The sequence below is a fragment of the Manacus vitellinus genome, unplaced genomic scaffold, assembly GCF_001715985.3.
Source record: "Manacus vitellinus isolate BGI_N305 unplaced genomic scaffold, ASM171598v3 scaffold_3_pilon, whole genome shotgun sequence".
NCBI lineage: Eukaryota > Metazoa > Chordata > Aves > Passeriformes > Pipridae > Manacus > Manacus vitellinus.
Window position 1 is genome coordinate 782,130 of NW_021940535.1, and position 72,089 is coordinate 854,218.

Consider the following 72,089-nt stretch of genomic DNA (forward strand, 5'->3'; position numbering starts at 1 on the left):
TATGCAGTAAGAAACATTAGATTTTTGGAGAGCCCTCTTGATGGGCAGAAGGGGAACACAGTAGAAACCCTATAAAAACATTCTGCTCATTCCCTGAAGCAAGCAACCTTGTGTTGAACCCACCAGCCTTCAACCAACACAGAACAGTAGATCATTTTGTTACAGGAGTGGGAGAGCGAGACAATGTCAAAAAAGACCAACAGGAACAATGCAGGGTAAAATTAAGATTGTTTTCAGAATAGTAATGAAAGAAAAAAAGAACCATCACAAATATTTACATTGCTTATATAAAGTTTAAAAATAAATTGTGGGATTTGTCCAAGTTCTTGGAAATGACAAATTAAAACCACTGTCACAGCACAGTTGTATGTAGTGTCTCCTTTTCAGGGATGCGTTTTCCCAGAACTGACTACATATGTATTGGTCAAGCAGAGATACAGACAGCAGAAGCTGCCCCAATGCAGTTAGCAGCAACGGAAATACTAGAGGTAGAAGCACCATCTCAATTAGCTTAAACACTCATCCATTCTCCCATGCCAGAAATATTTAGTGGGTTCAGGAAAGGCTTTGAAAATACCTTGTCATGTGAGCAGGGTCTGCTCTGATCTCCAGGCAAGATCCTCACCTCTCACTGAAGGGATAGCTTTTGCCATTGATTTCTATTGCCGAGACTGGGTTGCAGGTTTTGTGTTGTCTCAGCACAGACTGCAGGAAAGGCTCCCAAATCTGGCTGCACTCTAGGGCTCAGCTTCTCAAATTCAACTTATAAATTTTGCTGCTGCAATTTGAGAATGAACAGGGGCAGCTTTCATGGAAACAATCACATGGGTAACACAAGAAAATGGAAACCACCTCCTCCAGTTGCCTTCCTGCAATCAGGCAGTGGATGGGGTGAATGCTCACTGACATCTCCAATTCACAGGGAGCTTGTGGGTTGCCAATTACAGTTGGAGGGCTCAAGCCTCCCCATCACCATGAATTGCAGAGCTCTTGAATGAGAGCAAACCAGCAGCCTTTCCTGACCAAGCGGCTTCTGTGGGGGGGGGGGTCATGCACCACAAATGACAACTGAACTCACTCACTTTCACCGGGGTAATATTTTCTTATACAAAATTGATACCATATGAATTTGTCAGGCTTTATACTTTACCAGGGCACAAAACAGTCATTTCTCCCAGTAGCGCATAACCGAAAGGGTAATTCAGAACCATTCAGTGATCTGCTTAATGATTTAAAAGTAGTTTATAGCTATTACAGTTGCATGAAACTACCTCTTTTCTCTGAATAAATAAAATTCTTATGAGGAAACAATAACAAGAAGGGGACTTGTGGTGCTGGCCATGGAAGAGAGTCTGTAGAACCCAATGAAAAACAAGACCCTAGACCAAATATCACCATTGGACCAAAAGGCGCATGTCAGAGGTGTGAAAAGCAAGCACATGTGGAATGGATGCATAGACTGTAAGAGTACCAAAGCCCAGGGATTCCTTTGTTCAGGGTCCCTTCCCAGAGACAGACAGCTTGAGCTATTATCATGTTGCTGCATGATAATAAAAAGTTTCAAGCTTTTCAATTTTGGCACCCTTTCTAGCTCACTGAATAAGATCACAACAGCCAAATCTGCGTTCCTAGTGATAGAGCTTAGTATCTTACAAGGAAGGGATTTTAAAGCCTTTCCATTAGACAATTATGCATTTTGACTTTACTAAAACTGCTTTTTCATGGCTAATAGTACATTTCACTTGCTGCTTTCTATATCCTAGCAGGTCAAAAACATGTGAAAGAATATATAAATTTATAAGACACAACTTGTTTCAACTTACATTCTTTTCTTCTCATCAAAGTTATTAATGTCAGTTCCCTTATAGTCAATCCTGTCAAATAAACAGCTGTGTATCTGCTAATAGGATGAAAATTACCAAGTTATAACAAGTTTAATCAGTTGTATTTTTAACTTATTTTGTCATCTATGGAAGTTTTAAGTGATGTAATACGTGTGCCAACAGAAGGAAGTAACAAATTTACTTTACTCTTACATTAGATTCCCTTAGACTTACCACTAACTTTCACATTTCAGCCTAAAATTTAACACCAGACCTAGGTCTTCTCCCAGGTCCATTTCCCCCTCTGTTGGGAGAATTGAGATTATGAGCGAACAATTTCTATTGCACTTCTGTGAGCCTTGCCTTGGCATAATTGGGTGTGGACAGTAAAAAGCAACTAAGTAGCTAACTTGCCTTCAGCCTTGAGGCTAGAACAAAGGAGGCTTTTTGCCAAGGTCAAGGAGGAGTTTTTGGCAGGTGAACAAGTTTTCTCATCTCCTATGGACACCTGTTGTGATCCAATTAGCACCGTACAACAAAGTATGTTTTCCTTATGTATCCAATGCTATGTGAAGAAGAATCACACGTCTGAGTGTCATAAGCAGTATATAAGGTGTCTTTCTTCTAATAAAGCCGACATTTTGCCAATCATACTGATCTATGAGCAGTCTGTCCGTGCCCCTCCATCAACACCCCTCCCCCCCAAACAATATGAAGCTTTGCATGATTCTCTCCCTTTTCATTATGTTTTGTTATAACAGGCAGGCTATCACCCAGTCCTAGCCTTATAGCATTAAGCAATTTCAGATATTATCGAGTAAAATATATTCAAGGCCAATTCATAAATGGAGATTAAAAATAACTAGAACAACAAGATGGAAATAAACCAACTTGTGTAAAAGACATGCAAAAGCCATTCATTATTACGTATTTTTCAGTTTTGCACAGGGAAGATATATGTTCACAAATAATTTCAAGAACGACTTTATTTACAAGAAACTACTTGTGCTACATATGAGAAATCATCAACAACAACACATGCAACTTAGGCAGAAAAAGTGGCAGACTAGAAGATCCTCTGCTGAAATTTTCTTGAAACACTGAAGTTGCTACATTATGTTCTTGGTGGAACTTTCAGAGAAATCTCTCTCCTGCCGTAACACTGAGCTTTTGCTCAAGAATCAATCCGTTAATTAATTATGTTCTATGCAGCCTTTACAACATGCCCTTCTGAAGACTGCTCTTTTAAAGCTGTGTAATTCACATGCAGCAATACCAATGTTAACACTGGATGAAAACAAACAGCACATTACACCGACCCAGTCAGAGGATACCAACAAGATGCAAGTAACCCTCAAAATCAAATTGCACATATTCCTAAAATTTGACTACTTCCCTGCTTTGAGGATGGCTTTCATAAGTATGCTTTTGTCAAAGATGACCATTTTTTCCAAGCAAAAGTAACCACTGAAAGCAATCACAGTGATCACTTTGTAACACAAACATTTGATGGGAGAAAATTGTAAAATCACAACACACTGAAGTGCAGAAGTACAACCTATTTTGCCTCACGTATCTAATCCATAAGGACATCTTGTATAAAGGCAGGAAACAAGCTTAAGGATATGACATCAGGTCAAAGATATTGTGGGCAAGAGGGAAATAATTCGAACTCCCTATTTCAAATCTCCAGAAAACAGCTAGTGTAGGACAGTACATAATACTAAACATTCCCTAAAGTAACTGGGACTCCAGGAGAGGTCACAGAGCTCTGTAAGGGGAATTGATGAATAAAAATATGCAACAAACTGCAAGTCTATAAACAAGGATTTAACTTTTGATCACCAGCACAACCATACCAACTGTAACTACCCCACCGCATATGTAAGGGCTGGTATGTGGGGGTGAAGTAACACGACAGAGTATGCACCTTTCCTCAATTGTTTCTGGACATCAGGAGCTCAAGATTAATTCAGTTCCACATTTGACATTATGTAGTGAGTATCAAGAGAAAGGGAAAAAAAGGTATTTTCTGCCAAAAAAGCTCTATGCCTGCAAGTTATTATTCCCACATTTCTTCAAACATATTGACAGGTACTTTTGGTATGAATTAGGGCACTGGATTAGCATCACTTTTGCCACCCAAACCAAACACAGCACCTGTAAGAGTCTCCCAGGAGACTCTGTTCTGATTACAAGAAGGTTATAGATTTGGAACATACTCAGAAGCCACAGTCAGCAAAATTAATTATTTTCTCTTTAGCCTAGAGAGTTTTCTATTGGAAGTTGCTTCCAATGTTTCCTGATGAAATGCCCTGCTCATTCCTTCCTAAGGGTAGCAAAAGGAAACGGTAATAATTTTAGGCGCTTCCCAGTTTGGGTGGGATAAGCCGACTGTGTTCATGTGTGTGTATTCAAGATTACCACACAGACTGATATTCCTCCATGCGCTCTAAATAGGAAAACCACTAAGACAAACAAGCTGTTCTCTATTGCAATTTTCTGCAGCAATACTCAAGCATTAAGCGTATTCCCCTTAAATCTAAATTTGTCCCAAAGAAGTACTAATACACTTTTAAATCAAATTTTTGCCACCATGTGTTTAGTTTCTATCACTCTCTACAAATAATATGTTAGAAAGTTTCAAAAACAGTAGTGTTGCCTTCTCTTCTGCTTCTTTCCACCTGAGAAAACAAACTGTTTGGTTAACCAGCAGGGTCACTGAAAGCAAAAATATTCTTATACACCATTATCTGCCTTTTGAAATTATTTTTCCTAGCACAAAGTACAACACCTCTTTTATCTCTATTTGGACATTCACTTCCCAAAAGTGATATCACTGGGAAATGCAATTACTTCTTTCAGACAAATGGACTGCCTTTCAAAGCTGTGGACTCTGATATTAAAGAATCATTGGAAGGCTTGAGTTGGAAGGAACCTTAAAGACCATCCAATTCTGACCACCCATCCCCCACAGGCAGGTACACCTTACACTGGACCAGGTTGCTTAAAACCCCATCCAACCCGGTCTTGAACATTGCCAGGGATGGGGCATCCACAACTCTGGGCAACCTGTTCCAGTGCCTTACCCCCCTGTGAGTAAAGATCTTCTTCCTAACCTCTAATCTAAACCTATTGTCTTTTAGTTTAAAACAGTTCCCCCTCGCTGTATCACTATCTGCCTGTGTAAAAAGTCACTCCCCTCTTTTTTATAAGCCCCTTCAAGTACTGGAAGGCTGCTGTAAGGTGTCCCCAGAGCCTTCTATTCTCCAGGTTGAACAGCCCCAGCTCTCTCAGCCTGTCTTCATAGGAGAGGTCTTCCAGCCCTCTGAGAACCTCCTCCCTAAAAGTTTTGTGCTCTGTCCAGGGTTAAATCTGCCCCTCCTGAGTCTCCAAAAGGTTTTAATCCGCAAATGAAATCTCTTCTTGAGAAACTACAGGATCAGACAGATATACATCAGTGGGCAGACAGCACAGCCAGACATATGTCTGTGACTGAATATATAAGAGCAGCAGTTAAGTGTTATGCTTCATTAAGAGTTTACATGCAGTAAAAGTAATTCTCAGCTCTGTCAAAACTTAAGAAATATGCATTTTTGAGAGAATCTACTTGAAAAATGAATTAGATTTCTTTGCCATTACAGATTATATCACCGGGACAAGTTTATCAAGGGGCTCAAGATTAAAGATTTGCATCCCTTTAGGCTTTAGCAGGGAACACTACAGTTTAAAAAAGGCAGGCAAAGCAGAATGAGCCCCTGTGCTGTAAGTCTATTGACTGAGCCTCATTTAAAATGCTACTAATTTCACTTAGGGAACATAAAATCTCTGCTTGGATTCATAAATGTGATTAACTAGGCACTTTGTCTGATGGTTGCTCCACCACAGCAATAAAATTTCTGCCTGGGCCATGAACAACATATTTGGCCTTTTTTATACAGTCAAAGAGCAACAGTGAACGTCAATGAAATCAGTTATCTTGCTAAAACTTGAAATGGGATGTTTGTGGGGTTTTTTGTTTCATTGTTTTTATAATGGAGAAGCTCTGCATAGAGCAAAAAACACTCAAAGACGCTCTCCAACCAGATGGGTTGGAGTTAGTCACTCACCCAATTACATCATCTAAAAGTGTGAGAAAAGGAAATAAAAATTATTTCTTTAAAAACCTAGGAAGATGGGCAGAGGAGAACTTCTGGACAAAACCTCTACCTCAGCTCACAGCTGAAAACCACCCAGTGGCCTCAGGACGTAAGAGTCTTTGGGCTATCACACACCTCTCTAGCTACACTGCCCAGTAAAGAGCTCCCATACAGTTAATAGCACAATATCTGATATAACTTGCACTATCAGCCCTTAGAGATCTCACAGCACTTAATACTTGCAGCAGGGGTCCCCTCTTGAAAGGAGGTATATTTGGCAGCTTCATTTTGGTCACATTTTGCAGGTTAGTTTTGAACTTGATTATAAGTTCACCCCTGAAAGACAATCTTACTTGTTCTTGGTGAACCTTGCAAAAACCTTGGAAAACCTTGGAAAAGCCAAAGACAACTCCATAGTCATTAACAGTATTTAAATATTGATACAGTTAATGCTCAGCTCAAAGATGTTACTGACTACTAATATCCTTTCTGGTATGACTAAATCCCTGTACTTAAGAGGCAATGAAAAGAATTATGCAGCTAACCATTGTTCTTTCCTTGCCCGTATGAGCTACACAGGAAAAAATGCAGATCTCTTCTCCCTGGCTTATTTTTCAAGGTCAGACATCAGTTCTACTCAGTGCCAGACAGAATGTATCCAAAAGGAGATGGTTGATCACTTTACAGAATAAGGAAGCAAAAAATACTACTTATTTAATTTTATTTGTATTTATGTATTAAAACACATTTATTTTTCTCTGCTGAAGGGTAGGCAGCCTGTGCTACCAGATTACGAGCAGACTTTGTGCAGTTTTGGAAAACAGAACTGTTCTGGAAAGAATGTGTCTTGTAAATAAACCCCTTCCTGTGCTTCATGATTACCCCACCTATCCCACAACCCTTTAAGGTGGCACACATGCTATGACTGCATCTGGCTGGGGCTGACAGTTTCTCCAGTTGGCCCCACAAAAGGGTAGAAAAAAGTCCTGCAAAACAAGAAAAAACAAAAAAGCCCAAAGATATCACCTCTGCTCTTGGCACTGAATCACACTGCAGTCATCATTTCTGATAAAACTACACAGCAGCTTTCATGTTGCAGTGATGACAAACTTCCTGCTACAGGCTGGAAGAGGTCAGCATTCCCTTTCTCTGCCAAGCGGTCCAAACCCTGTTGCTGCTGGGAAAGCAGTCTCTGCTTCAAGTGTTACCTGTAACACCACCAGCCAAACTTATACATAGAGGTGTTAATTCACAAGCAGACAACTCTCAGAAGGAAGTGTATCTTGCAAAAATGATCAAGGTGATACCATCTCTACATGAGACATGACTGAGGCCAAATCCTTTGCTACCCAGACTCTAGAAAAAAGCCAGATTACTATGAATTACAAATAAAAGCTTTTAATACATGCATCCCTCTCAGATGAAATCAAACAGCTACAGAGGGATAAACAAACATGACCACAGTGACTAAAATTGGCGAGCATGAGAGATGAAGTTTGTGTGAGATCAGCAACCCAGAGTATCTTCAGTGATGCATGGCAAAGACCAAAAATGTGCTTATAAAAACACAAATTGGCTACAGAACTCAACAATGAACAAAGCACAGCTGTGCAATTTCAGTTGAAAAGGTAGTATTTTATTCCAAATCTGCCTGCACAAACACAGCACGTGCTACTCACCTACATCCTTTGTGAAAAGCCACTCCTCTGTTACTTCTCAGCCCCATCGTTCCCATGAGCTGGATCCATTAAGAGTTAACACAATGAGTACATAAAACCGCTTAAAATAACCACAGAGTCACCAAGATAAAGACCTCTGGATAATATAAATGGTCTGGTTTAATCACGAGCCAGGACTGCTGATGGTGTTTGCAGCTATTACAACATTCACTCTGCACACAGACAGCAGTGTGCGGTAGCAACAGGCAGCCCAGCTAGCTGGTTCACAGTGGGGTAAGAAACCAGACAACGCTTCTTTAATAAATGTAGCAATTCTACAAGGGGCTTTCACCATCATCACCATTATACCTTTGTGATAAAACAAGGAAGATGTTTTGACCCTGCATAAATCTGCCAGCACAATGTGCTTTGCCATCTGTACCAAATTCTCTTGTCCTATCCACGGATAAATCTATCCTAAATATTAGGGGAGCCCACTAAGCAGAAAACAACCAGGGCAGTTAGTGGAAAAGGGAAACAATGTTTCCTCAGAGTTACTGCCTTGATCACAGAACCTCTTAAGCACACAGCACAAGTCTTCTGAACACCATCAAACAAGTGCGGTTCCCAAGAGAAAACTCTGCATTTCAGTTGCATGCCCAGACATTAAGGAGACACATGTAAAGACTCAAAATCCATTTGTTTTCTTAATCTTCTCTGATTCTATGTCCTTCTGCAACTTCCGCTTCTTTTCCTCTTATACCACGTTCCATTTTCTCACGTTTTTGTTTGCCATTCCTTATACCAAAAAAACAAATCCCTTTACCAAAAAAAAAAAAAAAGCTAATCAGATTTAACTTTGCTTCCTTTTACTCCAGCAAAATTGACAGACACCTTTTAGTAGTTTCATCACAATCGAAGGAGGGTAGTGTCAGCACCATCGTCCCGGACAGCTGGAAGAGGAACAGTCAAGCAGTGAAGCACCTCCTGAGCGACAGCAGGGATCAGCCATGCATTGACACAAGAAAGCCTTTTCTCAACTAGCAGCCATTTTCTACTGAATGTATTAAAAAAAATGCAGCTTTTGAAAATGACACCTGAGTGTCTGTGAGTAATGGTACAACTATCTATGTATACTAAAGAATTGAAGTTTCTTAGCTAGAAATTATCAAACAGGTTCCAGTGTTGGTAGGTAAGCAAAACAAAAAAGTGCAAAAGAATCATAAAACTATATAACTTTTTTACATCTCTATATCCACTACAAAACCAAATGCAACATATTTTGAAGTCTCAAAAGAAAAACATATTTCCTTGTGAACTACCATAATTCTAGCAACTTGAGTTCTAATTTGGTAGCCTGCCTTGTACAAGATCAAGCTCTGAGCTACATGTATCCTACAAATCTTCTGAGATCCACTTAGTCACACAGATATGAGGAAATACAGACTTTAATAGTCAAATTCAGTAGCAGCGATAAGAACAGTAACTCCTGTCCTGAAAGGGAACCACAAATAGGAAATGACTCATGCTCAAAACATCGACACTTATCAATTGCAAAACAATCAAATTAGTATTCCTGTCAGCTTATCTGAAGACTGCAACCCTTTTAGTGTTCAGTTTCACTGAGGTCTCTCAAGATCAAATCTATCAAAAATCACAGAAAGCTTGCAGAAGTCTATTTTTTTCAATGACTTTTCTCAGTCCTTCTGTTTTGTGCCTCCACCATACTGGAACACATTGGTGAGACAATGTCATCAAGCAAGGCCTGGCACAGGCTTGCATTTATCTAACATAATGCACAGAGCTCTGCTAGGTTCCATTTGGACTGGACACCCTGTGTACCTAGAAGGGTTTGTAAAGTTAGCACGTGAAGTCACACACAAGTCCATGATCTATCCTTGATTGCAGGCAGTGCAGAACCAACATCCTTATACCACATAAACCCATTTGTGAGCAGTGACACAAATAAACAATAATAAAGAGAACAGATCACGGATGCAACTGCAAACAAGTCAATTTGCCATGGAAGGGAATTCATCAGGCATACAGTAAATAAAAGGGAAAAGGAAAGCCAAAGTGAAATACTTTGTATATTTTAAGCCCACATCTTTTATCACCCATTCCATCACAAATCTATGCAATCAAGGAGAATGCCGGTTGGAGTTTGTGAAGGGTTTTTTTTATTTTGTTTTTCAGGGGTTTTGTTTTACTAGTTGCTACTTAAGGATAGAAGTGAAAGATCATGACACCATTTCCACTCCTGCAGAGTGTGTAGGGCTCTCTTTGATGCTTCTGATGTCATGTAGTCTTGTGGATCATATCAACTTTCCAATGAAAGCACAGGGATTATCTTTCTTCATTACTTTGCATTCTCTCTCACAAGAACAAACATTTCCTGCTATTCTTTCAACAGTGAAAAATAGCTGCTTGTATCACATGGAAAGCCAGTAGCCTTGTTTGTTAAACAGTTGTTTTGCTTTAAGTTGTTGGTATTTTTAAACACGTTTAAATGTTTCTCTTTCCTATAAAAATCCAATTTCCCAGGAATTTTCCAGAAAAATAGTTTTTACCTTTGCATTCCCATAATCAGTTAAAAATGTTACAATTATTTAAAGAGTTTCTTGGGCATATGTAGCTTTCTAATGAATTCTGTGTAGTATCCAAAAACTACAAGAAGAGCTAGCGTGAAAGAAGTCATTATTGGGTTATAGGATTAAGATAGGAAGGCATATGGCTCCTTTTCATACAAACTCAATACACTGAAGTCTAACCAGATGTGCTCATTGGAGAAAGACCAGAATCAGTAAACTCAGAGACATACTTTCTAAGTAATGGTCATCTCTTAGGTCTACATTTTCTTCAACAAGCTTTTCCACAGCAGAAAGCAAAGGCTGTTCAGAAACAAAAAGCCATGGAAGACACCTAATCTCTTCCCTGAGATCCACAAAACAGGACAGCATTTCCTCCTTGGTCCCTTTATTTATTTTATTTTCTCTCAACAGCCATGCACAAAATGTTGATAAAGTCGAAGGATTAATTTTATCTCCTGTTCTCACAGTTTTTAGGTACAAAGAGGCTTCCTGGAAAACTTTATGCATTTAGGAAATCTGGGCATGCTGTATTCTCAAAACAAGACAGTGTCAAGTGATATCCATCTGATTTAAGTCACACTCATCTACGGGTATAAGCCCTTCAGTAAGGAGGGTATGTAATGAATGGTGATACAGATTAGTATTTGTAAGACATACGTCGTTTAAAAGATAAATGTCCTTCCTACATAATTTTAAAGTCCATTCTATAGATTTTTAGTATGGAAGAAAACTGTTGTGCTTACTTTGAAAACAAAATGTCACCTGGGTGACAGTTATTTAACAACAGCTGCCCAGTGAAGATAACTAACCTAGCAAGCCCTAGATGAAGAGTTTGTCACAGGAAAAACAGAACCTTTCTTTGTCTCAGCAGGTCTAGAAAGCACCTTCTGTATCCCTAGGACCATGACACAGGTGAAATTAAATTATCCCACTGCTGCTTTCAAGCCCAGATGAAATTCACAGGGCTCTACAAATCCAAGAGCCCAATTACTTCATTGCACACCCCATGTTATTCTGTCGTTCCTATGCACAGTGTGTCAGCAACTTCTTGTGCAGTCAGACCTTACACAAAACTAAACACTAAACCTGCTGCTCCTACCAAAACAAGACATTACCTCCTTGGGTATGACATATGTAAGAACAAAGCAAGGCAAAAGAAGAAAGAAACCCCCTCTGCCTGATCAAACATAAATAAAATACATTTTCCTGGCACGAGGTCTTGAAGGCCTGATACTACTCAGACTGACAAATGATGCCAAGCAAGAAGTTCTGAGCTTCCACCCAAAAAGTTTCATCCATCTGTCAGGAAACGAAACATCTGAGGCCAAGCAGCACCACTTGTAGTAAGGCCAACACAAGGACAGGAATGAACTCACCTTGACATATGCCAGGTAATGCTCGCACTTTTCCTGCATATATGACAGTTGTAACTTCTCTGTGATCTGCCCTGCTGTCTCTCCAGAAGTCACAAAGTAAACTCTGGGTTGATGGTTCTTTTCCTTCTTTGCCACATCAGCAGTCAAGTTATAATTCAAACCTGTTTTAAAAAGGAAGAAGAAAACAAAGGATGTCAGTGAACAATAGTTATTTTCTAGCCACCTATCAATAGACCCTGTTGCCTCCTAGTGTGCTTGAAGAAAGGTCAACCCCTGCAAGCCCTCAATCAATCACTAAGTTTCCCGTGGCTACATAAAACCAAATCCAATTACTAATGTACTCCCACATTTTGTGTTGCTATTATTCTCAGCCCATCCTTCCTGCAGGAAATGGTAAGAATCCATCTAGATATGCACATTTAACACAAAAAAAGAAAACCCAAAACACCCAAACCAAAAAAACCACAAAAAAACCCAGAAGATGCTTAAACTATGTTGCTAACAGAAAAAGCAAAACCACACAAACAACAGCAGCAGCTTCAAGTTTGTTTTTCTTCTAAAACAACACAAACTATGCAAATGTAAACTATGATGTGGCATTTCCTGACAATTGTATTCTATGATTTGCAGTCACAGCATTTATACCTTAACTAGAGCTCGATGCCTAGCACTCAGCAGTGCCCTCTTAGATGTTACACATCCCTGGCAGTTTATAGAAGACCTATCCCAAGACTTACGAGCTGTCTCTTTGTAAATCTTGTTTCCAACACAATCAGTTGCTATGTCACTGGATGTGTCTGTGTCCAGAAGAAAACTTATTTGCTACTTGAAGTACTGTGCTGATTTTGGCTGAGATAGAGTTAATTTTCTTCACCATAGCTAGTAAGGGGCTATGCTTTAGATCTGTGCCGAAAACAGTGTTGATAACACACGGATGTTTTAGTTACTGCTGAACAGTGCTTTGCACAGTGTCAAGGCCTTTTCTGCTTCTTACATTGCTTCACCAGTGAGTAGGCTTAGGGGATCACAAGAAGTTGGGAGGGGACACAGCTGGGACATACCAAAGGGATATTCCATACCATATGACATCATGTTCAATATACAGAGTAGGGGAAAGAAGGACAAAGGTGAGGACCTTTGGAGTGACCATGTTTGTCTTCCTAAGTAACCATTATGCTTTCCTGGAGATTGCTGTACCCCTGACTGCTCATGGGAAGATGTCAATGAATTCCCTTTTTTTCTTTGTTTGTGTGCACTGGCTTTTGCTCTACCTATTGCAGAATCACAGACTATGCTGAGCTGGAAGGAAACCACAAGGATCCAGCTCTTAGCCTTGCACAGGATCACCCCCAAGAGTCACACCATGTGCCTGAGAGCATTGTCCAAATGCTTCTTGAACTCTGTCAGGCTTGGTGCTGTGACCATTTCCCTGAGTAGCCTGTTCCAGTGCCCAATCACCCTCTGGGTAAAGAACCTTTTTCTAATATCCAACCTAAACCTCTCCTGACACAACTGCATGCCAGTCTCTCGGGTCCTGTCACTGGTCACCACTGAGAAGAGATCAGAGCCTGTTCCTCTTCCTCCCCTCATGAGGAAGTTGTAGACTGTTAAAGACTGTTGTAGATGATTACTTTGTCTTCATCTCAACCCACGAACTTTCTCACTTTTAGCCTTCTTGGCACAAAAGTCTCTGTGAACACTTATAAACTCACACAATTCAAATTCGCTTCACTTCATTTGCAGTGTGTTGCATTCTGACTAAAAGCTTAGGGCATAGCAACCAGACAAACCTTAAGTGGTATGAAAAGCCATAACTGGGGAATCAGCCTAACTACCATCACAGGGCTTCACCTGAACATTTTTTTGTTTGCTTTTGGTAGAATAACTTGCTTAGAAAGATAATGTCTTGAAAATATTTCAAACTCACAAGCTCATGACCAAAAACTCTCACTAAAGTGGTGTTTACGCAGTCCTACTAAAAAGCATCACCTTATCAGAAAGACAGGGTTTAGCTTGCTTAAAATCCCAAACTTTTTTTCTTTTCTTGAGGTGTCCCACACCCATCCCCAACTGTCTCCCTTTTTATTTCAAGATCTCATATGCATATACATGCAAGCAATGCCAAGATCTGCACCAATATCACAAAATTAAAGACAAGAAAACATGTTAGCAAACCCAGGCTTTGCTACACAGAGGCAAAAAGCCCTCTGGACAGATGCAGCCCTCTTCAAAGGAGGAGGGTAAAAGGAAGAAAGGACTGCAGAGCTTGCAGGGGTGCCTAGGGAGGCTTGTAAAGTCTCCAGTGATAGCGTTACATATTAGCGACATTGAACAATTCCTCACTGCAGGCATGGAAAGGGATCCCAATGTGAGGCCTGCACCAGGCCTCTGATTAAAGATCCCAGGCACTATCCAATCAGTACGGTTCCCTGCCTCCCCTTTATTATCACAACTTGTTTCTATGTTGTATTCAATGAAGTCATATCAGTGGAAAAACTGAAATATCATGAATACTTTTTTTCGCCCTCCCCAGCTTTGTTGCTTCCAAAAAGCAAACCCAAGTGAGGAGATAACTGGCCAAACTTATCACTGCTGGTGGTTTAAGTTCCTCCTGCTCACTCCAGTAGAAGAACAGGAGGCAAGTTTTTCGCAGCAAATTAACTCTCCCAGGTACTGCCTTCAAACATTTGTCCAGCAGCTTTAAGCAAGTTTTCTCACTTTTTTCTGGGGATCTACCCACCCAACTTCATACAATCAAAATAAAACTCTGGCATGGGTTTGATGACCTCAGAAGGGCTCAATTCTTCTAATGACTATTCCTTTTCCATAACTAAAGTTAAACGTCTAAAAGCTTCGATAACAGCTCCCTCTGAGAAATTTTTGGTCATACCTGCAAGAGTACCCTACCCCCACCCAGCAGACCAGGTGAATTACTCCAGCCAGTATGAGATGCACCAAGTAAATGGCAGCAGGCATTTTACAGTGGATTTTCATCCTAAATGGCATATATGTACTCACAATGCAAGAGTCATCCTTGATGGCTGATGGCAGCCCTGAAGCAGAAAGGAGTTAGAAGAAATTAAGATCAGGCCATGGTATCCCCCAAGCTAAAACGGAAATCACAGCTGACTGCACTAATGGAGGAGTTACACACTCTAAGCCACTCAGCACATCCCATCCTCACCCACTCAGATAATGACACACCACACAAACAGCAGGAGGCAAAATGCTCAGCAGGAACAAGCACATCTGTAAGTGCTTGTTAAACTACTAGCTATAGTACCAATTTGTGGGGGGCAGCATACGAAAAAATGAAGAAATGACTAAATAATAACAAAAAGCCATCAGAAGAGGAATGTGTTTCTTTGGTGCCTCTGCCAGTAATTTCAAGGAGAAAATAATTCATGAACTTAGCTTGCAAAGAAAACTCTTTCAGTATTAAAAAAAATACCCTAGAAAATGAGAATATATATAGGATATTCCCTCCATCCTCTTCCAAAATGATTTTTTTCCCCATTACTTCAAACCTTGTTTCAAATCCTCTCTCATAGTGTTGTCCCTGGCTCTAAGTTGGGAGCCATCCTCGCTGCTCCATACACTGAACACATTCCTGCAGCATGCCTGTTTCTGAGGCACTCTGAAGGTAACATTGACTTGCCTGCATCTGAATAGACTGGAAAAATAAGAGGCAGACAGAATAAAACTCCTGCACCAAACTACAGCTGCACACAGGTAAGAAGAGGAGAGTCCACTTCCAAAAAGTTTCGGATTAGGCATTTTACTTCAGTCCTAGAAACATGTTCAAATAGAGCGAAACTGTCAAACAATCCTACACTAAATTTTGCACCAGTCTTTCAGGCAACAGTATTAGGGATGTGAGGACTACCCTAGCAACGGATCAACACACAAGCGATGCACATCTAAAATGAAAAGTATATGAGAAAGTTTGAAGCAATTTCTAACGTATCTGCCTAACTCTAGTCAAATGACCAAAACCCTTCATTTTCATAGCCATTAAAATTCACCTGTTTCTCATATTGGCAGTATTATTATTGTTGTTATTATTGTAGAGGAAATTATCCAGACTGTGGGCCAAGTTTACTTCCATTTTCCTTCAGGGACGAATGCAAAAGCAGCCCCTGATGCACAGAGATGCAGCAGTCTCTTTTCTTGTCCTGGTCACCCAGAAGTGTATGGTTTGAAGAGGCTGAAAGCTTCTCATTCAAGCTAGGAAAGGCCTGTCTCTAATCCCAGCCTTTCCTGGCAATACAGAGACCTCACAGGAGACGAAGCAATGGTCCTTTAAGTGAAAGAGGAACAGCCTGAGTGAGATTCTGAGGTGACAGAGTGACAACTTAAAATACTGTATTTCTCATACCTCCAAGACATACTGGAGGTGGTCTCTGTCAGTGGACATACAACTAGACGCTCAGCTCTCCAGCAAGCACTGAGGCAATGGCTCTTTGTCCAGACAAAAACATTTCAGCAATAAACTCATACTTCTGAAGACCATAGTCTGAAAGAAACAACTTCATGGAAATTGTACTGTCAGTGGCAGTATCAAGCAGTGTCCATAAACACAGAACCCCAGACAGCTGTTTCATGACCAGTACTATTGCAACTCCCACTAGAAAAAGAAGAAGCAAAAGAAAGATGGGGAATGTTTATATGCAAGCGTGAGGTAGTGCTAGATGAAGATGACTTTCCTTCACATGACAGTTAACAAAATAGCCACACATTCAAATCAGCATTGAAGGCACACATTTGCCACAGAAGAATGCTGCCTGCATGTTCAGCTTGACCTTCTAAACATTATGCAGTAGATGACCAATTTCAGCTGCCCAAAAGCAAGACAAATGCTGAGCTTTTCACCAGTAAGCAGTAATCTCGAGTATCCACGTTGACAAGCCCTAGGGGAGTGACTTTCCAGACAAGCACCGCATTCTCACCATCTGACTTTACAGACTGCCCCCAGACACCCAAAGATGAAATAATCCCAATCCCAACACTTTTAGCCCCAAAATTCTGGCACAGCATTTTAACACTTCCATGTGCCTTTCAGAGTCTGAACTGGACAACGATGCATTAACAGGGATATTCTAGGGGTTTTTTCCCCCCACATTTAACCACACGGGAGAGGAACCATTACAATATTTCCATTATTTGTTCCACCCTTTGTTAATTGATATTCTTCAACTGCAACATAATTAAAATGGCCTGACTGTTAGATTACTAACCAAAAGCTCATTTGAGATATTTTATCCAAATCATACCCTGAAGAGATTTTATACAGTCAGATAGTTCTGGCTGCAATGTTTTCAAGACAAATCACTTTGTTACAAGCACTGTATGAAAGGACAATGGTTGGAGGTTTTATAATAATCTACTTAATAGTAAAAAAATTTCTTGTAATGAGATGGATGTTACTCGCCAAAGAGGATGCTTATGTGCTTTCACCACAATAAATCATCAGAAGTACAGTTTGTAAGACAACACAGAGAAATTTAACCAACTCTTACAAGACATGATGAACAGGAAGATAGATCTTTTGTAAATGAGGGAAACAGATACTTAGATTGGAAAAAAAGGAAGTTCACTTCTTAGCCACAGGTCCAGAGATACGAAATTAAAGCAAAGGAAACATTTGAAACAGTACTTCAAGAACACAAGAACAGCTAGATATTCAGAAAATCTACCTGGTGATTTTCAGAGAGGAATTAACAATCCCTCAGAAATGTGTTTTCTTAATTGACAGAGTATCAGGCAGTACAAAAAATACTTTATCAAAGCATGTATTTATCTGCTTAGTGTCATCTAAGAGAAGGAAAAAGTGCAAAAATAGAAATTCAAGTCTCAGTTGCATCAGTATATTAGAATACACAGGAACCCTAAATTTGGTAATTCCACTGTTTTGAGCTGTTCAAGTGAGAGTTACAAGCTGCTTGTAGTTCTCACCCCATGTAAATGGCAGAAGAAGTAGCAAGAAGCCTTTTCTTTCTCTGACTTACTTAAAACCAAAATACTGCAGCAAGCTCTGCATACTGGGTTGCACAGATGCAACTTACCCTTCTCGACTACCTGCTCAAAAAGGCAGGGCATAGAGCAGGAGGAGGCACTGATTCCCCCAGCTCACTATCAAGACAGAGCATGCCGTGAGGCTGAGACATCTTCCCTGAACAGCACAGTGCAAGTCCTCTGCCATTCCTAAAGCATGACAAAGGTAAAACATCATGAACTAAATTAACTCAGGTCTTAAAATATTTAGAAATGCTGTATCTGTCCCATACGACTTCACACAATATCTAAGACTTGTAAACACTGGGATGTAAAAATCATAAGTAGTATTTTAATAGAGCAAAGACATAAAGGTTTGCACAATTACACGTTACACAATTCCATTCACCTCAGAAACTCCACGTGTTTAACAGAGATTAACTAAGATTGGGCTATTTACAGTCACTTTACAGACAGGTAAACTGATGCACAGAAAAGGATTTTCTCATATCTGTTTCAAGAGCTCCTGGTAGACTTTCAAAAACTATTAATCTAGAGCAAATCACCTTTCATATGCTTTCTGATAACGCTGATGGAGGATACGTATTCAGAAATGTATTATCTATCAAGAAGTAAACAGGGAATACAAACTTTGAAGGCTGTGTTCTCTATCCTTGTAGCAAGCCTAAGGACACACTTCCCTCCTTTCACTGAGGAAGAAACTGCCTCGGTATTACATCAGCCTCATCAGAAGGTAAAAATGTGCCCAATGAAGTTCTCGAGCCTCCAACTTTCTGGAATTGTATACTCCACATTCACATTGAAACTACTTATTTCCCATAAAAGGTCTGTTACTGACTACAAAGAGAGCCCTTTACTCCAGGTCAACCTGTTACTGCCCAGGGCTGGCACAGGTACCTTACCTATTTCTCCAGGAACATGCTTGCCGCTGAAGCGAAAGCATGCTGTGACATTGAGGCAGTTCACTGGCTGCAAGCCATCATGGCACTGAGGAGCTGTGATATTGATAGAGACGGGCAGGAAAATGGAGATGTCCACGGTAATGACAGGCCTGGATCTGGAGATCAACAGAAAAGTAGAATTGAGTGAGGAGATGGAAGTTCTAAGCCAAAGGAAAAGAAAGTAAATTTGGTAAACTACACAATTTCAAGCAGACAGGAAAAAAAAGAGAGTACCTTTGAGCTGTAAAATAAACTAGCACTTGACCTAGCTGGCAAGGACTACTAGCATTTAAATTAAAACAGTAATATCTGCTTGAAGTTCAGTGCTCGGATACAGACTGCAGGCAGGCAGCTAGGGAAACCAGTAATGTGTAATAATAATAATCATCATCATCTCCAGCAAAAGTTGCTGGAGGATAATAAAATTAGTAGAATAGCAAACAAGAACAACAAGTTCATGCAAATGAGACTGGTTGCTAACCATCCTGGATGGTCAGGGACAGGTAGGAAGAGACCACAGGTTTCCACAGAATGGTCTACAGTCAAATTTATGACCTCAAAGTCAAGGAGGGAGCACAGGGGAAGGAGACGGATTCATATATCATTTTTCTGACAGTATAAGAGGGACAACAAACACTACATTCGTGTTTTCTGGAGGAGAGACATTTGACTAATTCCCTCCTGGCAAGGACTGAATACTCTTCACGCTGCTGAACTGTGTTTCAGGAGTTACCCAGTGCACTGTGAACAAAAGCTTTCTACCCTTGCAACTCCAGCACCAGGTTATTGCTACCACTACTCCTGGCTGAGGGACAACTCAGCAAGAATTACAGAGCAAGCTGAGTCCCTTAAGGCCCAGGTGTGTCTTGTTAAGGAAACTTCCCTGTCTGACCATTCAGGAGGCACTCACCCAGTCACAATCACACCACTAGAGACTTTAACTGGTGGGACCAAAGCCCTTTTGCAGTGGCTCCAGAGAGCTGACAGGTGCCCCACTTGATTCCCTACACACACCACTCTCACATAGTCAGACCAGGTTTCCCATAGTTCCATAAAGCCATTTATTCACAGCAAAGTAACACAGAAACAGCTCAAGGGGGTGCCTCTGAGGAGGGATCCAGAACAAAGGACCCCCTGGGCTTTTTTACCCTCACACTCCAAGCAAGTCTTCACTCTTCCTTGCTCTTCCTCCTGAGTCCTTGGCTCCTGCTGTGTCTCCCAGTGTCTGGTCACCTGGCTGTGCCACAGGTCCCCATGGCTTTTCTTATGCAAAAAGTCAACGGTTCACAGCCTCCTGCTTCAGGCTCCCACCATCCAAAGCTCAATTTGCAGCTCACACTGCAGCTGCACCTGAGATACCTATACTGAATGTATTCCTCAACAGTTTCCTCTTTCACACAACACAGAAGATCCAGCAGCCCAGAAAACCAGACTCTTCTGAATCATCTCCAGCCCAGGACTTCAGCCCAAAAATTCAGTGTTATTCTTCTTGGTTTCAATTCTGTACATGATCAACATGAACATGTTCTTCCAAAACCAACTACAATAGTGAAAAAAATGTGCAGCAACCAGCAGATTCAGTTCCAGAGTAGTCTCAACAGCCATGCAAGGCCAGAGCTTGTAAACTACTTCAGGACGATCACTCCACAAGCCACTTAATTGAGAGGTAGGGGAGAGGAAGGAGAAGAGAGCAGGAACTGTGGTTACACCTAATTTATACCAACTGGAACAAGATTCACATAATCTCTAAGACAGCTGCTCAGACTCTTTTACCACAGCCTGAAACAACAGTGCAAGTTCACATTTTGAGATGGAGGATGAAGATAAATGCTACCCCTAGAAATATATGCGGTGGGGGGGAAGGAGGAAAAAGAATGAGCAATCATTTCACACCTTCGAAGAAACACTCTTTCTGAATGCTTAAGGAGACATAAAAGAGTAAGTGCTATAGTTGATCTAGAAAAATATTTCTCCAGCTATGATACACTGTGTGATTTTTCCTTAGTGTCATCTCACTTGGTTATTCACTGGGGAAAAAAACCCAGTGCATCTGTCAAAGGACCATACACGTGAGCAATACAATGCTGACGATCTGCCTCAAGTCACCAAAGGCTTCCACCAAAGCCTTTAAATATCATTTGGCAAAAGATTTGTTGGTTTTGGCTAAGGGACTTCACAAAAGTGGGAGGGGTAAGAGGAGAAGGAGAAGAAAAAGCTGATTTCTTTATCCTAATCTGAATCTTAACAGCAAGTGGGACACACTTGAAACTGGCAGTAGCAACACTTAATCAGGCTGCCCACAAAGTCAGTCAGCAATACACTAATTTCCTCGGAAATGCACAAGTATGACTGAAAACACGGACAGATGTCATCATGCTGTTGTGATGCATGTGGTTTTAAACATCACAGTATGCCTTTCAGTTTGTCTTCCCCCCTCTGCAAGTAACATCAATGCAGGAGAAAAACGCAGTTTTCTTTTCAGCACCTTCAGAGATATGGGGCTGCAAATTCCCACCTGAGGCATGGCACACTTTTTCACAGAAGCAGTAATTAGCTTCCTATATGTGCATGATGAAGGAACAGAAAACTCTTCAGAAGACTTGCCCACCTGCCATGCTGATCATCAAGGGTATTTCTTCCCCCTCCTTTCCTTTTTTTCTTTTTCTTTTGTGTAACTGATTCCAAGGGAAACAGAGCCAAGTTTTTCCTGCCTTGAACAGGAAGGAAGCTGGCACATCTGTTCTGCAGTTCCAGCATTTGTCTTACCAGTGTCACCACATCCCTGTATCTTCCATTAAGATGCCAGAGTTCCTAGTAATGATTTCTATTCCTAATGACATCTAAGTATTGAAAGGATTTTTTTTATTAAATATTAACAAGTGTAACAACAGACCTACTGGCAAAAAAACCTGCATAATTTGGTAAACCAAGCTGTCCCACCTCTTTCTATCAGATGGAACAAGCAATTGCACTTAACTCATAAACTTGAAACAGCAGTCCAACTCCTGTGTGCATTGAAAATGTATCTGTATTTCATTTCCCTGAAGACTCTTATTTCATTCTGCATCCCATTATAACTTGCAAAATTACATCCTGGCATCATACACAGGTCATTTTTTGCTCAACTGCATTCCCTTAAATCACAATTTATCTACTTTATATAAACATAAGAATAATGAAGAAGCCTCCTCACAAGTTGGGAGCAACCTTTCTAAAGAGGCACTGAGATGCAACATATCTCCTTCTGGCTCCAACCCTTTTTCTTCATAGCCCCGGGTGTCCTATGTATTGTCACCCCTGACTCTGCTGTTTAAATTAGACTGTGCATTCTTTGACATCATTCATGTCTAAGGTTTTGCTTAAACAGTAACCTAGTTTGCTTCTTCTGGCCACAACAAACTAGGGAGGAAACTCGAGTGGTTAATCGGTTGGGCTTAAGACCACATAAGACATAAACAGAAAGCAAAGAAAAAGAAGACAACGATGAGTGAAAAATACAGTCATCTCACCTCAGAAGTACCACATTGTCTGACAAGAAGGCTCCAACAGTCATATCTGAAATTTTTGTAACATTGAGACAGTTATAAAGGAGGCACAGAATTCAGTTCTTTCAAATCAGTTGCCAGACTACAGAGCATGTTTTTCTGATTTAGCCAGTTTGCCCCTTCGAATACCATTATATCATATGTATTATAACTGGAGGATTAGGTCTGTGATGTTACTTCACCTCTGCTTCGTTGTTTGATTTTTATTAACATTACTATATTATTGTCTACTTTTTGGGTTATTTTAAGACTGCCATCCTGACTGAGCAGTTTCAAGAAACTTACAACCTTGGTTAGATACTGAATCTTCAATTGCTGTAACTGCCAAAATACCTGAATTAAGTAATCGCCTAGAATTTTTATCAGGAGCTTGTAGTTGCATAAGAGAAAGGGAAAAAGCAGCTCAGCTTCATTGACCATCTGCAATGGCAGGGACCAGCAACCTGGAAACAACCTAGCTCTGCTATTTTCTAGGCCTACTGCTGTATTTTCCCCATGCTCCTGCTGCCAGAGTAGCATACGTACCTGGATAACCATTGCTATCCATATCAACTCCCCCTGATATGGACTGGCCAAACATACGCAGCTTTGGGTTTATTGTTTGCCCAGACAGCTTCTGTAGCGGAAATAACACAAGTGAAATCAGTCAGTAACACACAGAATCCTCTAAAAAAACCCGCCAAACAAAAGAAAATCTTCAAGCAGCATGATTTTCATGGTCATTCGGGCTCTTCTCCATGGGCTGGAAGTGCTGCACACCTGCAGTCTCACACTTCACTGATGCAGCCCTGAACAGGAAGGCTGTCAACTGCAGGAAGTCCTTCTGCTCTGGGCTAGTAGGAGGCCAGCATTGACTTGGATTAAAAAACACACCTGCATAACAATCCTCATGCAGACCCAAGCAAAATAAAGAACACATCAAACAGATTTCTGCAGAGGGAGAAAATTTACCTGCACTCAAGAGATTAATTTTTTGGTTTTTTGGGTTTTTTTGCATTACCTTAGTTTCTCTGAATAGAAGTTTCAAGAAGCATCTTAACAAAATTAACGATTAATTGAAACAGAAAATTCCACACAACCATTTCTTTTCACGAAGGTTGCCAGCACACTCAAAGTCAAAATTATTAATTTTCATCCCACTTGCAAATTCCAGTTGCCATCAGATATTATGGAGTATTTTCTGTCAGTTTGGAAGTTGTATCTCATTTCTGCCTCCCCAACTTCTAACATAGTTTTGTTTTCTAATTACTAACACAAAAACTTTCTCTAAATTCTTTGCACTATAAATGCCTTTGTCTGAAGAAAATTAATATATCAAAATTTCCTTTTCTAAGAATGCAATCAGAACTCTCTCAGCTTTCATTCATTATGCTGGGCCAGCAATGCAAGACCTGAACTCAAATCAACTTCTGATTGCAGAAGTTACAGACAGAGGAAACCTGTCCCACGAAGTAATTTCGAAGCTGTTGGTGGTGCTTCACAGCTTGTGACATGCAACCAACTTTTCCCGGCCCTCCCATAAAAGACTGTAATATTGGACAAAAAGTCAGGTAGGAAATTTATGGAAAAAATATAAGTTGAAGGGAAGAAAGATATCCTGACAGTTAGTATAATGGGAAACCAGTGATCCTACTCATGGGTAGATAACACTGACAACTGGAATACCTACATTACACTTGCTTCGCATTTTTAGGGGTCCCAGTTAGGGTGGTTAAATCCCACCTGCAAACACTTCAGAAGACATCTGTGGCTCTTACAGCCTAGAAGGCAAAGGTATAATGCTTTTAACGACCATGAATGAAAACAGCAGGGCATAAAGCCAATTAAGCTGCTTCTGCTAATAGCAGCCACTGAAGCTGCTGAAGGTACAAAGAACTACATGGATCAGCAATTTAAATGAAGACAACTGGGAAAGCGAAAGGCAGGACTGGGAGGGAAGAGCTAACAAAATGAAAAGGGTGAAGATATACACCCTGCAGGGTCCCCTCCCTCCACCTCTCACAGCTTATTTAAAAAAGGAAATCCACAGCATTGAGATGGATCAGCAATATAGTAATAAGATACAAAAAGTCTTTCACCTCTGGGTTCAAATTCAGGACAGGTAGGCAGAGAGCTGAAGCTGTTACACAGTTCTGGTTGCATGCAGGATGTGAACTGGTGGTCTGCCCAGTGCCCTGCAGCAGACACTGGGAAATCACTTGCACAGAGATACTGCCTGTAAGTGGTGCCCTCTTGGCTGCCTCAGGACATGGAACAACCATAGCAATGGTATCAAGGGTCAACAACTGTACCCTGCCACCCTCTCGAGCTGGGTGTTTTCCCACTGACCAAATGGAGACGCATGTGCTGTCTGATGGCCTTGTTCCAGTGGGGAGGGAGAGATCACAAACAGGATGTTTTGCTTCCCACCCTGATGATCTGTCCTCCTTAAAAAATGTAACATTTTCCCATGAATGACCAAAAAAAACCCAATCCTTTTCAGCAAGAGCTTGAAAGCTCTAAGATTTTCAACAGCCAGAGAAGAACCTCCCAAACAGTGACTCTTGACAAAAAATGGGCAGAATCTACCACATGCCACACATTAAGAATACTTCTAAAATGTACTAAAGAGTCACTTCACTTCCTTTTTTTCTTAAAAGCAGTGCATGCCACATACATGGTAAAAGGAAGAAGGACTAAACTTTTATGGTCTGTTAAAAGAACCTCCAATACAACCACTAAACTCTTTAATTCTGCTTAAATTTATTTACTGTGAAGGATCCCACCCAGCAACAAAACAAAACAACTAGAACTTCAAACACACAGAGGGAGGGAAGATTCAGGCTCTCTGAACAAAGAAATGTGCTAGAGAGAGACTAGCGGACACATGTTGGGCGGCATGAGTATAAATTTATCATCTCTATTGCCTGGCTACAGCAGCTAAATTGTATTATGTCATCCCTGCACAAGATGGTATAGCATATCCCAGACAAGGTCTGACTTCATAATATGGGAGTCAGGGGAACGGCTCCCAAGAAAGGCCTTGTGATATACTGTCAGAATGCAAGAAGGTCAACAAGGTGGGTAAAGAGGCTTCTGTAAGGCACAAAAGAACTCTTAGTATCTCTTCCTTCTCACAAAGTCTGCTTCTACAGGAAGAAAGTGCAACCCCACAACTCCCCATGGGCTTCTCCATAATTTCTATGCTTAACCTCTCCAGGGTTTCCATTTCTCCTCTGCATCGGTACTATCTCTAAAAACTGACACTCAGTCCCTAAGACTTTGCTTCAAGAAGATACAGCTGACAGCTATAACAAAAGAGAGTGAAAAATACCTCCTGACTGACATAATTTTACCCTTCAGCATAGATAAAGACAAACTCTGGGAGAAGCCACCTTCAAATCAAGACTGAGAAAAGGATGCTGAGTGATGACAAGGAACTTAGGAACTCCTAAGTATGGTTTATTTCTGCAGGCCTTGGGAAAGTGACTTCAGAAAGGTATCATAAATGGTAGTGTCACATACCATAGAGTACTGAGGTATAATACCATTGGAATCCCCATGGTAAATGTACACTGCTCCTACGTAGTTATCCTCCTTAGGTGCTCCAATGGCAACATCTGTAAAACAGTACAGATTATAAACATTTCACAGTCCATCCCACTAATCCAACTTTTTCCCAGTTTTAGAATGCAGCTATCCATAGCAAAACAGTTCCCCATGACAAAGATGATCAGCAGCTCATGTGAACCTACATAGAAGGAATTTGTTTGATTTAGTTAAGAGCTCATGTTAAGATAAACTTAAAAACCACAGAAACATATATGAATTTGTACATGCATGTGGCTATGTTTCACAGAATCAGATTAATTAGAAACATGTGCTGTTATGAAAATGTGTGTTTATTAACAGCAACCATACTCAAAAAGTTAATTTAGAAACCTTTCACGACAAAATCTCCAACCCATGGGAACATCAGCTTTGTGAACTAGGACAAGAGTGGCAAAATATTTACTGCAGCACTACATTAAGGCTGGTTGAAAATCCAAGGCTTCACAAAGAGGCTGGATATATTAAATGGATAGGCAAGAAGAGAAAAAGGCTGCTGAGGGTCCACTTTCAAAGTACATTTGATCCAATTAAACTGCAAACTCTTGTAGAAAGCATGATCCCACCTCCTGTTCTTCACTTCTAGTTGGATCTAGTGACTGTGTGGCTACTAAAATTAAGCTTTTCTCAACTGCTTCATACCCATGAACTGATTCAACTCCCTCTGCAGTCTCACCATTACAACTGACCTACAAGTAGCAGCAAGAACACACAAACGCATGTCCAAATAGAGAGGAACAGCATGTCCACCATTGGTGAGGGCAACTTGCAACAGGGCTGAGTTAGGCTTAATGGGATACTGTGCCCTGAGTGGCCTGAAAGAAATAAATCCAGGCATACACTGACTAAGTTGGCCTTTGTTTAGAAGTCCTTAATCTGCTCTGCCAGAAACCAGGGCAGAAAAGGTGCCAGCATCAAAACTTTGCACTCGCCTATTGCTATCACAGCATGGGCCTCATGCTGAGAGGCCTCAGAAAGGAGTACAGGGAGAACAAAGAAGAGGAGAGAAATTAATAGAGTACATTCTATCAGGAGCGAGAAGCTACTTCTTAATTACACTACATGATAAGAAATGAGACTATGTCAACAAAACCAGAAAGGCTTGAAAACATAAGGAAATGGGAAAGAAAAAAGAAGTCAGACAGGTTTCTGTTTTCTCTGGGCTGTGGGTATCTTAAGCCTTTTATAAACCACATAGGAAAAGAAGAAAATACAACAGCATGGAAAGCAAAGCAATTAATGAGATTGAGGTGTGACCTGCATAGACATGGACTAAACTGACATCAAGAACAGTCACCTACAAAAGGCTTTAGCACACAAATCCTACATAAGCACATTCATTTATCCTTAGTTTGAACCCAGGTGCTGGTCAGATCTGGAGGAGCAATGGATGCCACGCAGCACCGAGTCATGCAAGACTGACGGTGCTGCATGGCACAGCTTTGCTGGCACTGACAGAGAAATGGCCATGAAGGAAATTACACTGACCTGGGAAGCCATCGTCATCAATGTCACCAAGGGTGGCTATGGTCTCCCCAAAGTGTGCATTATAAGCGTTGTCACCATCCAGGATGAGCTGCTCTTCCAGCACTCCCTAGCAAGCAAGAAATAAAACAGGGTCAGGGAAACGGTGCAATTCCCGGGCGAGGTAAGCCTTCCCCATGCAAGATGCCCTTGTGCTGTGGGAAGTACCTGGGGCAGAGCTGCAGCCTGCCTCCCTCCTGCATTGTACTCAGGTTACCTGGGGTCTAGAAATCTAATTTATTTGGGTTTTAAACCTTCTGGGGTTTAGTTTTCAAGGGGACAGGGGAGAAAGGCAGAAAGAGTCCATGGCTGATATAACTAAAATGCTAAATTAACTAAACAGTAACTCAGAGATGTAACTAAATGCAGTCACAGGGATTGGTGAACCCATGAAAGTTTCCAGATGCCTAAAACATAACAGCCCAGAGCTTGCTACTGGAAGATTACATCTGAGGAGTGAAATCCTCAGTCCAGACTTATTCAGCTAAACTCAGTGAGTTAAGGAGTATTTTCCCTTAAGCAAAGAACATTTGACAGTTGAATTTGAAAACATTTTGAGTATGGGACAAAAGGATTAAAGCAAAGTCCTCAAAAGGCCTTCTGAAATTAAGAATAAGGAAAGAGATTTAATGAAATAAAGAGACAGAGAAAAGTTCAGAATTAAGTAGTTTTGTACTCCTATGCCATGAGAAGCCTTATATGGCTCTGGTATTTCTTGCCCACCCACCTTCTGGTCAGATACATAAGCTTTAGCTTCTTGAGTCTTCTCTCAAGGGGAAAGGAATATTTCCACAAGAAAACAAAATTTAGTTACATAATCCAAGTCTGTACCCACCTCAAGGTTGTTTTGTTTTGGTTTTGCTTCCTTTGTGAATAAGAATAAACTACCCTCTGGAACATGTAATAAAATCTTTTACTTGGCTATGGGGAGTTGCTGACTTCAAGAAAATCCCACATAATGAAAATAAAACACAACAGAGAGGAGACAGGCAGGCCTGTATGTGCAACTAAATTCTTTGCAGTCCTCACAGGAAAGGGCAAAATATTTTAAAAGTAACATCACCGTGCATGCTTGTTTTACAATGCAGTTTTTTCTGATCCTCTGCAACAACCTGTTAAGTAATGGTGATTGCAGAATTAAAAAAGTTTCAAATGTCCAAAACCCAAAATAAAATCCACAATCCTGCAAACCATTGCTCATGCAAGTAATTCTTGGTGCAGGAGTATAAGAAACTCATACTAGCTTCTTGACTATTCTATAGAAGATAAAAATTAATTCGTGTATGCTCTCACTGTGAGCAGGAAATGTTGGCTATTATCTTTTTGGCATTCTGGACCCAATCCTGAGGACCCAGCAGCAACACTGCAACATAAAAGGTGGAACCTCCCATGGATAAAACTGAAAAAGTAAAGCTTGTTTAAAGGAGTGATAATAGAAAATAAAATTACACCAAAAGCATCTGTAGTCTCCTAAACGCTTGGACTTCTGGTGAATTTTAAGTCTAGCATAAACAAACTTAAAGTTCACAAAACGCTGATGAAGCCAAACAATTTAATTTTAGTCCATAACAACTTCTCCTTTGAGACAGCAGCTTTGGGACCTGAATATTAAGTATTTAATAGTATATTAAAAACCATTGTTTTCCTCTACATACAACTTATCAATGGTCTTGGTTTGCCAATGCAAGAAAGTTCAGACTTTTCCAAGATTGTTGATAGGTCAGGTGAAATCCACTGGTACCAGCTGGTAAGAACTTCCCCTGAAGTTTAAATATGGGCCATAATACACAAGTAAAATGAATTCAATCTCTGGTTTCTCTTCCTCGATCTCCAGACACTTGTGTCTAAATTGTGTTCTAGGTCTTAGTGACAACCTAAAACACAAAGGAAACTCAGTCAAAGCTACTGACTCTGAATTGGTTTGGGCAGCAATTTCACAAAAAGTCACAAATGTCACCAAGTTTCAACATAAAACCAGACACTTTCTCAGACCTCCTTGAAAGATTCACAGATCTGTGATGAATGTGGGCCAGTGTCTGGGAAACCATACCAGATGAGTCTTCCTGCAACTTCATACTCTGCCAGAGACATTCAGAGCCCCATTTATTTGAGACATCGAGTTTCACTGTGCAGTGCTGGAACAATACAAGCGTTACCTTGCCCGAGATCCATGCCCTCATCCCTTACCAAGTCATCTCCTGTACATACTCACGTTTCCTCTGTTGATATAGACTGTGACTTGACCCTCATCTCTGATCTCAGAAAACATAGGTGCTCCAACCAGCAGGTCTGACAACCCATCAGAATTCAGATCAACTGCACATAAGGAGGAGCCAAAGTAAGAGCCCATCTGTAACCAAGTTGAGTCACAACAAAGCATTCAGTATCTGCCCACACTCAGGAGGAAATCATATAGGCGTGGCTTTTGTTTGTTTTGGTTATTCTTTTAATTTCACATGATGACTTGCTGCTTTATCACTCACAAGCACTCCTACAGAGAAAGCTTTGGGAATAATTCTGGCAGGAATTAAAACACTTTACTATAACAGTGCATCCTGGATGTTCTACAAACAGAAGTTATAACCTGGGTCATGCTTAAGTGAGACACTTAAAGAGCTTTCTCAGACTAGCTTTCTCTTGTCAAATGCTTAAAACTAGGAAGGGGTGAAATGAGTTTCCCAAACCAGACACAGACAGTGATTATTCACGCCCAGTGCCACAGATGTTCTGTGAATATCTTAAAGAAATAACAAAAGGAAACAAGAAAAGTAGGCAAGAGGCAGGGTATCCATGAAAACAGGTATCTAAAATTGACTCTTGATTGTGGACTATCTTTCCTTGTTCTAGTTGTATGTATTTGTATCAGTCACCATCAAAGAATACTAGTTGTGGGCCTTGATCATAACCTTTCCTCTCATGTACAGGCAGGTGAGTTGATACAGAAACAAGACTTTCAATAAAAGCTTTTCAGCTGATACACAACAAACCTAAGCCACTTTTAATCTCCACTTATTATTGCTTGATAAACTAAAGTGCTTAAAATTAGGAAATAAATTAATTTCATTCCATGTTTTTTTTATATGGGTGAACATTTATTGCTAACCTTCTCCTAACCAGCATCCACATTACAAATTTCAAAAAACATTAAACGCAAGAAGGAAATCAAAAGCAAGAATGATATTTCACCCTTGTTTCATCCACTCCTGCCCAAGTAACACAAGGCATACTCTTTGAAACCAACTACAAACCATAGTCTCAAAATTAAAAGCAGCTTCCACAGGAAAATGGGAAAGATACCACTTCTTACTTGAAATTGAGAGCTATTTATCAAGCAGGAAACACTGAGGTTAAAGAAATCATTATTTAGGTTCAAAAAAACGAACCACATTTCTTGAATGCTTTTACATTCCTCACTGCAGATCTCTGACCTACTGCCTTCCATACCTCTAAGTTTACATGCATGAGCCACAGCTATTGGGTATGCCAGAAGATGGGCAGCAGCAACTCTATTCTATGCAGTCCGTAAGATTTAAAAGTTGCTAAATATATCAGGCGGGGGTGAGTGAAGGACAGCCTTTCGGTTTGTTAATTCAGATTTTTGTGCTTGTGTGGGTCTAAGGTCAGACCTCAAACATCATTTGAATCCAGTTATTTTGTAGCAGAGGTTCCCTTGGGGATTTGTATTTGTTTATTTTTTTAATCCACTAAGGTTTTTAAAGAAATTTCTCATGGGTAAAGAACAAAAGTTATGAAAAGCATTTCACTATGAATTCAGGCAGTTTTCAGTGAAAGGATATTATTTACTTAACTGCAACATGGTATGTCTGCAGCATGGGTGAGTTCACAGTGCTGTAAGAACCTGAAGTTTGCATATTTAACATTTGTAACAAGGTCTTGCATTTTCTTTTTTCCTGTCTCCATTAGATTTCCTAGTTTAGCCTCTATCAATAAAAAAGGAAGAAAAAAACTGGCTCGCTTTTAACGTATGTCTAACAAGATCGTCAGAATAATGAATTTCACACCACTGGGAAGGATGTAGCATTTTGTGACAGCCCATTTACAGGCAGTGCTCATTGCTGAGCAGGCCAACCCCAAAAAACAAACAAACAAACAACAAAAAAGGTGATTCAGCACAGCCTTCTCTTTAAAATAAAATTCTCATTTGGATTTTAGAGAATTTGTAGAAGAAGATGCTAATGGGGATGAAGGAGATGACAGCCTAGAAGTACTTGAAGGATGTAAATACTTGATTAGTTAAGTTATATATAAGAGTAAAACAATTAAATTGAAAAGGGAAAGTTTTTGGCTGAAACCTCAAAACTTCCTGATAGCTCTATTTACTAGGCTGAGGAATAGCCAGAAGTACATCCTTAGGAACATTTAAAACTCAACAGGGAAAGAAATGAACAGGATGCAACCAAACACACCAGATGCCCTAGAAGAACTGGGAGGTCTTTTCCTTTCAAGACGTCTGTAATTCTGCTAGTGTGGTAAAGTAAAATTTTGGAGAAGCCCTAAAATACAAGTAACACCACCCACCTACACATCCTTGCGGTTTTCCCCTATTCCAGGCAAGTTTTTAAAGACTGCAACTGTGTCTTGCTGGGAAAAAATAACAAAATATGATAACACTCCCAACTTTGGGTATTTCTAAGGGTGGTAGGTCTTCCTAGAGCCAGAAGCCACCAGTAATCTTTTTCTTCTGTACTTCCCCTCCTTCCATAAGAACACAGACAACCCCAGATAAGGGGTATCATTTCCTCACTGAGTTACTCCCAAATAAGACAGTTTTTGTTGTTACCTATAGCTAGACATACTGTCCACTTTGTTTCCCCTACAACACAGCACCAGCAAGCCCCCAGATGAAGAACACAAGCTGTTCCCCATTCAAATACAACACCACACTGGGGGAGCTGGATCTCACTAGCATGCACTAAATTTCATGGAGAGGGAGGGTAGTTCAGCTTTAAGACAGCAGTCCTGAGAGCAGAATGCAGGACTGATTCCTGATTCATGGTGGAGACAGTGGAGCCGCTCCTCCACAAAATACCATAACTGTCGTATCCCTTCTGTCACAGCAGGACACAGAAAAAGAGGTTGGGGTTTTGTGTATTAAACTAAACTCCAAGTTACCAGCATCTCTCAAAAACTACTAATCTACTAAGAGGAAATCTCTGCATCTCTGCTCACCTGGAGCCCCATGTCCCACGTCTCAGAGTTAAATAAGACTAAAGAGAATCGCTATTACACTTTCAAGTAAGACCTTCTAATTCAGTCATGGGCATTGAGCAGACACTGCAGTCCTGACTACTACTGAAGAAAGGGCATACAGCTGACTTGTACAATAGCTTCAGCTGTTCTGGGAGGATAAGAAGAAATAGGATTTGCTTGACAACTTTTGAAGGACTGAAATGAAAATGATGCTCTGCGATGACTCTGCTGTTATTTCCCCCCTCTACCTCGTAACAGAAAATACACATATATAAATGCTCACCTTTTTTCCTGAAGCCTGAAAAATCTTTATTAGAGAGCCTGATCGTCTGTCTGTTCTAAAAATATAAACCTGAAAGGTGAAAAAAGAAAAATGTTAACCAATACTAATTATGAAGTACATAATGGTACAGCACTGGTGTTTTCTAAATAATATCTAAATTATGATCATGGCCATGGCTATTGCCAAGATCCAACTTCACAACCACTTTATTTTTTAGTCTTCTTTTAAAAGATGAAACAGAGTTCCCCATTGTGCTCATGAATCACAAGCTTCTTCTCATAACAAATGCTTGAATATTATCTTGTTGCCTACTTTTTTTCATATGCATGTGGGTATGTGCACATGTGTGCATTTAAAAGCACCTAGCAAAGCAACTTTCTAACTCTCAAACAAGTGGCATCTGCATACTGTCTGGAAATGAGCAGGGTAAAAAACTGAGAAGGTATAACCCTGCTCCCATTCCCTTATCTAGCATTCCCTTCTCAAGGCCATGTGCCTGCATTACTGCACTGCAAACTTTGCGAGGCTTTAGCAAAGGTCAGAGAAGAAATCCCAATCAGACTACCCAAGGCACTTCCACTGCTTGTATCTGAAACAACCTGTAAATTAGAAAACTGTTCAAACATAGCCTACTCATTCCTCGTTTGCACAGGAGAAACTGTTTAATCAGGAACCCTTGGGGATGAAAGTGTTAATACAAGCTCAAGAACAGATCTTGTACCAAAATTTAGGATGTAAAATGCATGGCTTGTAGAAGGGGATTCTCTTCATCATAAAGGTTGGCTAAATCAGCATTTGAGATTCCTTCAGCATTTGACAGGCTCTCTCCGAGTAGGTGCTCACAGAGTTTGCAGGACAGAGGATCCCTTACTTCCAAGGCTACATGGTGGAGCCAAGCACTTGACCTTGTTGAACATGTGGTGAGTTACTAATAGGTGGTGAGACAGTTCAAAGCTGTTTCCAGCAAAGAACACAGCACAGATTTACTGGACAATCACTCTCTATATAAGCAACTCCTAGCATTTGCAGTGGCAAGTTTAGCGGTGACAGCACATTGCCAACTGTCACAGCTCCAAGCCCAGTCTTAATAATGATACTTTTGGTAACTTCAGAGAAATGACAAAGTCTCATTAAGAATCCTGGCTCTACTTTCAGTGAAAAAGTGTAACAATGCTAATCACTTTCTATCAAGGAAGTGGAAAGGATTAGCTTTTTAGAGGGTGTGGAAAGCACAACAGGACTGCTCATTGTAATGTTCTGTACTCAGCACTGCTTACCGTCACTTTGCCATTTGTTCCTGCTACCTGCATCCCATGCTGAGGGAGAATAATGTGAACTTTTGCAACTAGAGCAGTAGTCTGTAAACTGCAAGGCCAGTTGCTTTTTCATGGATCTCATGTTAGCAGCTGGGTTTTTTTTCGTCTCTCCTAATACAGAAATTAAATTTGTTCCACAGAGAAAACAGGTTGGAAGAAGGTGCATTGCAGCAGCCATAACAGAACTCCTGGGATAAGGAAACTATGTCTTTCTCATGCATGTCCTCTCAGTAACAACTGCAATGCTGCTATATCCTGTATGTCCTAGTCACGCCAGATCAGGTATACATACCAAGTTCATCCTCTAATTTTATCCCATTTTCCCCACTCGCACTGCTACCCCCAGGACATGGTTACCATGAAAAACAATCTGCCTAAATAGAATATTGTTTCTGGTATTGAAGATGGTACTGAAGACCTCTCGCTCCTTGTTATGATTCAGGTACAACTCATGTGACTACAGAGCAGGAGAGCCAGAGGGAGGAAGATGGAAGGGGGCTGCAGGACATCTCTGCTCAAGCAAATGGTGGTAGCAGGTCCTGAAAGGATTGGATTTTGAACAAAGAGGGGAAAAAAGCAGATCCTTTACATCCCTTCCCTCCCTCTCCTCACTCCCACTTTTCTACCTGCAGTTTAGAAGAGTTTAAGGGGTCACAGTGCTCACTCTCACCCAGTTTCCCCAATAGCAGCTCAGCATAGGAACACCAGGCATGCCTAACTCACCAGCCACTTCCAACTAGCCTTACACTTGCTTTCATCTTTGGGACATTGAACATATATATGCCTACAGGAAAACCTTTTTTGTTTCTTTCCTTCTTAAGAGACTATCTCCAAGATTTCTAAGTACAGCTGGCAAAAACCTAGATTCTAATCCACGAAACCTCAGTGTATTATGAAGTTTTAAAAATGACATCAACTAAGTACCTAATAAGTACCTTTTCATGCTATTAGATGTTACCTTGAAGTAAATACTGAAACAGTCAAATGTATGAAGAAAACAAGCAGAAGACAAACTCTCTTTTCAAAGTTTTTTCATTTCTAGGAAAGCTTCAAGTCATACCTAAATGTCACAAATCCTAAACAAACGCAGTATGAAAGAAACATTGTCTGTGTCTCACTAAAATGGGTATTGTAAGGATTGGATGGGAAAGAGAGGAGAGAGGGGTGAGGGATTTGAGGCACCAGGAGGGACAGGTAAAGAAAATTTCAGGACTCCATCAAACTACCTCACCTCTCCCCTGCTCAGTGCTGCAAAATTACTATGTAGAAAAAAAACTCTCGGCTTCTCATACATATTGAAACTGCATCAGTATTACGTTTTTTGCCCTGTTGAATCTGACCACATTATTGTTTGATAAAGAGACACACCTTTCCAATGCCTCCATCCTGGGGAGCTCCTCCTACAATGTCAGTGGTAGTTGGCTGAGAGAAATGACCTGCTGTCACTGCATATCCTGAGTGGGAGAGGAAATAAAAAATTAATAAATAACCATGAAAGGAAAGAGCCAGAGAAACAGGTCAGCCAGCTGGATCATGCTTATCGGGCTGCACATAGTGTTCAACAACTATTCTGCTCAGGATGCACCAATACTTTGCTCAAAAGCTCATGGGGATGGGAAGAGACAGTACACCCTCCAGTGCTCTTGCAAAAGCTGAGAAGAAAGCTGTGTGTGAAGATGAGCAAAGGACATGTGGAGCTGGTAGTGGGATCAGTTTGCCAACAGCGAGTCAATAGAGGGAAGCAGTAAAACAGGAACAAGCACACCCAGAGAAAGGAGACCACATCACCGCAGGGAAAATATCATGTCAAAGAGCAACAGTCCCACAAGGACCAGAGAGAATTGACCTCCTTTGCCTAAAATCACTGTCCAGGAAGGCTTGGAAAATTATGTTCCTTTTTGATAGGGGGAAGAGCAGAGGACAGGAGGCAAAGAGGCCAGCGAAGTTAATGGCTTTAAAAGATTTTTGTCTAGGCAAGAAGAAAAATGGGAGATCAAAGAAAAAAGAATGTATTTGAAAGAAGATCAAAGATTCAGCTTCATTTGATATATCAAAAAAATATATAATAACATAATATATAAAGATGAGTAGAGCAGTTTTCCTTCTAAGGCTCTCTTGTATTTGCCTTGCTCTTCTGCCATAAATTGTGACGCTCTTGTGGTAAAATTTATGGCAAAATCAGTGGCAAAATCTATTTATGTCTGCAAATAGGTAAACAGACATCCTTCATTAGTAGTACCTTCCAAGTGGTATTTTTTCAAAGACTAAAGGTTAAGGGGAAAATGGAAGGTCAGTGCCAGACTTTAGTCAAACAGTATCAAACTGTTTGTAAACAGTATCACTGTTTGAAATGCCTTCTAAGTCTCAACAGTCTTAGGCACTGCAGATTAGGCAGAAATCTTTAAATTAAGTATTTTAGGGACATTATCTGGTTTCAGAGCAAGTAAAACCAATTGAGTTAATGATGTACCTATAGCCAAACCTTTCACAACTTCATTTTGTTGACAATGACACATTTAGTGTTATTTTTGTTGAAATAAATTTGTATCTGGAATACACATTCTGTAATTAGTCCATTTTAAAGGCATGTGTAAGCAGAAAGGCAGTTTATCTAATGACACATAATTTACCTGTCACAGGGCAAAGGTGGAAAGGTTAAGAAGCCCACTACAATCCAACATGCTGTTGAGTTCAAAAGCCTTTTCTATATCAGTCAAAAAGCTACAGCAAAGCTGGGTTTTTTTTAAAACAAGGAAAGAAAAATGTAAAATTCCATAGGCTTCTTTGCTTATATTTCTTTCCAGACAAGTAACACTTTGTCATAGTTTGAAATTGGCCCCCCCTTGAGAGCTGGGGGCTCAGAGGTGATTGGGTGCCAGGACAGTGTTCCCTGGAGAGCCAATCACCCTCCACGTTGTTCGCTTCTGCTGAAAAATCATATATACACAGCCACCTGAAGCTGCTGGTAGTGTTTTTTCTGTTGGTGTCTGCTGTGTGTAGGTGGAGAAGGCCAGGGGGTGGCTGGGCTCCTTCTTTCCCCCTCCAGGGGGGAAGGGGAGCCCTGTGGTCCCCCCAACTCTGCCTAGGCCAGAGTTAGAGGCAGCATTTGGAGTGTGTGCTGTGAAGGAAGAGATTGACAACACCTGAGGTTAAGAGGGAGGAGGCCAGGCCCTCTTCACCCCCCCCCTGCAGCTGCGGGATGCTTGGGACAGTGTATAACCGGACAGAGCTGCCTGTGGCCAAGGCTAGGGGGCTTTTTCCCCCCCCACACTGCATTGAGGCTGCTGGGGGGTGGATTTTAAGGCTCAGCATTGAAGCAGAGCCAAGTGGACGGGCTGCTGACGAAACAGCTCAGAGCCAGGGAAAGGAATCCCAGGCGAAATTGGAGACGGACCGAAGAGAGAGGCCCGGAGGATGTCTCTGCCATGATTTAAACGCAGGACAGCCGAAAACCCAGAGGAGGAATCAACATTCCAGGACCCGTACATTGATAAGCTACACTACAGCAGCCTACGAACCGAGGTAGGAGACTGAGAAAGACAGATCACACAGCAGACTGAGGAGAAAGGACTCAAAGCTACTTTCTTGGACTTGATGAGGAGAAAAACTGCAACAAACAGCTGAAGGTTGGCTAAGGAGTGTTCAGGGGCCCAGAACACTCCCACAAGAGAAAGACTGCATTACCCAGCAGCCTTGAAAGGCTCTTCCCGGACTAAAGTTAAAAGGAGGGGCTTAAAGGACTGATAGAAGTGTAATACTATATATATGTATAGTTGCCTTTAGTTTGTATAGTATTTATTTGTGTAAATAAATGTATATACTTCCCCTTCCCCCTATAGAAGCCTCTGACCTGAAAGTTTCTCTCTGGTGTTGGGATAAATTGTGGGAAGGGGTGGGGGGAAGCCTGGAAATTGGATTCTGGATTTCTAATGTGGCTCAAACTGCCACGCACTTTAATTCAGATGTTCTTCCTTTCACACTTTTCATAAAAATACTCTACATCACCATTAAAAAATCAGGATCAACTTTATAGCATCAAAGCCTTGAAATACGTTGTTGGACTATCTTCTTCTCATAGTGAGCACCTAAGAGCTGCTTACCAAGGTATGTGTACCGCCTGGCTATCACGGCATCATCATTCAGCTTGTAATATGTGTTGTCAGTGAGATTCAGTACTTTGACAGTTCCTGTCCAATAATACGATCCTGGTGCCCCCATGATGACCAGCTCCTAAAACAAGAAAAATGGAAGTGTGTGGGGGAAAGGATGGGAGGAAAAAATAACAACCAAAACTGGACAGAAATTCATGCTTTGCACATTAATGGAGAAGGGACAGGATATTTACTTAAAACACTAATTAGAAGTCCATCTATAAAAATCTTCATTCTGTGTACAGATTCCTTCTTCCCAAAAATGGAGGTCACTGCATACACCCTAGAGACACATTGCCCTTTTATGGTCCACTTCTGCTCAGCTGTTCTGCTGCAACAGAAGACCCTCCTCAGTTTTACTAACCATCAAACTTATCCCTGCTAACATAGGTGTCCCAAAAATCTCTCCAACTGCTGCCTTTCCAAAGATAGAAGCACTCCAGCCCACCCACAAGCACCACTCAGCTACAGATCATGTCCCGATGCTGGCTTTTGATTTTGATTTTACAACTATGAAGCTAAAGAGATGCCATGTGCTCAACAAGCAGGGTGTACATTATGTCATAGTTGGAACATTTTGCCTGCGCTCTGGTCTTCGAGAGACAACCTGGCTATAGAATCATCACAGAATCATAAAATGGCTTGGGTTCATTACAGACAACCAGCATGATTTATCATTTTAAAAGACTGTAGAAATCAGGCAAAGTTTGATCCAATATGAGTCAAAAGCTAAGGTACATTTGCACACAAGAGAGATTCAGAAAACGTTGCCCCAAAGCATCCAGCATCCTTGCAGGGAAACTTTATTCCTGTATGTGGTTTTAAATACCTCCAACAAGAGACCAAATTAAGCCTGAGGAGCATTAAGCCTAAGTAAGTTCTCCATCCCCAAAGACACACGGACAGCTGCTTTGCCTCACATCTCCATTCAGTGTAAAGCCATGGGTGGACTCCATCCTTGTGGGAAAATGCTACCACATCCAGGTCCCCTTCGGGTGACCAGTTCTAGCTGGGGGGGAAATGTTAAACAAGGGATTCTCCTGCAGGGATAGGACTGCAAACCCAACTAAAGAGCAGGATGTGCTTTGAAATAGCTTTTTCCTTGTAAGGGGCCATGCCCGTGAGGTCAAGGGATTGTTTACTGATGGGAACAACTACCATCCACAGCACTGAATATATGGCAAGGGATTGCCTGTTTGACCCAAAAAGCCATTTATCTGTATTTCCTGCCGCCATCAGGCTGAAGCAATAAAAGTTCAAAGATATCTTTTGAACTAGGGTAGCAAAGGAGGATTTAAGCATGGGAACAGAAACAGGATGGACAGAGCAGACAAGCCAGGAAACAGCTGCTGCTAGCTGAACATCCAATTACAGATAGTGCCCCTGTGGCAACATTGCCTGCCATCCCAGTTTACTGAAATGGAAGAAGGAGATTTCTGAGAGAGAAGACCTTTATTCTCTTTGTATCAGCCTGGACAATACATTCCACAAATCAGTGCATATATAGTCAGGACTGAGTGTAGGCTCTCAACAAAAATCTAAAAAAAACCCCAAAAACCAAAACCAAAAAAAAAAGCAAAAAAATTGTAATCCTGAAACATCGACTAAAAAAATCATGCATACATAAGGGAACAAATTCATCCTTGACATAACTAAAACATGGCTGATAGAATTCTGTGCAGGAAAGAATATGGTCAGGTATTTAGAACAGCTCTGGACCATATATTTGACCATGCTGTTTTTTCTCCACGTTTTTGCAACAAGGAACTGTAGTAGAACTGAAAAAAAGTGTTTATCTTCTGTATGTATGCACATTATATTTACCCACACGTACACATACATAAACAAAATGATTCAGGGAAGACTGCTGTACATCATCACTTACAGTAAAGAGTTAACAATAGACACAGAAATAGCTCCATGCAAGTTTTGGGATGTACACAATAAGAACATTCCCAGAGTCAATTCATTCATTCTTGTCCACAGGCCTTGAGAGACATACACATAGTGTATGAACCACTGGGCAAGACGCAGATGCCTGGGAAGCCAGACAAGGCAGGAGGGTGTTTGGTGGCAGGAAGGGACCATGCTCAGCACTCAGCCGGCTGTCCAAGCCATGCTCAGGGGTCTCCCCCCAGGGCATACAGTGGGACAGCTGCTCGCCAACCCCTGCCCTTCCAATGCATGCACCTCTGCTCACCTCGGTGAAGAAGCCTGCGATCCCTGCCTGGCATGAACCGTGCTCCTCCCCGTATTTCTTCTTGTACTCTGGATGGGAGAAGGGAAGAAAACAAACTGTGGTCATCCCTGGCACAGCACACACTCTCCACCTGAGTCATCTGCCTCACTACACACACAGCCTGGAGAGACACCAGCATGCAGGGCTCTCAGGTTTTATTAGTGGATCTGCCACCAACATGCACCATGCGGCACACTCACCCACATCGGCAGGCAAAGCAAGGGGCCAACTGGAGAGATAGCCTGAGTGCTGCCTAGGGAGATGCTAAACAGGCAGTTTCACAGCAGCACGATAACAGCAGCAGCATCGCCCCAGTAAAGGTGTATCAGAAGAGGCTTCCATCTGTGGCAGACAGATCTGCCAGCTGGAAAGGGGGTAGCAAAAGGTGATACACAAGTCTGTGTGTGACTGACCCTGCACTAGGAGGTTTAACCCACAGGCCCATTACTACCTCAGAGAAATAAAGTGATCTTCCCCCACAATGACAGTCACCAAAGCCCCAAGAAACATTTCTGGTGGAGGAGTGTTTCAGGACACCAGTCCCAGGAAGAAGACAGCGAGTGAGGAAAGGGTACTGTGCTTCTACATGATCAAACAACAGTCTCATTTGCTGGATGCTCAGATCTGCTATTTTTCATGGCCACTTGCTCAAAGCTCCCAGTTCATAGGGAACCCACCAGCATCCTATAGGTTTTGTTTCTGTATTTTACGTAGCAATTGTTTGCCCTGTCAAACCTGAGGAAGGTTTTTATCTTTTTGATGAAGAGGAAAAAATTATTTTCAGAAATACATTAAATTCAGGGCAAGGAGAAGGAGAAAAGAGGAAAAAAAGAAAATCACTTTTTGCCCTGCCTTAATTCAAACATTTTCAGCTTAGGAGCATTTGAAACTTAGAGCCGGATCAGAACCTTTGGAGTTTTTTTCCAGAGCATTATTTTCCAATATCTACCATAATATTACCATTTCCTGTGTATTACAATCATTAAAAAAAAAAAATTTACCATATAATGTGATAATTGTGAAACTTTTTTATATTTCTTATTTTAAAAGCCCCATTAAAACTCACTGCTAAATGATAAAAATTTTAATGAAATCAATTAGCAAATTACCTCCTTGGAATCAAGGAAGTTCCTTCGAGTTGAATTTTATCTCATTGAAGATCAAAAGGAATTAATTATAAGAACTGCTATGTTCTTAGAGAATTTTTTCAAAACACTGTATGTAGACATACATACACACACACACCCATTCTCCCTTTGATATTATATATAGTCTCTTCCTAATACCATATGTTCAGATTTTCAGAAATTTGCTGAGGTCATACCAGTTGCACAGGGTGAGGTTCAGTTGGAGAGACCATGCAGAACAGAGACTTGATCCACAAATTACAATCCAAATGCCTAATGCCCTTGGCCAAAGCAGGGTCCTGCCAAAGTAGATGTGTGTCTCAGCAGACCAGGAAGGCCAGAACACAGCTGGGTTTTGGGGCGGGAATGCATGATAACAATTCCACTTAGAATTGAAGCCCATATTTGCCCATAGCTATTCAGAAACTGCTAGGGCTTTGAATAACTAGCTCTCCACATACAGTCTCTCATAGAGCCACGCAGTCCTTGCCTGGGGAAAAAATATTTTTTTATTGATGTGAACATTTTTTTAATTCAGAAAGCCAAGGAGAGGAGCTTTATCCCTCTAGGATTTCCTGAAAAATAATTCTGTGCATGTCCTAAAGGCCCTGCCTTTGCTACAGCAGGATTCCCACTCCTATACAGAAATGCAATGAGGCAGGCCAAGGCCCATTTGGAATTAAATGTGATGAAGAACGTCAAGGATAACAAGAAAGGTTTCTTCAAACACATCAACAACAAAAGGATACTAAGGGAAATGTGAGCCTACTACTGTATGAAAAGAGGGACCCTTGTAACAGAGGTTGCAGAGAAGACTGAAATACCGAATGCCTTCTCAGCTGCCTGTTTGGAAGACTGGGGTGACATTTGCTTTCTTCCATTACTCAAGCCTTTTTTGCTTCAGTCTTCACTAACAAGGACAGTGACATTTTACAAGTGGAAGCGCAGAGTCCCAAACACCTCAGACATCGGGGCTGTTTGAGAATTTAAACCTCTACTGACACAGAGACGAGATCAGGACCACATTTTGGGGGGGATCAAGACAGATGCAGTCCTCCCCAGGGAGCCAGCAGCCCAGTATGGGCAGACACTGGGCTCCTGTATTCCAGCCTAACCCTTTCAGCACAAAATCACTCCTCCTTGTCAGCCCACCTAACTCCCATCTGCAGCAGCATATGCCTGCCTCCACACTCAAGCGGGGTTGCTTTCCACACATGCACCCATGGTCACAGCCAAGAGTAGACATCCATCCTGGACAGTCATGTCTCAGCATCACAGACTTCTGTCTCCTCCCAAGGGCCAGTCTGTCTCTCACAAGCAATGGATAAACCCAAAATGGATGAAAACAAAGATTGCTTCTACCTCCCCTCCACTTCAGTGCATAGTACTGATACCTGTCACTCGTACAGCACAGCCATCCATCCAACAATCCATAAAGTGAAGCAATCAACTAGATGGAAATTGTGCAGTTATTGTATCAGCTCACAGTTTTTGCACACCTGAACAGCAACATTTGCATGAGGTTTAGATTCATTATTTTCCAGGTAGCCCCAGGCAATAAGTACTGTCTGTCATGGATAGATTTTTTTTTTTTCTACACTTCTTTATTGTTCTTTCTTGTCTACTGCAAACTGCTGTGCACCACTGATTACAGAGACTGCAAGCCACTAAACCGCTGCAGCAACAGGTGATAGCAAAGCAGTAAGTTTGGAGGAGGTTGCTGCCTGTGCAACTTTGAAGATGTGCCATGAAGAGAAGAAGATGGTAGTGGTTTGTAGCCAGGATGATCTCAAGTTACAAGAGAAGTGAGGCTGAGGAAGGAGTAATTGGATAAAACAATGCATAAATAAGAGGAATAAGCTTTGATGTGTGGTGGTGTTTAATTCTGAAGGCCAATGCTCGTCAACTTCTCTGAACAAACCTCTTTGCGAGTCTCTAAGACTTTGATGCGATAAGTTAAGCTCCAGAGTGCAATAAAAACCTGTATCTACCATCTTCACAGATGTAAACTATCATTTGCACTGAAAGCTTTTTCACTCCTATCTTAGTGTTTCACTACTCTACGAAGAAACAGTAATAACCTGTCTGACACAGCATTGTGATACTGAATTTCCACCACAAAGCAGGGATGTTTTGATGGTTTCTAGAAAATCAAAAGTGGTTTGGACTCTGTGGGAGAACTTATCCCTTTGGAAGCAAGGCACGTGAGCATGTGCTGTTGCCCTTATTTACTAACCAAAGAGACCATCAGTCTTCCCCACTGCCACCACTAATTCTTACCACAGAGGAGAAGGAAAGCACTCCAGCTCTCCCCATTAGCTGGACTGTCTCTCACAGTACACACAGTTACCCTTCTTTGCAAACTGAATGCATTGGGGGAATGAAGAGGCAGCTTCCTTTTTTGGAAAGCCATTAAAACTATGGGAAAAATAACAAATTGAAAGCATTGACTAGAAAACTGTGGCTCCATATGTCAGCTACACCACAAATGACATCCAGCTCATCTAAACCAGATTAGTTCCTACTGAGAGAGATTGCATTTAACTATTAGGCATGCTGTTGATCTCATTTTTTTCTAAATTGCTTCCAGACTTCTGTCAATCCTTTCAGGGAAGCCAGACAAGAATAAGATGGACTGAGACTACTATGCTGTTGCACCACTACCATCTAGTTAGATAATTTCCATTTTCTCCATGGATGGAGACTGATACGCACCCAGCTGGCCTGTACCCTCTGCCAGTTCAGGCTTATTGCTTTAGTGGCACTAACAACAGGGTTTCTGGAAGTGAGCATGCTACAGTCTACACCTATTTGCACATGGCAAGACACTGGAATCTCATCAAGCAAAGGCACGTGTCCCAGTGCAGGGTTTGCAGCCACGGGTCTGGTAGCCTCCCAGCAATGGCTGCAGAGGCTCTCAGTGTAGAAGCACTTCAAACTTGATGCTTTGGGCTGTTCCTCAGTGTTAGTGGAGGAAAATTTCTTCTGCTCCTTCCAGGAAATGAAGGAAAAAAGTTACAAGGATGACCGCAAACTTATTTCACAGCAAATCTTAAACAATGAACTGTGTGACATACCACAGTTATCTCTCTCTTTGAGCTTGTTTTATAGAAATTTAAAGATTCAGGAGGAAACAAATGCAGACAACCCTCATGACACTGTGATTTCATGTCTGATGGGGTGAAGGAGGTGGGTGGAAATCACTCCCAAACTTTCAATTTTCACTTTAGCATGCAGTGAAATTAAGCCAGCATCTTACTGCACCAACCCTGCCAACTTTCCACTGGCTGCTCTGCACATACTAGGCCTACACATTTCTATTTTCTAGCAATTCCTGGCAAATATCCTGTCTGATTAACAGTAGTTTTACTCCAAAGACATGACGCACAGATAAACACAAGCCATTTGTCTCTTCCAGAAACCACTTCCCTGTCACAGCTCCAGGAAAGACAAGTTTAAGGCAGTGCAGGAGCAGTGACACAGGTTTGGAGGGAGCCCCAGCAGCATCCTCATGTGTGTATATGAACCATAAAGTTAATATTGGATGATTTGCAGTGTATGACCTCAGCATGAGGCCTTATCCTGATTTTGCTGACAGTAACAAGGAGGGCAGGGGGACAGGGAAGTACAAATACAGTAGGACGGTGCTCACAACAGAAAGGCTTATAAAGCTTATTTGTACTCTGCTGCCCAGCAGTTGGCATGGTTGGGCGAAGACCCTCAAAACTTCTCATATATCAAATAATGACCAATTTCAGGGGTGGGAAATGCTCAATGCACAAGTGCATGCCATCTTTAAAAGGTGTGTGGGTTTGCAATGTCAGATCCCCAGGCAAAGCCCAGAGGGAGGTAAGGAGCCACCTCAGAAGAAAGAGTGGGTATGAAGAGGACAGAGTTCTGTCACAGAGCTGGCTTCACAGACCACCCAGCTAGGACATGGTGACTCGTCAGCAGCAGAGAAACTTTCCAGGACATCCTCTGCCTTATCCTTCTCCCACATATTAATGTCAGCAGCAAGCGTGCTGCTGGCTGTTGCCAACTTTGGACAGGAGGGCAAACGGATAAAAGCAAATAAGTAAATAAAATCAGAGGTCTTGTCCACAAGAAGAACATCTTGTCCTTCAAACACCCATGCTTCCTCAAGCTGCTACAATCAAGAAGTGAAAGATGATGTCCAGGACAGAAAGGAGAAAGCAAGCGGGTGCTTTCCCCAAAATGTTTCTCTCAAGGACAAGAAATCTTACGAGATAGCCTATCTTCTACCTAACAATACACTCATTCATCTAGTTTTGTTAATTGCTCTTGGCCAAGAAGACACTGCCTCCTGAAGTCTTTAAAAAAGGAAACACAATACAAGAGTCTCACATGCACCAGAGAGGGGGAAATTAAAACGCTGCCACATGGGATTTGCAGCAGAACAAAGAGGCGCAGCCATGGTTCAGAGCTGAAGCCCTCCCTCTGCATCTGTCTCACACCCAGACCTTTGGAGGATCCAAACAGGGACCTTATAGCACCCAAAACACAGCAGCGATTTAGTATAAACTGTTGCAGAAGTACCCCAAAGTGAGCAAAGCAAGCCTTCCCCCTGCCCCGTCTTCTAATCCCCTGACAAATCACAGTGCAAAAATTAAAGTGTTTCTATATGATAGGCAAATTGGTTCATGATTGCAATGTAATTCAGAATTTTTACTCTGTGCCACAGTGAAGCATTAGAGGCCAAGCTCAGATCAGTATCTTCTCATTATTTACGTTAGGAGAGAGCTGCTGCCTCAAAAACACAGTTCAGAAACTTATTATTCCTCCAATAAAGTGCAACCATGCACTTTACCACTCACAGGGTCCGTTCAGTCATTGTGCTACTCTCCCAACTTCATCCAAAATCCAACTGCCACTGGGCAGCCACACATTACCAAAAAAAAAAAAAAAAAAAAATATCAATAGTAGTGAGTTACTGTAGCAGTTAGTGTAGCAAGGAAGATAAGCCCCACTCACGGCCCCACAATCCTTACCTTCATAGCAGGGCAAGAGTTGTCTCCCATTGGACTGTAAGTTGGGAGGAATGATGTTGCAGAAGCCATGGGGCAAGATGTACTCTGTCTCATAGTAGATGTTTTTCCAGCGGTGTGCACATGCCTGAATAGATCATATCACATGGGTTATTAGCCCACAGTCATAGGAGAGCCCTCTGACCAAGGCAGAGCACGCATGAACAGGACCACTGAGCACCACCTCTGCCCCATAACCCCCTTGTGTTCTCCTTACATCCCACTCTTTCTACATAAAGTATCTTCTGACTGTTCTCTTCTGCAGTTCATGACTCTACCTGACCTGGCAGCTCAGATCTCAGTATTCACATGTGCATGACGAGGAAAACAAGACAGCTCAGAGTATATCAGAGCTCATGCTGGAGATTCCAGGATCTCTTACTGTGCATGAATCCTCACAGACAGCAAAGCTTTTCTACCTAAAGATGCACTAACAGAACATAGTCAAGCCACATAAAAGTGAAAAACAGGAATAAAGACATTGAGAATACTTAGAAAGTTACTAAGACCATATTAGAAACTTATCCCACCAGAGGATGCATGTGTGAGTCAAAGTTTTTTTTCTAGCAGGAAAGGCAGCTCTGTTTCTGGTGACAGATGTGCTGAGCCTTGCTTACTGGTAATGAATTTAAGTGAAAATGCCAGAGATTTTGCAGCAACAAGTGTGGCAACATTAACCAAGGTGCAGATGAGTTGCACAGGTTGAAGTGCCTTTCCCTTCACAGTGAAGAATGAAACCATCCTGAAAAACCTCAGGACTCATCAGCACACTTGCTCAGTACAACTGCCATGCACAGGCACACATGCAAGCAATGTAGAGCCTGGTTCACAACTTCCCACAACTCATTTGCTCCAAAAGTTAACACTGCACTACTGCCAGACAAACCACAAGTTGCCTTGTGCTCAGGGTTAACTTGGAATAAAAGGAAAGAAAATGTAAAACAGCAAGGGCTTTGAACTTGAGCACATGCCAGGCCATATCTCCAGCTGGTATAAGTCTACTCTGAAGTCAGTGTAGATGTGTCCATTTATATCATTCAAGGCCTGGCCCCATGCAAACAGAGCAGCCTCTATGCTACAAATCATCTCCTCCACATACTTTTCCTCAAAGCTTTGTATCAGTCCCCTTCACGAACCGCATATTTGACTGCATCCCCCCCAAATGAGATACCCTCAGTCTTCCATCCCTGTGTGCTACCCCACCTTTCTGCCTCAGCACCTCAATGTTGTTAAAAATTATATCCATCCATAATGCAGGCACAATTGTGTCACCTCTCCAGTAAAGGATGTGAGAAGTGTATCAACCACTGGGAAGCTCAAATCCAGCCACCACCAGAGAGAGGCCCCTTATCTCCAAAAAGACATAAACAGGTAATACTACTCCCACAGAGCAAAATCAGTTGTGCAAAAGCCTGTTCTGTATTAGCTGTGCTACACTTGGAGTTTGATATTTTTTGCTTTCCTAACTTCCAGTGCTCAAGGAGAAGCACATACCTCCTTAAGATCACAGAGGGACAGTCTGATGCTTTTCTATTTAGTCTGTCACACAAACACAAAACTCTGATTTAGTAACATCCTGGCACAATATGGGCTCAAACACAATCCACATTTTACCAAACACTAGCTAAAGCCCCCTGGAACACTCCTCACCTTCCCTACTGCCCCTTTCCACTAAAGCTGGTACTCTTATCAGGCAATTGGGGAAGGCTGATAAGAGAAAAATTTAGGCCACTAACCAGTTTCAAAGCAAAAGCAACAACTTCTTTATACAATCTACAGTTAAGTTGTGGAACTAGTTAATCTAACACAGGACCTCAAGAGCATGAATATTTCACACAGGCGAGTACACTTACTTATGCAAAAAAAAAAAAAAATCATCCAGGGCTATTGACCACAAAGATATTAGTCTGACTTAAAGGAATTCCCGGAAGAAATGCAGTAAATAGAGTTGTAATGCCTTACAATAGACTGCACACACTCCTAACTAAAGAGACTCACTCACGTTAGCTAGTAATTTTGTTAAAAAACTAAAAATTTGGCAAATATGTCTAGGAACGCACATTTAGACATGTTTTCTCAGAACACTAGTTTCTCAAAGGGGCTTCAAAGAAAAGTTACATTTTAAAGAAATACTGATCCTTAAAATTATAAGAGCACATGTACTAAAAGCCATCTGCTCATGGGAAAGTCACAAATCTTTTTTATTAAAAAGTTATCCCAAAACAGAATAACAATGACCTGAAAAAGCCAGGTAATTTCCATCCAAAAAGGAATCTGCATGCATTCATTCCAGGCATGCAGATGTGCACAGACATATAATTAGCAGTTGAAGAGTCAGTGCTTTGGTTATAAATATCAATGAGAATTATATATTTAAATATCCTCAAGCATCTGGACATGATCTACTTGGTGAGGGACAGCATAATCTTGTCAGAAGGCTGCGTTAGGGCTGCTTTAAATCAGTGCCACTTGTGGAGACATTTTACTAGCTTAATCTGCACTGACACAAGCACACCCCCAGTTGCATATTTTACTTTAGCTACATTTCACTTTTTACCTCCTTTATGTGTGAAGATTCTATCCCTTCAGCCCCAGTTTAGGGCCTCACAGCCTGCCCATGTCTCTCACCCTTGTAGCCTCCACTCAGCCAGCCAGCAAACAGCCCCATTCTTGGTGGTTGCCCAGCTTTTTGCCCTACCAGCACTCGCTTAATTTTCTGCTTCTGTCTGGGGAAATGATCCCCAAGCATCAGCTGCAACCTGTTTCCCTTTGAACCAAAATACACAAAACCATTATTCTTAAGATATAATATTGACAAAAATGTTTCAGCCTAAAAATGTTTGCCTAAAAAAGAGTATGAGCTACCTTCTAAAAATGGATTAGGATGACTTTGTCTAGTTCAGTCTGATGACTGGACAATGAAGAGGATGTTGTGTTTTGAGGTAGCGTTATCCTCAGTGCAAGTTACTCCTCAGTCGTTACACAGGACTGAGCACACATATACCTCAGGATAACCCTTGAAAATATGAATAGCTTACACTATCCATGAACGCCTTAATTTTGCGCTCTGCAGTACATGTTTATAGGGTATGTTATTTATATCTTTTTCTCCCCTCCTCCTCTAGTCCTGACCACACTTAAGAAATCCAAGAAAAGTAAAGCTAGCCCCTATAACACTGGCAAGCTGTATACCAAAAGAGATGATGGGATAAAATATCACAGTACTGTCACATAAAGGTATTAAAGCCACCTGCTCCCTTCACAGGGAAGTTGGTGTACAAGCATTTGGGGCATAACCATTTGGACTGTAAGCACATATTAAAAAAAATACCTTTGTGGGAAGCAGCTTTGTCCTCTGGCCTTACACAGGTGGTTGGCACAGTAATCACTGTACAAGATCTTTCTCACTAGCAGCTTTTTGATAGTTTGATGCCATGTACCAGGGCAGTCCCCTGTCTCGCTAGAAAGATGGGGCCAACTGAAAGTTTTCTACTCACAAAGAGCAGTGTCTAGAATTAGACTGTTGTCAGGATTACTCTGATAATAGGAAATTAATATAAATAAATAAAAAATACAGCCACAAAGACTCATTTTACATTTTTCCTTGTAAGTTCTGACATGTCATACATATGTTCAAGGAAAATAAGCATATTCCCTACATAAACACAGGCAAACTACAAAAAGAACAAACTAGTAGGTACCTCCCAGACAAAGTTCCATTTATTCGGCTCAAAGATATAATCTCTCAGGTTTAGGAAGAAGCCCTTGGGTGACACGAGTCAAGTGTGATGGCTTGGAATCTTCCCTCTATAAACTGCATTTTTGGGCTGGGGGCTCACTTTCCCTTCTGCTTGAAGGAAGAGACTACAGAATCTGCTGCCTCTTACTCTGGACTCAGTCAGTCACTGCCAAACACATTAATCCTGACATGCTTACCATTACAATCAGACAGCAGCAACAGTTTTAACAGATCAAAGAAAAGCATGGACTTACCAGCACACTTCCACCAGCCTTCGGTTGTCTAGCCAGGCTCACACCCATCCATTCATCATCTCTGTCTTCTTTACAGGTCTTTCCACAGGGTGTGCCCCGAGAATTGCCTACAGAAAGACAGTAAAGGCAGCAAAGCAAGGAGGCATGAGTTTTAAATACCCACCAAAGAATCCTGACAAGTAATGAGATTGCCCTTTAAACATCCGATGGCGCTTTACTTTCCTCCTGATTATTAGTTCTTGAATGCATTAATCAGGACAATGCTCTCACTCCTGATAGGCACCACACACATACATAGTTGACAGACCCTGTCCCCAACAGCCAGCAGCTATTACAGCATGTCCACAGCTCTACTTGAATAAACCACCAAATGATCAAGTAAATGGGAGAGACATCAGATTCCCTCCAGAATGCAATTAAAGCAAAAATTACTCTTGCAAATGAGATAGGGAGCACTTAAAAAAAAAAGAGGACGAAATCTTTAGTCCTGTCAGGCAGCATTCACAAATCCATGATAATTTACATTACAGTAGCAGGACAAATCACTTAGCCAAAACGCTGTTTTAACACATGTAAACTTCATGAACAGAAATTCTACTTGACTCGGTATAAGTATGAAAAGATGAACAATACTAACATCACTTTTTTTATAGGCAGAGAAAGCAACATGTCACCAAGAAAATCAAACTATTAAAAGGCTTCAATCTGCACCATCATTATCCAGCATGAGATTTTAAATTAGAATTTTACTTTAGGACTCCACCTTCCTCTGACTCAGACAGCACGCTGGAGAAACTGAAGTCAATCCTGACCAAGTGCAATAGCGTACATCTCTTACTGAGAGCATTTCATCACAAAGAGCAAACTCCAGGAATGATTTGCTGCATTATGGGGGAACACACTGTTACACTGAAGCAGGTGAAGAAAAGACAGCAGCTTAGTGTAAGCAGGGAAAAATCCACCTTTACCTAGTTACTTGTTGGAAAGAGCGAGCAAGGCCACTGGGAGGACACCAGCATGAGGTGGGATGTTATTTTGTAATGCTGAAGAGAATAAGACACTTTTGCTACCATTGCTCAAAATCCATCAGAAAGGCTGATGACTCCTTGTTAGTGTTTTGGGGCCAATTTGAAGCTGGCAGAAGCATTGCTAGCCATATGGGTTGGATTTTTTTTGGTTCCTTCCATCTGTCCCAAAGCATCATAACTACCTACCTCGTCCCATATCCAGTTCTGTGCATCTTCTGTCAGGATTGGTATGGACTCGACATTTAAACACTGCTCCTGGGGACTGAACAGAGGTGCTGTATTTAGATTCTGCCTTCGGAGCACCAACCAAGACCCTGGAAACCAAAAGCAAAGTAACAAGTGATTAACTTCAGGAGAAAATTAAAAAAAATGAACAAACACACCACCAAGGCTCCCATTGCCAGAGCTTCCTCAGCAAAAGCACTTTTCTCAGCAACCTCGTAAAATGATGATACTGACTCACAAATTGAAAACACCACACACAATAAAGGCATTTTTCCACAGTGAAGGCATAAATACTTTATCAAGTTAAATTTCTATTAAGATTGTAACACATTTAAAGTTACACACCCTCACCACACACACACCCAAAGCATTTTGGAAATCAACAGGATGGACAGCTGCATCCATTTTTCCTCAGTTTTAGCTACATCCCTGTCAACCCAGAGCTGATACACACACCTACAAGAGGACAAAATCTGAACCTTCATGCTTGCGAGCCAGCCCAAGATTTGTAAGTGTGTTTAGGAAGTGGAAGCACAAACAGCAGTATAAGCAAATCTCTTCCACAATGCATTGCTATCAGCCAACTTTATCCTTGAGGCTGTGAAGACTTTACTTGGACTATTTATCCCACATGAGACCTACTGTTTCTGAGAAGCACCAATGCCCAGTTCTGATCACAGGGTTACTCTTGACAGATGATGAGCACCTTTTAATTACTTGTGTTAGGATCCAGTTAAATTGTTTAGCAAGCTGGCATCTACCTGCTCATGCCCTAAGGGATGCCTTTTCAGAAGGATTACAGGGGGAGCACAAGTATTAAGTGAGTCCTTTCACTGCCTCCTCATTAAAGGGACAATCTTTCTCAACTAGCTATGAGTCCAGATCTAGGCACATGAGGATGAGGATGGAGGTTAAGCAGGAGGAAGGCAGATCAAGGGAGGGCAGTGGGGACCACCAGGTAGTTAAGTAACAGTTCTGTAATGCTCTTGCTATGTCAGGCATGACAGAGCTTCTGCATGTAAAAAAATCCTCACTGAAGTTAAGCCCAGGGCAGAACTAAGGGCAACCATCTCTGAAAGGCTGAGGCTCCAGCACTCCTGTGCGGACCCAGCCTGGTACTTGGGAGGCAGCAGCTGACCAAGGAAACACTGCTCTTGGTTTAGCCACTAAAGGGATAAAGAGCTACTGATGCAAAGTCAGTCTGTATACACAACTTTCCCATGGCACAGATGGACAGCCCAGCACCAGTCCCAAAGTGGATGCTTTCCCTGTTTTAAACAACTTTTCCTTCATCCTCTAAAGTTACATCCACAATCACCACCCATCATCACCATCCCAGTAAACACAGGAAGACCCAAGACACAACGTGTGCATGTGTCCAGGGTCAACCTGAGTCATCTGGAAGAGCTTCTCCCGCATCAGAGCCTCATCTATACCCAACAACAGTACGTCTCCACTCCTGACACACTCCCCTGGACATAGGATACAACAAAACTACCCTGTGGCCCTTGATGTGTTTACAAAAAGAAGCGAAACCCCTGCATTAAGTGACCATTTTCTCTGAAGTTTCTTGGGCTAGGCTGTATCATTTGGAGAATTCTGATGGGGTTGCAGTCTTGCACTCTACAATGCACATCATGTTTTCACAAGTGAGAAGAATTAATGTCCAAAATACTTAAATTGCTAAAACCTACAAAACCGGCACACATTGGGCAGCAAGTGAAAAGGAGTTTGAAATAACAGCTCCACATGGAAATCCCACTAGGCAGGCTGCAGGCACAAAATCAAATGCCAGTCATCTCATTTACACAGGCAATGAATGCTTATCATTCACTTATTGACATTCATGAGGTCTAACAAAAATAAATATTACTAGCTTAAATAGTTACAGGTTCAAATTACAAGTGGCAAGAAACTGTTTCTATGACCTGTTATAACAATCAGATAATGTAGGCCACACTGATCTCCAGCTTACAAGAAGCTTTGCTCTAACCTAAGAAAAGTAAATACAATTCAGCAACTAGTGCACAAAAAACTTTGCGTTGTAGCATAAAAGATAGAGATGATGGAGTCTAAATTACAAAGATTTTTCAGCTTTCTTTAAAAAGCCAAATGGGAAAATTTAATAATCAATGATTTGAGTAGGCTACTGGCTCAGATAATATTGCTGTCTTGAGCAAATACACCTTTCAAAAAGAAAATGTCTGTTGACATTTCTTCACGTGGACTGAGAAGAAGGAAGCAGAGAGTGACACGTGCCAAAAGCAAATCTCTTTCAGATTCTCCTGAATATTCATTCATTCAAATTTGATATTTTACCTACATCCCACACTATGTCATCTTAGGATCTTGTCTCATTCTTTCACTCTTGCACCTAAAACCCAGCAGTTAAAACCTTTGCAGATCTCCTGTTCCATCTGGCATGATCTATGCTCATCCATGTCCTGAGATGGTTACCTTCAGGGAAATGGGAGGTTTTTTTGTTGATTCACATGCTTTTTGGTTGGTATTTGTCACATACCAATTATTTCAATTTTATTCAAAGGTTTGAGACCGGAATATTTCGTTTGCCAGCATAAAGACTTGCTTACTCTTTCACTAGTTTGTAATGGCTTAACTGTTGTAAGAAAGTCACCTATTTAACTGTCATGAGACTTTCAGCAGGCCTGGATAGAAGACTCATTTCCATCTAAATATTTTGGGACTCCTTGAGCAAAACAAACACCTGTTTTGTATCTCTATACATTTAAAACACTTGTGAAACCTTTTGTGATTTCTATGAAACAATGCTACAATCAGAGAAAGTGTTTTTCGTCTAGTACCATATCAACTCAGAAAATCATTTAAAAAAAAATCTTAGTGTCTAATACAGTCTTCTCACATTTAAGTGTTGTGGAGTCTTGCCTGGCACAAACACAGAAGATATAAATACAGCTAGCAGAAGTACAACCTTCCAACATCACTCTTGTTTAAGCAGTTCTGGTTTAAAATAGCCTGATTTTTGTGGTATAGATCTCCAGTGCTGCTATACGACTACTTGTGCTGTCAGCAAGCAAGTACCAGCAGTTCTCCAGCCTTTTGCCAAAAGGTTTACTAAGCGGATAATACTCTCTGCACAGATTATAAATGACTGCTGGTTCTCACCACAACCATACTATTCTGTGGGAAGCCCCTAGAATATTTTTGAGTATCTGCCTGAAGATACCTTGAAGAAGAAATCCCCTCAAGAGAGAGATTTCTTCCTATGGAAGACAACTGAGGGCAGAAGGAGTAGAGTTCAGGGCCTTTTTAGAGTCACTTTTGCTTGAGGTGCAAAACAAATCTGTAAGCAACAGCCTCATTCCACTGGCTCTGTGAAAAAAATATTGGTGTCTAAATCAAAATAAGGAGTAGCAGGCAGAAAGGCCACTTAACCCTCTCTTCTTGCATTCATACTCACATAAGGAAGTCAAAACACTTTCATCTGTACTGAGACAACAACACAGCTGCATGGCCAGAAACCATTCCACTGCAGGAGTCACAGCTGCCAATATTAATGGATGACAAGAAGCTTTCTTGGCCAAAGGGAAATTCACACCTTCGTAAAATTACTTTCTGTAGAACATTAACAATCACTTCACTGGTGATTGACCCTCGGGACATACAGATTTGGAAAATAAGTGCTGCATTTAACAGAAGGAACAGGGAGAAAAAGTGCAGAGCTGACTAAATGGCTGGAGAGATGCCATGTACACTAAGCATCAGCCTGCAGCATGTCAGCAGCGATTAGGCAATCACAACTCAAGGACTGTAGGTACCTCACCTCACTGCAATGTTAAGTGGCAGGGAAAAGAAGTCTTTAAATATCCTTGCATACCAGAGCTGATTTCAAAAGCAGTACCAGAGGAGGGTGCACTACCATCATATCCCAGTTGAGCTTCTTCCCTTTAGAAAGATCTCTGTTACTTGCAATAAAAACCCCAGGTACTTGGGGTACACTGAGGATGAAACCTCAGTGTTGCATCCATTACATGCAGAGCAAGAAGCAGTAGAGCTGGATGACCTGTGACCAAAGACAGCAAGTTCAGATTCCCCAAAATGCCATGGTAACACCTACAGCATCACTGCTTAGATTATGCAACACAACACCCAGCCACCACAGGGTCAGTCTGTCCCAGCCTTTGTTCTGGTTGCACACAAGTACATGACACACTAAAAAAAACACATCCATCAGCCTGAGATGCAGAACAGCCTTCATTATTTCAGCAGCAGCGCAATCCAGTGAAGAGCAGGACTGAGGGAATGATGCAACAGCACAGAAAACAGACTCATTCCATATTGTAAAATACAGCAGGACACCATGCAATTAAACTGACTCCATTACTTTTTCAAGCCAGATCATTTTGCCAGGAAAGATAAAGTGGTCACCCTGGACTTGCTAGGGATTTGAGGGTGGCAGCAAGAAGCGGGAATAAAGAGCGGAAAGGAGAGAAAATAAAGTAACGCTTTAAAAAAGAACAATCAAAGATTTCACATTATTAACAGTTTTTACTGGGGAAAAAATTGACATTTGTTTCTTTTTAAACTGTCTGGGGTCATTTTTTGGTCATTTTTTGAGTCTTTAGTCGTAGTTTCAAAATTACATCCAGAGAACAGAAGCACTTCAGCTTGTCTCTGCTCCAAATGCAAGTAGCCACCTGGTTCCTCACTCGGCTGAAAATAGCAATGATAGGTAACTGAGTAAACTTGTCAAGATTTACAGCCATAAAAGCCATTTAAGGAAGGAAAAGCAGACATCATCAGAAATACATCAGCAACATCAGCACATCTGTGATAATAAACTTTTTTTTGAGATAAAAAAGTGTGCAAAAACACCTTCTAAATGGAACTATCTTTGCAATCAACTATTTCATAAAAGGTCAAAGGCACTGACTTGCTCCACTATTGTTGTGGTGGTTGAACACTCATATTCCACTATAATTTCTGCGTCAAGGACTGTGTACCAGCTTGACTACTCACATTTATCTGATGTAACATTTCAAGCAAAATATTCCCCCCCCCCTTTCATCCTACAAGAATATTTGGCTCATATAAATTTTGAAGAATCACCAAACTCTGAATCAGTTTACTGAAAACCTGCAAGCCTGCAGTAGACAATATAAATATGTGCCTTTGTGGTCTTGGAAAACAAACAGTTGAAACAGGCCTGGCTATTACAGATACCATTTTCATATGAATCTGTGGCTATATATATGTGCACACACATGTATACACACACAGATATGTACACACATACTAGCACATGGACAGGCTACTGCAAACAACACAGCTCTCATGATCAGAAGCATGTTAGGTGAGTATCATGCCCTCATGCAACAAAGAGCAAGAAGCCCCTGAACACTTTCAAATGCTTGAGAGTCTATTAATATATTAAACAATATTAGATGGGTAGGGGCTCTATCAGCCGCAGATATGCCTGATCACATTTTTGCAGGCTCATATAGTGCACAGCTCACTGGGCAAGTCATGAATGCCCAAAATATCAGTCTAAAGTCAATTTAGCTTAACTACTTTCTATTGCAGTATACAGGTCAAATGGACATGAGAAAACTTAAATCATAGCTCTTCCTTGGGTATATAAATGTTTGAAGAAGAAAAAACTGACACACAAAACCAAACAGTAAACCTATTACTTTTAAGAGGAGCTTTATGCTATAATGGGATGAATAGAAAACATTTTTACTACATATTCCCTGTAACTGACTTCAGCCTTTCCCCAGAATATCACAGTTAAAAGAGAAGGGAAAAAAATCGTCCAGTGACTCTACAAGCTAGTTAAGGAAATACATCTACAGCTTTGCAACAGAAACCTGACAAAGCTGAAAAATGTTGAGAGTTCCACTAAGCATTTCCCCCTGTACTCATCTAATACATTGGGATTGTTTATTGTACATTAGTAACCTGCAACTGGGAATTGGTTTAAACTTGAAATCAGAGACTTTATGCTCTGAAAGGATGTATAAGATTCTGTACAGTATAAATATGGGTTTGAAATACTATTATGTAATACTGGAGGCTTTTATGCCCAGTTGAAGTGGGCATAGATAAAGGCACTTACTAGGGTTCAGCCCTTTAATGTTTTGAATGTCAAGGAAGATTGGCTAGATCTTTTAAGCTTTTCAGAAATATGTTAAACACTTTAAATGTTTATTATGTTGTAGTGAGAAAAAAATGTGCTTGCAATCAGAATATGCTCATTCAGTACAGGGAGTGGCATCTTCAGAAAACTGGAAGAAGGTTGCATATACTTCTAAGCAAGATTCATTGTTGACCTTTAGGATGCATGCAAACATTAAGAGCACAACTATGCATAGCAAATTAGAATCAAGGAGAGTGCAAAATATGTATCTCCCAAGCTTGTTATCCCAGGGTCTGTTGGGAACAAGATTTTGAAGTACCCATAAAGGCAAACTTTCTCATTCCACAATGAAAAGAGGAGCTTTCCCATCAGTGGTGACAATACCACCCCCAAGATTTCTGACAGTGCTGATGTTGACCATATTAAACTGCTGTTAACCCTTCTGAGTGTTAGGGCTAGCAATTTCTTTATTTAAAAATATTTAATGATCTTAGATGTTTGTTGTTTTGGTTTGTTTTTTTTTTCTGGGTGTCATAGCCAAGGCTCCATGAATCACCTCCACTTTCAAAAAACTGAAGTTTGCATAACTAGAGATTTTAATTTCAAACACTAGACTTCTAACAGATCCCTGCCTTCAGATGGATGCCCAACACTTATAGTCCAGCATGTTTCCAAACCAAGTGGGATTTCTGGGAGACTCTCCTTCCTAGTCTATCTCCCCTTCCAAAAAATCACAGCAGCAGATGCTATCTGAAGATAATTCATATTATCAATCAGAACAATGGACATTTACATAAGGAGCAACAAATTCTATCATTTACATCCCACCATACTGCACTAGATCAGCATTTCATTCACACTACTGTGAATCCCCAGCAATTTGTGTTGAACACAAGCTGCTTTCAGCCTTTACATCCTTCACTGGTTCCTGACCAAAGTTAAGCATTGCTTTAAACTGAGAGCTTTTCTTCTCCCAGGGTGCTTTTCCTCTACAAAGTCTTCCGATAAGTCCTAAAAATTAATGCTCTGTAAAAGCCACTATGGAGAAAGGCAGAGCATAGAATTACTTGTGAACTAAAGGGTGTGAAAGAAACTCATTTTTAAAGAACTGAACGCCAGAATGAATACATTTATTTATACCACAGTGCACCAAAGTTCCAATATCAATAGCTGAGTCATTGGGCCATATCTAAGTATAAAAGATAAAGACATGCTTTGTGGACATTTATTGGCAGCAATGGCTCCTACTCACATTAGAAGTGCACCAGATGACATCAACTAAATCCAATTAAGATAAATCAGTTTTAATTCTAACAAAGAGCCTCTAACCCAGACAAGAGACAGACTATGCTGCAAGGCTCTTTTCAATCAATAGGAAAACAAGAAGCTTGCCAGTTTCATAATTTTTTGAGATGTAGATAAACTTACTTTTCATCGGTCTTTTCTTTTTTTAAGTTACATAGACATTTCCTCTACTGTGCCTCACGCCAAGAGCGGGCACACAAAGGGGACAAACGCCTCTCAATTTGGAAGCGTCTCTCCAGCCTCCGGAAGGATTTTGTCCCTCGCCAGGCTGAGTGCAGGGATATCGACTCCGTCAACGCTGAGCGCGCTGCTCCCGCTGGAGATGATCGGTATTAGAAACCTTTCCCGTTAACACGGCATGACCCATCACATTTTGTATCCCGTGCACTTTCTGTCAGGGCGATGAGCTGCTAAATATTTCCCGCGAGAAAGCGGGACCGCGCACAGCGCGGAGGCATCGGCCAGGGGCAGGCTGGCACTTGAGGACAGTGAGGTCACAATGTCGAGCGCCTGTCGCCAGCTCGAGAAGGGCATCCCGGTGTTAAAACACCTCCAAGCGCGGGGAGACTCTGCTCCCTCTCAGAGGAATCCCTCCCGCTCAAGGGGCGCGGAGCCACGGCGCTGCCCCCACCGCACCCGCACGACGCGGGCGGACTGAGCGTGGGGAGGGCCTCCCCGCCGCCGGCAGCGCAAGGCGCCCCTTCGTTGCCCCGCCCTTGCGAGGTACTCGGGTCCCGCCGCCCCGCTGCAGAGGCGCGACTGCCCAGAAGGTACGGATGTCCCGCAGCTCTCCGCCGATCGCCCTCCCCGCCGCCAGCACCCCTGGCACGCAGGGCCCGCACTAACTCACCACCGCGTGTGTTCGTGAGGTAGTGCTGCAGCACAGAAGTACCCGAAGGAAGGAGCCAGTTGCGGACCCTGGAACACCCGGTTGCGCCCCACGCTCCACAGTTGTAGCAGTCGCTACCAGGGCCACCCACGCAGCGGCCACAGCACTCGCACTCCGCGCCGTCGCGCCGCCGGGATCTCTGCGAGCCCCGAAGCAGCCGCCCGTACAGGCGCCTCTAAGGCGACGGGAGCCCCAGCACGCCAAGCCCGCACTGCCCCCCGCACGACGACTTTCAAGCTGGCGCGGCGCTTCTCCCGCCCCGGCGTCTTCCGCCCGGCCCGGCCCGGCCCGGTCCGGCCCCGCCGCGCCCCGCAGGGACTGCGCGCCCCGCCGCTCGCGCCCTCTGGCGGCCCCTGCGGGTCCCGCCGCGCCGCTCCCGGACCCACCGCCCCTCGGCTCCGAAAGGCACCATCCTCGGCTCTGCCACTCGGCTCCTCCCGCGCAGCGCCCCACCGGCACCGCTCAGCGTCCCTCACTTCCACGAAACTCTCTTTCAGCTGAGGCTTTCTCTCTTTTTTCCACCCGTTCCTGTTCTCGCGCACCCCTGGCCCGCTCCCCTGGTCGGCCTCTAGAAGGAGAAGAGGGAAGTAACAGAGCTGAGGGCAGAAAGAGATGGTGGAGGAATCAGTCCTGCCCTCCCGTCATTAGTTTGAGGCTATCAGCCCTGCTTGAATTTGGCACGTGGAGAGGGACGCTTCATGGCAGGGGTCAGAAGAAAGATCTGACTGACATCATGCTGCACGGGAGATTTTTCTGGGGAAAAGGGAAACCATGAGGAGAGGCAGTGTCTTTTTTCAGGGCAATAGTAATGAAAATACTTTGGGGAAAAAAATCAGACCTGTGTTTTCTGGCATAAGTACTTCAGGTCTGAAAAAGAAGCAGCAACCTTTGTGGCTAAGTAAAAGCTGAAAATAATTGCTCTAATACTTTAATGTGACCGAGAGCAAAAATAATCAGTCAAATATATAATAAAAGATGAGCCAAAGCAAAGGAAAGAAGATAGTCTATTCCAAAGAATAAGAGAAGGGTGATCATCACCCAGAAGGAGAAGGGGAGAGGAGTTATGTGCTAGAAAACCCTGGGCCCACAAAGCCCATCCTTTTAACAAAGTAAAAAGCAATACATTTTAGTGCTCATGATTCAGAAAAGATTGTGGTTAGATTCTTGTTAAGGATCAAGCCCAGAATCTCAGAGAAGAAATACTCTCTCAGCAGTGACTTTAATTTGTTGTTGTTAGTGTTGACTCTAGCTGTTTAATTCCATGTACACCCCTTATCCATGAGGAGGTGCATCAGGAGAAGCAGAGTAAATCCTGGGAACAGAGGGGCCAGGAAGTCTGATACAAAAGGAGCTGCTTCTTCTGGCAGGCCACTGGAGATCAGCAAGCAAGTCCAGTACTTATTGCTTACGCACATGATGGTTCATGGGGAATTTACTTGTGATGACAAGAGCATCTCCAGGGAAGACTGCTGGATGTTGGGGCTGTTGGAAAGCTGGCATGGGAAAACACTCTTGCAGGTCGAATTTTCTTTCAGTGAAGGAAGCTCTTGGTGAAAGTGTAATCATTTTCTGCAAAGGGTTTGCACCACGACTTGTGTTCAGCGAGGAAGGAATTTTGTGGTAAACTGTTTCATGGTGTCTACATGGCTCTTTCAAAAGTGTAGCCTGTTTTTGTTAAGGAGCATCCTCATCAGGAAAAAGATTGATCGCAATCATTGCCCTTGAACACCATCCTCAGAGCAAGTACTCTGGTGCCACAGGTATATGTTGCTATTTAGAAACTGCCATTTTTGATGTTGATTGTGATGCCAGAAAGTGGACATTAGCATAGGAATATTCCAGGGATAGGTTAAGTAGAGAAGTAATAACTACAGAATTTGGTGGTGAAAAAAAAAGATCAGTGAAGGAAGGGATTTCCAATCATCAAGGTGTTTTATATTGGCTGTGTAAAGCCTAGTGGTATAATTATTTAGTGTTCTTGCTCAAGGTGGCTTATAAAAAGGTTGGAGTAGTGCGAGTCTTCTTCATCTGAGTATGACCAAGATTATGGAGAAGTGAAAATTTTCTAGTTTTAAAGTTAAGTGGCACAGTGGTCATTATCAAATAAAAAGGAAGAGTCACTTTATCAGTAACTTCAGCCTTCAGTGTGTGATTAAACTGCAAAAACTGATTTGCTCATTAAAGCACCAAGTGAAAACAATGGGGCATTTACATTGTATTAGCAGGGAAATTTATAACATTTAATAAAAAGATTTTCATGGGGGTTTTATAACTGTGCAATCAACATGGATAAAAGTAATTTGATATAGGCAGAAAGTCAATATGCCATGATTAAGGAAATTCCACAAATGACATTCAATCTCATTAGCACTACAAAGTCAAATCTCTGCCTTTTGAAGCAAGGAAGTCATGGGGGTTTTCAATTAATTACCTGGGCACTGAGCGATGCTCAGGCAGCTCTCCAACAAAGTTAAAGGAAATGTGGGATGACATGCTGGAGAGAGCAATAGGTTCATCCATCACCAGGGGAAGGAGGGAAGCAAAGCAGCTAGAGGAGGTGAATGGAACACTTGTCTCTCATGCTGTAGAGTGCTCTTGGGATGACTTATTTCAACTAGAAGTGATATATAAGAAATTGTGTCAGTCCACAAAAATTTCAGCTCTCCATTCTTGGCAAAGAAGATTATCCAGGGAAAGGCCAGGAACACAGTACTTCCATCCTTTTCTTTCTTTTACTGCACATCCAAATACCGAAGTCATCTCATGTTAAATCTAACAGGAATTTTGTCAGTCCAAACAGAAATAGAAACTGCCTGTCTCAATGGCGTAAGTTTAGCTGATAAAATTCTGGCATGCCATTTATGAAAGCAATGGGAAGCATCCAATGCAGCAACAAGGGTAATAATAATGTACAGTTAAATGAATATGGCAAAACTAAGGGCTGAGAACATGGGATAATACATTAAATTGTATGCCAACCCTTCGTGAAAGAACCGTTCAGAACAGGAATCACTATAATCTGTACTTCTATATCCGTTTTCTCGCTGCATGAACCTTGAAGTTTGTATCATCTAGGGAGCCTCCATACCTGCACCATAGGGCTAATTTGTACTTTACACCCACCTATATTAATTGAACACTGTATTTTGGCAGGGCTCAGCCGCCAGATTAGTTTTTAAATTAGAAAAGTTATCTGTATATTGAGAATTGTCAGTGAAATAGCACCCTTAACAATACTTTTTAATTAATAGTAGAGCTCAGGGAAAAAAAAGTCCAGTACAATAATGTTCTGACTGTGGAAAGAAAAAGAAAACAAATGCACCATGTCTGCATTTCTTAAAGATTCAGCTGTGTACAGACGGGGTTCATCAAGACTTAGCGTTAACAGATAAGCTGCCCTCTTGGAGGCTTACCCTGCCAAAATGCCACTTCAGAGATGATTCATATATGTGTGTGTGTGTATAAATATAATATATATATAAAATATAAATTTGTTCCTATACTGCACATTGTGAATTCCATATTGTTTTCCTTATTTTTACCAATACCTTACTTAATCTGAAGACCCTGCTTATCATTTGCCTTTCCTTGCATTTGTATCAAATGCAGTGCTGTGATTGAGGTTTAACCATCTGTTTTAATCCAGTTTATATCCACATGTAACTGCATTTTCACTTCCCACAGGCACCCACAACTTACAAGTACAGTTGCTGTAAGCTTATTTGATCATCTTTTTTGAGCCCCATTTGTTTGGGTGCAGATTTCTCTACCTATCCTCCAGCTCCCTCCTGCTTGCTCTTAGCCACAGCTGGGGAGAGGATGTGTTCCTGTGTGGGGTCAGGGCAACACCCCCTTCTCCTGCCCTGGCATCCATCAGCAGGAACATGCTAACAAAGCAAAGGCATCTCATGATCTCAGTAATAAAGGCTGCTGCCTCTCCCCATCGTTTTTCATACGTTTATGTCAGTACATGCTCAGTAGTAAGAATGTTTTAACTGAACTTGGGTTAAAGGTTTCCCATTGCATTGGTGAGACTTGCTGATTCTTCGTGTGCATTCTCTGTATTTCTCTGACAAGTGCTCAATACAAGGAGATCAGTAATTCTGTTTGTAAATCAGGTCCTAATGATAATACCGCAGTTTCTTTTCAGTCAGTTCCCACAGAACTCTGTGATGTAACTCACCTTCAGACTCAGCTGTAAGAAGTTCAGGAGACGAAACTTCTTTAGTCTTTCAGTGGATGAGATGTTTTCCAGATATTTTTTTGTAGCTCTTCTTGCCTACCAGGTAAAGAGCATCCTCTTCAATTCCTCTTCCACTGTGGCTTCATTCTGAAAATAGATTATGGTTGCTTGCCCCATTGAAGGAGAAATAAAAGCACTGCCACCTTTCATTGCAGTGCAAGGAGAATGGGAAAAACTTCTCCTCTTTCTTCATTTCTTTTCAAGCCCTCATCACTGCTGAAACTGTCAGAGAGAGGGATGTTCCTTTGTAACGAATGCACAAAAGGAGTAACTCTAATATACCAAAGTATTTATATATATGTACATACATAAAATAAGATAAATATAACATCTTTTGGATAAAGAGGAAAATCCCCATACTCACTTGCCTACCAGATGGCAGGAAATGGCTGAATGGACAGAACAGAGCTCTGTCCCTGGCAATTACTAAGCCACACCGAACGAAGCTGACTACATTTCAACTTGTACCATTTCAGCCTGTCAGACATCAAATCACTTGCAGCATCTAGACTTAGAGGCAAAATCTAGACTGCTATTTGTCATGGTACAAACTACACCTTTTTACCTTATTCCCATTAAATTAAGGAGATGTTGCCCTCAATTTCTGCACCAAATGCAAGATGAATTAATTTTGCTAGGTAACATGTTCAGGTTGAGTTCCCACTGAAAAACTGAATGAGGTGACTACACTGATCTCCTCACATAATACACACATTTAATTCCTATTGGTCTGTTCTTGCATTTTTCTGTAGCTACTTCTCCAGCTGGAGTAAATAGGAAAGAAGGAAAAATATTCTTTTGCTGGTACTGTTATTTGCTATTGTTAGCTCTTCAATCTACCTCTTACCTTTTCCATACAGCTATACTAGCGTTTTCCAATCAGATTGAGAATCTTAGAAGTTTTATGTGGGTGGAAGACAGAATCACAGAATCAATTAGGTTTGAAAAGAGCTCTGAGATCATTGAGTCCAACCTATGACTGATCACCACCACGTTAGCTAGACCCTGGTACTAAGTGCAACATTCTGTCTTTCCTTAAATACCTCCAGGGACAGTGACTCCACCACCTCCATGTGCAGTATCTAATCACCCTTTATGTGACAAATTTCTTCCTAATGTCCAACCTAAGCCTCCCCTGGTGCAGTTTAAGACTCTGTCTTCTTGTCCTGAAAAGAGGCTGACCCCCACCTGGCTACAACCTCCTTCAGATAGTTGTAGAGAGCAATATAGTCACCCCTGAGCTTCCTCCTCTCCAGGCTAAACAACCCCAGCTCCATCAGCTGCTCCTCATAGCCCTTGTGCTCCAGACCCTTCACCAGCTTCGTTGCCCTTCTCTGGACTTGCTCCAGCACCTCAATGTCTTTCCTGAATTGAGGGACCCAGAACTGGACACAGCACTCAAGGTGAAGCCCCACCTACACCAAGTACAATGGAAAAATCACTTCCCTGGTTCTGCTGGCCACACTATTACCGATACACATCATGATGCCATTGGTCCTCTTGGCCATCTGGGCACACTGCTGGCTCATGTTCAACTGGCTGTCAACCAGTACTCCCAGGTCCTTTTCCACTGGGCAGCTTTCCAGCCACTCTGCCCCCAGCCTGTTGCACTACACAGAGTTGTTGTGGCAAAAGTGCAGGACCTGGCACTTGGTCTTGTTGAACCTCATGCCGTTGGTCTCAGTCCATCTACCCATCCTGTCCTGATCCCTCTGCAGATATTTTCTATCCTCCAGCAGATCAACACACTGACCCAACTTGGTGTTGTCCACAAATTTGCTGATGGTAGACTCAACTCCCCCATCCAGATTGCCAACAAAGATACTAAACAGGACTAGGACCAACACTGATCCCTGGGGGATACCACTACTGACTAGATGAGCCAATGCGAATTGTAGGAGATACAGAAGCTGATGACTTAATCAAAAATCACCTTCTCATAACAATAGCTAAAAGAATAAAGTGGAAAGCCAGAATTTTCAGAGCCTCATATTACAAAATCAATTGTCCCCTCTTAGGTGTTTAAGGGATTTCTTTTCTGAAATGGTACTGTTTCATCAGCAATCCAGATTGTTTAGTGATCCAACCATTGTTCTATCCCCTTTAAAACTATGCATTAACATTGCACTTAAAACATTTGACTTGGTTCAGTATTGGGGTTTATTTCAGCCTGATTTATGGTCAATTTGTGCCCAAATGAAAATGCATCATATAATGTAAAACATTTATCATATGCTGGATACCAGTAACTGAAGAAATTCATCTGAGCCAAAAAAAAGAAAAAAAAATCCATCAGGTAAATTTTTCTTATCTGATGGATTATCCTAACTTTTTTTTTGTCTGTCTTTGTCTGCATTTTCATACTCATGTAACAGACATCTACTCAGTAGCCTCTATTCAACTACAGTATGTGCTTCATTAAATACATGCTTAAATATGAGAGCATGCTTGTACTTTATTGACCTAAGGGGAACTGAATGGCAGACCTGAAGCCAACCATGTGTTTGGAGTTAACTGGGTTTCAGGCTACCTTTTGTACTTTTAACATTAATAGTAATCATATTTTGCACCTCTCATTTTCTGACAGCTGTCATACATTTGTTTTCATGTGGTCAGAAATACACTCTTGCTGTACATATTCATATACTACATATTTAAAAATGTACACACACATTGCAAGTCACAAACACAGACTTCTTTTGAATTGCTTTTTCTTCACTAGCGTTGGTCTCGCTAGTAGGGTTGTCACTACACATTTTTATTTCTTACTGACAACAGTGAGATGGTGGTCAGTCACTCAAACCAAACCTTATTACCACAGCCCAGGGATCAATGGATTTTTCAACCCTTTTATCACTTTATCACAGCTTTTATCACCATTAACAATAGGAGACACAACTGGCAATATACTGTAATCAAATCCTCTCTGTGCTATTTCTTCTGTTATATTCATGCTATAAGAAAGACCAGTGGATAAGAATGTGTAAATCCAAAAAAAAGCCACGTAGTAATATATTCCAAAAGCACATGCAACACGTCTCAGGTAGTTACCCCTAAAATAGCTACACCAGCCCCCTGAGGCCTCTCTTAAGCAAAATGATGATGAAGTTTTGTTTTTTTCATCTCCACTGACAGATGCCCAACAGGACCACTGTGAGGGGAGACAGGTTATCAAGATACAAGAGCTGTGGTTAAGGAAAAGTCAAGCTCCACCAGTGGACAATTTAGAGCACCCAAAGCTAGGCTTTCAAGAATGATCAAGAGATAAAACCTCTGACTCATCTGTGACTACACAGAAACTCCAGAAATACTAACCGCCCTACACCAAAGCTAGCCTCTGCAGTACCTCCTAAATGATCACTGAAATGTAACCAAATATAGATAGCCTTAAAACATAACTCATGGATATCCCCATACTTAAGAAGGTTGATATGCTCTTAATTGAACTTGCTTCTAGCATGGTCTCAGTCTCATCTAACTTAATATTTCTTGACTATCTACTGAGCTCTCACCCATGGCTGAATTTTAAACTCAGACTAGATGGGGCTGTTGAATGAACCATGCAATTTGGAGAAAAACATAACACTGGCTTTCAATAGATATCGGTCCAGGCTATAGCTCTTCTCCATGATCTTTTTAATAACCTCATGGGTATTATAAGTAATGGAGGTGAATGCTGAAATTGTGACTTTTCATAAGAGAGCTGTTTTTCCTAGAAGACTACCTCTTTACTGCTAACTCTGGGACTTCTGGGAAAAATGCTGGGCTACCTGGAGAAATACATCAAAGAGAAATGATAAATCAAATTCCCCTACCAATTATTGTCCTTTGTCTGGGACCAGGAGGAGATTAGACCTGCCAAAAACCTGCAGTTTCTATATCAACCTCAGGCTGACAAGAATACGTGTACCTGAGACATAGAGGCACAATGAATCCTTATGACAGTTTTTGTAAGTAGCTGAGCCCTATACTTGGTCAGTATCCAAGTTACAAGCCAACAGCAGCTCTTCTCCCTTCTTGTAGAAGATCCCCAGGACGATGGGGCACTCTTCTAAGGAGAACCAACATGCTGCAGTATTTCAGTGAAGAGAATAAATTACAAATGAGATTTTGAAAATATCCACTCCCATACAAAAATCCCACTGTTTTCAACCTGCACATTTAAAGTGCTAAGCACAGCTACAACCTATCACTCCCCAAGGCAGGGAAAGCCATGCTGCAGTCTATATTTCAGCAACACTGTCACAGCAGCTTATGAAACTGCTGCTTTACAGACAGCTAATCCTTCCTACTAGCTGCACTGTGGTAAAACTTAAATAACCAGCTGATGATGAGATACACAAAACAAATACAGTATTATAAACCATGTACTATCCTGTTTTCAAAAATAGTTTTACATCTGAGTGGAATTAACTAAGCAAAAATGATACCAGTTTACATGCCGTTAAATTTACGTGTCTTAGTTTTCTATAAAATTACAGCTTAAGACAAAGATATTACATATTTGATTATATAATTAGATAGATGGATAGACAGACAGACAGATAGATGGAGGTCCTTTTCAACAGCGTGGACATAACCCACAGAAAGTCAGGGAGGACTTTCCAGAAGCTTTAATGGATCTGGACTATTCAGAATTTTTAAGCCAAACGCAAGTGGATTTTGTTTCATTTTTCTCATTTGACTACATCAAAAGAAAAAATCACAAGTGGGAAACACGTAGTAGATATGAGAAAGTAATGGAATACTCACCACTTCGTGGATCCTGTGATCCACCATTTTTCCATACAATATTAAATCTCATTGATTTATACATTGAAGTAGTGTCTCTACTTTCCTATTTAGCCTCTATTTTAAAATCTGTAAGGCTGAGATCCTAGTGGTCTCACAAGCTTTGGCCATTTGTTGAAAGGTCCAGTTTACAGCACAGTTTTCAAACATTTTGTTTGCATTCTTGGCACATCTGCTTTCTATTATTCAGCCACTCAATGTTTATTATTCCACATTCTATCATACGGTCCTTGTGTGAAAAGTTCATGTGAACAAAAGCCTACTTATCATCTTTAAGAGATCCAAACCTGTTCACACGCAGAAAAGGCACTTCCTACAGTTGTGTGTGTGAGCACTAAAAGCTTGAGCCCTTAACCAAATAATCTGGGATTCTCTGCAACCCAGTTATTCCTGAAATCTCAACTATGTTGAGAATTGTTGTTGTGTACTATACATATACAGGAGTTCAGAGAAGTAAACTGTGGGACTCCATAGGACTTGTTATTGGCATGAGATATGTCAGAAGCAGCATAGTTCTCCAGGTTAATAATGTGAAAAAACCTAAATTTCAGCATCCAGATAGCAAGAAGGATGTTGTGTCGATGCCACTAATTAAAAAACTGCAAACAAGAAAAAAGAAAAAAGCCAAACAAAACAAACCCCTCAACCCCCCACCCTATAGGACAGAAGTTTTGGCAGGTATAATTCAATCTAAATCAGTGGAATTAAGGCAAAGAATTTGCAATCCCCAGAGTGATATTCGCTACAAATAATGTAAACAGAGAAGCACAGCAGTTGCAATAACACAGCAGGCTTTCTTGTTTAGGAACAACATTATTCACACACCTCAGTGACTGACTCTGCTATAAAAGAGATTCTGGGAAGAATCTGAAGGAATTTGATGTCCCTGTCATACCATAGACCAGCAAGAAAATAGGACAAATTTGGAGGTCGATGTGACAGTTCTGTGGTTCACTTGCTGATTTCTAATAAGTTGCTTACAGTATCACTCTATTAAAACAAAGTTACACAGTCCTGAACAGGCCATGTGGCAGTAGCAATGTAAGAAAAATCTTGGGATGTCTTCCAAAATGGAGACAGTGACTGTCAAGCCCAAGCTGTGAGACTGGGGTTTTGGTAGAGGTTCCTCCATCAAAAATAAATAGTCCAAGCTCAGCTACAACTCCAATTTCAGAGAAAAGCATAACCTTTGGAAAAAATTAAGAGTATGTTATGCTTCCCACCCTCCTGGTGAGTGCTTGGAGACCTGCGTGCTCCAGGTGAAAGCAAACCATGCTTCTGTCCTCAGCAACATCATCAAAAAAACTGGAACCAGACTGGTTGGGCTGGTCACAGTGCACATGAAATCAGGTGAGATGCTAATTATCCTGCCTTCTCAGACACATGATAAATCAGTCCAGGCATCCCAGTGCAAAACATTAAACAAACTATGCTCACAATTAGTTGACAGTAGCAGTGACATAGGAGATATTCTGCATTTATTTGATTCCCTAAGTATAGTATGCCATAATTGCAGCCACAAAAGTCTTTCTGAAAACCAACAGGATCCTGCTGAAGGATGTCTACAATACAGAAATTAACTTCTATTTTTAGTCAGTATTAGAGCTTATCTAAAGTAAATGTTAATTCCAGTTTCCCTATAGTCAACAACCCTCCTAGAAATACACTCTTATTCTCAGCCTAAAAATAAGCTGTTGATTTCATGCATTTGCTTCTTATGTTCAGTCTTCCCCCATTATATAAAGGAATCAAGACACCCATGCTGTCTAGCAGCTCATTGAAAGTCACCCCTCATCTTCTGCCAGTTTAAAAACCTATTTCAAAAGAGACCCTAATGCACAAGCCCCTGAAAGGCTCAGTGAAGACAAATTAAATAAAGTGTTTAACAAATAATTGGACATAAAAGAGGAGCTGAAGAGATTGCCTGTACAATGCAAGGTTGGCTGTTGCCCAGCAGTTCTCTGGTCTGCAGTGCTCTTGCTTAGAGGAAGCTGCTGGCTCTGCCAAAACTTCTGGCTTGCCCTGCTGCTTTATTGAGATGTCCACATGCATCCAGCCAGAAGGCGCAAGGTCAAATTTAGCTTTCCAAGCAGAGAAGGCTCTCTCTAATCATCTTTCTAAAAAAAAGGTTTCATATCACTACAAATAACTGAGGCACTATATCTGCCTATGCTTAAAAACCTAAACATAGCAGGTCCTGTGTATGGCCATGAGCAGCACACTACAAAGCAAACATGTCTCCTTGGAAGACCTAATTCATGCTGGCCATTGCCACTGGTGCATTCTTCCCTTTCTCTATTATTGTATTGAGCAAGTCACATCTAAAAAAACCAATGTTAAATCCCCCAAGAGATGTAGGATAGATAGAACTATGGATAAAGGTACATCCAGATTCCCATGGACTGGTATGGCAGTTTTGTGTTTATTCATTGGTTGAATAAGGAGAGCACTGTAAGACCAGCTTCCATAGTATTTTTAGGTAGCATGTAGTAAAAATTCTTCCATAGTATTTTTAGGTAGCATGTGATTATCATCATCTTCAGGAAAAGCACATACAACCTGGATCTCTCCTGGTCAACCTGTATCTATAGCAACATTTCAATCAGTCCCCCCTAGAAATGAGGTCCCACCACAGCAGAACCTGCATAAAATACACAGAAACTGTGCTTCATCTCAAACAGTTTAGCATCCTGAGAATCATTATGTCCTGAATGTGCTATCCCTGAAGCTAAGAGGGGAAAAAAATTCCACATTTAACTGAGCTAGACACATCCTGTACTGAATTTTTAGTTGGATCGTATTTTAACTGAGTAGCAGCACTGGAATCTTGGGGCTGAAGTGTGGTGTGCTTTAAATAACACACAGATAGCACTCACTGTGGCTGCAGGGCTTCAAAGGTGGGGATGGTTTCTTTCAATGTGGAAA

The 72,089-nt window shown here is 41.4% G+C and overlaps 2 protein-coding genes across 2 annotated transcripts; both read right to left on the minus strand.

The window, feature by feature from the left end:
- Window positions 1-7,808: 7,808 nt before the first annotated feature.
- LOC108640252 (integrin alpha-9-like) lies at window positions 7,809-40,440 on the minus strand. Its single transcript, XM_018075861.1, has 12 exons — window positions 40,362-40,440; window positions 38,111-38,240; window positions 35,379-35,464; window positions 32,695-32,763; window positions 29,413-29,550; window positions 27,165-27,270; window positions 25,593-25,687; window positions 22,614-22,704; window positions 22,053-22,098; window positions 18,505-18,659; window positions 11,588-11,748; window positions 7,809-8,440 (listed from the first exon to the last, which is right to left on the minus strand). The coding sequence occupies exons 2-12, from the start codon at window positions 38,226-38,228 to the stop codon at window positions 8,420-8,422; spliced, it is 1,086 nt and encodes a 361-aa protein (XP_017931350.1). The 5' UTR covers window positions 38,229-38,240; window positions 40,362-40,440; the 3' UTR covers window positions 7,809-8,419.
- Window positions 40,441-45,802: 5,362 nt separating this feature from the next.
- Window positions 45,803-53,237, minus strand: LOC108640147 (integrin alpha-9-like). Its single transcript, XM_018075098.1, has 5 exons — window positions 53,137-53,237; window positions 51,780-51,907; window positions 50,566-50,672; window positions 46,537-46,660; window positions 45,803-45,858 (listed from the first exon to the last, which is right to left on the minus strand). Exons 1-5 carry the CDS (start codon window positions 53,235-53,237, stop codon window positions 45,803-45,805), a joined length of 516 nt encoding a protein of 171 aa, XP_017930587.1.
- Window positions 53,238-72,089: the final 18,852 nt, after the last annotated feature.

Excerpts from the sequence above, each read along its gene's own strand:
- LOC108640252 (XM_018075861.1), bottom strand. The coding sequence starts at position 38,228 with ATGGGGGCACCAGGATCGTATTATTGGACAGGAACTGTCAAAGTACTG. Across the intron at positions 35,465-38,110 it reads CAGGCGGTACACATACCTTG|GATATGCAGTGACAGCAGGT; the intron begins GTAAGCAGCTCT and ends TCTCCCACTCAG. Across the intron at positions 18,660-22,052 it reads GACAATGTGGTACTTCTGAG|ATCCAGGCCTGTCATTACCG; the intron begins GTGAGATGACTG and ends GTTGATCTCCAG.
- LOC108640147 (XM_018075098.1), bottom strand. The coding sequence starts at position 53,237 with ATGCGGGAGAAGCTCTTCCAGATGACTCAGGTTGACCCTGGACACATG. Across the intron at positions 46,661-50,565 it reads AGGCTGGTGGAAGTGTGCTG|GCATGTGCACACCGCTGGAA; the intron begins GTAAGTCCATGC and ends TGATCTATTCAG. Across the intron at positions 45,859-46,536 it reads ACTCTTGCCCTGCTATGAAG|ACTTCAGGAGGCAGTGTCTT; the intron begins GTAAGGATTGTG and ends CCTTTTTTAAAG.